Source organism: Sminthopsis crassicaudata, chromosome 2 (assembly GCF_048593235.1).
Source record: "Sminthopsis crassicaudata isolate SCR6 chromosome 2, ASM4859323v1, whole genome shotgun sequence".
Classification (NCBI taxonomy): Eukaryota; Metazoa; Chordata; class Mammalia; order Dasyuromorphia; family Dasyuridae; genus Sminthopsis; species Sminthopsis crassicaudata.
In genome coordinates, this window is record NC_133618.1 from 43,360,509 (window position 1) to 43,432,597 (window position 72,089).

At 36.8% G+C, this 72,089-nt stretch overlaps 2 protein-coding genes and 1 long non-coding RNA gene across 4 annotated transcripts; 2 read left to right on the forward strand and 1 right to left on the reverse strand.

Moving 5' to 3' along the window:
- Positions 1–5,581: 5,581 nt before the first annotated feature.
- Positions 5,582–21,718, forward strand: LOC141554286 (carbohydrate sulfotransferase 4-like). 2 transcript variants are annotated; one of them, XM_074286040.1, is made up of 4 exons: positions 5,582–6,184; positions 6,837–6,946; positions 12,452–13,628; positions 18,021–21,718. In XM_074286040.1, the coding sequence occupies exons 2-4, from the start codon at positions 6,907–6,909 to the stop codon at positions 18,037–18,039; spliced, it is 1,236 nt and encodes a 411-aa protein (XP_074142141.1). In that variant the 5' UTR covers positions 5,582–6,184; positions 6,837–6,906; the 3' UTR covers positions 18,040–21,718. The 2 variants fall into 2 exon arrangements, with proteins under 2 accessions (XP_074142141.1, XP_074142142.1); XM_074286041.1 differs by lacking the exon at positions 6,837–6,946 and having other exon boundaries at positions 5,583–6,184; positions 18,021–18,990.
- A 3,298-nt stretch (positions 21,719–25,016) lies between these two features.
- TAT (tyrosine aminotransferase) lies at positions 25,017–36,388 on the reverse strand. The gene is made up of 12 exons (XM_074286042.1): positions 36,309–36,388; positions 35,366–35,612; positions 35,038–35,142; positions 33,341–33,408; positions 30,902–31,060; positions 29,664–29,802; positions 29,072–29,124; positions 28,458–28,610; positions 27,574–27,702; positions 27,092–27,175; positions 25,889–25,987; positions 25,017–25,449 (listed from the first exon to the last, which is right to left on the reverse strand). Exons 2-12 carry the CDS (start codon positions 35,598–35,600, stop codon positions 25,309–25,311), a joined length of 1,365 nt encoding a protein of 454 aa, XP_074142143.1. The 5' UTR covers positions 35,601–35,612; positions 36,309–36,388; the 3' UTR covers positions 25,017–25,308.
- LOC141554289 (uncharacterized) lies at positions 29,717–39,857 on the forward strand. The gene is made up of 3 exons (XR_012485817.1): positions 29,717–29,849; positions 35,710–35,811; positions 39,751–39,857. It is a non-coding gene; the product is annotated as an uncharacterized LOC141554289 (long non-coding RNA).
- The last annotated feature ends 32,232 nt before the right edge of the window (positions 39,858–72,089 follow it).

Sequence of the window (72,089 nt, forward strand, 5' to 3'; positions counted from 1 at the left end):
GAGTATTTTTTATATACCCACAACAGAGTTACAGTTCTCAAGGGTTCTGTGTACCTTTTTCTGTTTCTCTTCAGTCTTGTGGATGTAGATCAAATTTTTTGTTTAAGTCTGGTTTTTTTCTTAGAAACATATAGAATTCCTCTGTTTCATTGAATGACCATCTTCTTCCATGGAAAAAGATGCTAAACTTAGCTGGGTAGTTCATTCTTGGTTGCAGTCCTTGATCTTTTGCCTTTCGGAATATCAGGTTCCAGGCCCTTCTATCTTTTAATGTGGAGGCAGCCAGATCTTGGGTGACCCTTATTGTGGCACCTTGGTATTTAAATTGTTTTTTTCTAGCTGCTTGCAGGATTTTCTCCTTTGTGTGGTAATTCTGCAGCTTAGCCACAATATTCCGTGGTGTTCTTTTTTTAGGGTCTATTTCAGAAGGAGTTCGATGAATTCTTTCCACATCTACTTTCCCTTCTGTTTCTATTATCTCTGGACAGTTCTCTTTGATAATTTCCTGTAAAATAGAATCTAGGCTCTTTTTTTGGTCATAGTTTTCTGGAAGTCCAATAATCCGCAGATTATCTCTCCTAGATCTATTTTCCAGGTCTATAGATTTTCCCAGTAAGTATTTGATGTTGTTCACCAGCTTCTCATTTTTTTTGTTTTGTTTGACTGATTCTTGGGTTCTCTGTGAATCATTCATTTCTATTTGTTCCATCCTGACTTTTAAGGAGTTATTTTCTTCTTTCACAGTTTTTAGTTCTTTTTGTAAATGCCCAATTTCGTTTTTAAATGAATTATTTTGCTCTATTGAGTTTTTTTCCATTTCCCTAATTTTTTTTTTTTGAGAATTATTTTCTTTTTCCAATTCAGAAATTCTATTTTCTTGAGACTTTTTTATCTTTTCCAATTCAGAAATCCTACTTTCCTGTGTTTTTTTAACCTTTTCTAATTCACTAATTTTGTTTCCCTGCATCTCCTGTGAATTCTTTATTTTTTCCAACTCCAATTTCAGGACGTTGTTATTCTCTATCATAACTTCTCTTTCTTTTCCCCATTTTTCTTCGATCTCCCTCAATTTTTTAAGAGCTTCTTCTAGGAGAGAGTTATGTGATGGGGGGCAGGAATCGTTCCCCTTTAGGTTGTTGTCTGTTGATTCTCTGCTGTCAACTTCCTCGGGGTTGGATACCCGCTCTTTCTCTGTATAGAAGGAATCTATGGTTTTTCTAGCTTTTTTGCTCATACTTAAAAAAATCTTTTGGGGTCTGTCTCTGGGGTAGGAAATTATTTACTTTTTTACCAGCTTCCTCCCAGACCGGATGGATGCGGCGGCTCCTGAGCCCGAGCTAAGAGAGAGCTCTGGGAGAGAGTTCCCCACCCCCTCCCTGGAAGCGCCTCAGAGGTGATTAGCACTGCTGTGCTTCGAGGGCGTAGAATAGTGAAGACAGCAAGAAGCTCAGCCTATGTGTCCGGGTGGGGAGTGGATGTCTGCAGCAGGTGACGTGAGAAGCCCCTGCGCTCAAACTGGAAGTGTCTGCCAGAAACCGCGGTCCCTAGTTCAAAGGTTCTGCTTCTCTGGGACTTCCTGGAGCTGAGTTCCACTCCCTCCAGCTAAGCTAAGCAGTGTGTGTTGCCTTGGGCCGTATCCACCCACTTGTCAATCTCTTAACTATTCTCAGGTGGTAGCTGAGGCCACACCCCCTGGTGCTGAGTCTACTGAGTCACCCCCAGGGTCCAGGGAAAATCTAATCTGAGTTTTAAAATATTTTGGCTTTCTCTTCTGAACTGCTAAATAATTAGCAGAGAAGAGCTAACAGCCTGTGCCAGATTCCTTTACCTCAGTGGCTTCTCTGATCCCAGAGCCCTTCCCAGCGCAATGGGCGCAGTGTGCCCCTACCCCACCGTCTGTGCTGGTCTTTCTTATTCCTCCCCTGAGAACTGACCTTTCCTGTTGAAACTCCAGATTCTCTTCAGCTGGTAAGTCGTGCTTCCAGTCCTTGTGGTATCTATCAGTCCTGAGCTAATTTTGAGACTTAATTTATCTAATTGGTTGTGAGGGAGTGAGGACGTTCACAGAGACGTGTGTTTCTTCTCCGCCATCTTGGCTCCGCCCTCCAACATTTATTTTTAAAAGATTTTGAGTTTCAGGGGGCAGCTAGGTGGTGCAGTGGATAGAGCACCAGCCTTGAATTCAGGAGGACCTGAGTTCAAATTTGGTCTCAGACACTTAACACTTCCTAGCTGTGTGACCCTGGGCAAGTCACTTAACCCCAGCCTCAAAAAAAAAAAAAAAAAGATTTTGAGTTTCAAATTTTTTCCCTTCCCCCAAATAGCAAACAATCTCATATAGGATATAGATGTACAATAATTTTAAACATATTTCTGTATTAATCATATTGTGAAAAAAGTCAGAACAAAAGGGAAAAACCATGAGAAAGAAAAAGCAAACAACAAAAAGGTGAAAATATATGCTTTAATCTATATTCACTCTCCATAGTTCTCTCTCTGGAAACAGATAGTACTTTCTATCCCAAGTCTATTGGAATTATCTTGGATTGCTGAATTGCTAAGAAGAATTAAGTCTATCATAGTTAATTATCATATAATCTTGCTGTTACTATATATAATGTTCTCCTGGTTCTGCTCACTTCACTCAGTATGTCTTTCTATGTTTTTGTGAGACCCACTCATCATTTTTTTATAGAACAATAATATTCCACTACATTCATATACCATAATTTATTCAGCCATTCCCCAATTGATGGCCATCCACCCAATTTCCAATTTCTGCCACCTTATACAAATATTTTTGTACATGTGGGTCCTTTCTCTTCTTCCCCTTTTTTATGATCTCTTTGGAATACAGACCCAGTACAGACAGTGCTGGATCAAAGGGTATGCCCAGTTTTATAACTCTTTGGGCATAATTCCAAATTACTCTCTGGAAGGGCTGGATCAGTTCACAGCTCCATTAACAATACATCAGTGTCCATAAGAAATTTATTTTCTATCATTAAGTTCTTATCTTAGCTACTGTCCCAGAACCAATAATCCTGTCACTTTCTCATGAACTTCATTAGAACAAAAGGGTATTTTACTTTTTACATGCACAGGGACTTTTCTGAGGTTACACAAATATATGCAAAAGCTTCTCTGAGGTCACCCAATTTCCCCGCTTTGATTTCTTTCCTTTCTTTATGTATATTAAACACTTGCTTCACTTTGCTGGGTTGCCTGTCTCCCTTAAGGAAGAGGCCCACAGAATGCATCACCCCTTATCCCAAGCAAAGTCACAAATAAATAAATGCTCATGCTTGATTTGTAGATAGTTTGAGCCTGAATTCTTTCAGAGACAATACTGTAACCTGCACCTGGGTATCCCAACATCTTCAGCATACCCCCCAAAAAGCCTTGCTTTGTCATCTCTTTACTTTCACAATCCCTTTTACCTGAAAAGCCTTTTTTTCCTAGACACTAAAACCTGCCCTTTTTATCCTTCAAAATTCTCTTTAAAATCTTCATAAGAATTTCTGAAACTAATCCTCCCTAGTCTTAAGCCTTTGGAATCATTCTAACATTCCAACTACTGTTAGTTACAGAAACAAATTTCATCCAATAGGAAAACAGAAAATATTTTAAGGGAAAGACTGATTAAGGAGGGAAGCTTAAGGAAGGGATTAGTTTGAGACAATACAAACTTTTAAAGAGAGAATGGGAAACAATAAGAAGAAAAAGTATATGTGAATAAAATGGAAAAAAATGCACAGTTAATAATATGAAAATGAATAGCATTAACTCACCCATAAAACAGAGAGAAGATAGCAGAACTGATTAGAAACTAGACCCCAAGAAAACAAGAAACATACTTGAAACAAAAAGTTATACATAGAGTTAAAAAAGGAAACATTATGTTTTGGCTGACAGCAAATGGCAAGAGTAACAACCATGATCTTAGACAAAGCAACAGCAAAAATAGACCTAATTAAAAGAGATATAATAGAAAAATAACATCTTGCTGAAAACTATTAAAGACAATGAATTAATATTATTTTTAAACATATATGCACTAAATAGCATAGCATCTTAAAGGAAATGAAAAATTACAGGAACAGATAGGCAATAAAGCTATAATACTGGGGATCTCAATTTACCCCCCTCAGACCTAGGTAAATCTAATTACAAAATAAGCCAAAAAAAAAAAAAAAAAAAGAGGCATCAAAATGCTTATGCCAGACCTCTGGAGTATACTGAATATGTCTCTTTTCAGCTGGGCATGGTATCTTTACAAAAATTGGCCATGCATTAGAGCATAAAAACCTCATAAACAAATGCAAAAAAGCAGAACTATTAAATGCACGTTTAATAGACACAATTGTTATAAAATTATATTCAATTATTTGGAAAAGTAGGAAAAGAAGAGGTCCTACCAAATTCCTTCTCTAACACAAGTATGGTCTTCATACCTAAGTCAGGGAGAGTCAAAACAGACAAAAAAATTACAGACTAATATCACTAATGAATGTTGGCACTCAATTTTTAAATGAAATATTAGCAGGGAGACCATAGCAACTTATCACAAAGATTATACAATATGACTGTATTGGATTTATACCAGGAATGTAGGGCTGTTTCAATATTAGGAAAACTACAAGCATCATTCACCATTTTAATAACAAAATGATATTTTAAAACATAAAATTATATCAATAGATGTTGGAAAGACTTTTTGCAAAATACAGCACCCATCCTAGTTTAAACACTGGAAAACATAGGATTAAGAAAGATTAGTACCTTTTAAAAAATGTCAAAATTTTAAAAATTATTTTCCTATTGTTAAACCATTCTTGAGTCCTGATATGAAGCTGATGTGGTTACTAAAACAAGGACTACAGGAAGCTGACAAATTTCTGGTATTGCAGAACATTAAAGTTACTCTTTATAAACCATTTTGAAGTAAGTTGTTTGGAAAAGGGTGAGTCAGAAATGATCTTATCTTCCTCAGACCTTGAATGCCTTTTTGACTAGTTTTATGTTCTTCATGTTCTCTTTTGCATTATGTAGTTATTTGACTTGCAGGCAATCATCCCTTTGAATTGTTAACTTGAACAGGACCAAGACTCTTTAAAAAATGATTTCTCTTTAGGTAAAATCAGAAATAGGGACAAGATGTTTAACAAATGTTTATTAGCTTGAAGGGGACAAAGAGTATTCCCAACCCTCTCCCATCTTTAAGGAGATAAAACCAGCAAGAATTACTGAGAGAAAAACAAATTAAAACAACTAGGAATATAGCCACAGCTTCTGGTGATTTGTAGTAGTGATGAGGTTTAAGCACCTGTGCTGGTTGATAAGCAAACTAAAATATTCATTGATACAGATCCAAGAAAAAGGTGAGCCCAAAACTAGCTTCTCCAGGTCCCAGGAGTTGTTTACGAGACCCATAAAGGGATGGAAATATAATAAAAATTTTTAGGTCTGATGACATTAGCCAACAGCTGCAGATAAGAGAGAAAAGATCATGTTTCTTCCACAGTTTCCCCAAACACACCCCTTTATGCTTCCTCTCCAAGGAGGTTAGTGTCCTCTTGTAACCTATTTTTCCTCTCCTCCTTGGATACCAGTGACTCACAAGAGAGAAGCCCAGCTTTCACCTTTTCTGCTCTTCTGGGAAGATCTAGGAGATGCAAGCTTTCTATTATCAGAGTAGGGTGGAGGCTGGAGCATCCTGATAGTTCATGGAGGGTCTGTGGCTTTGGGGCCCTTTTTCCTTTGCTTGTTACCCATTCCTGAGGCAGTCAACAAGCTCCTGACCCAGGAGGAGTCCACATTCCAGAGTCGCCCTGCTTCCTCCTCCCTCCTCTGCTCCTCCCTGCCCAGTAGGAGGGAAACTTCCCCAGGACTCTAGCTCTTGTGGTCACCTTCTCCTGTAGCATGTGGCTCTCAGAGCTGTCCCTAGCACTGCTCCCTGACAGGCTCTGCCATCGATTTGTCCATCCCGTACCAGTCTTGGAAGGTGGGGTCATTTCCTGGCTGCAAGAAGACACTAAAACTGCTCCCAGAAAAGAAGCTGGCTTAGAAACAGTTATGCAAAATATAGTGGGAGGCTGCCAGTTGGAGGAGAGGAGATCCTGAGGCAACAGAAGGAAGCTGCCAGGATTGCCAAGCAGGGGAAGGAACCAGGCAGGGAAAGAGGGTAAGAACACAGCTCTTCTGTGTGCATCTCCTGCCCTTGGGCTGCTAGAGCTTCCCTTGTGCCCAGGGGCAGAGCATGAGGCTCCGGGTGAAGTGGGGAGTGTTGACTGCGTTCAGGAAGCTCTTTCCTAACTCAGCAAGAAGAGTTCTTGGGATCATAGAATAAGAGCATTTCAGAGTCTTTGCAGATGAGAAAACTGAGACCCAGGAAGAGGCCCGGTCAAAGTCACAGTGGGAAAAATTGTCAGGGTCTATTAGGGAGCCACCCTGAGCCTCAGTTTCCTTGTGCTGTAAAATGTGAATTCTAAAATGCTTTCTAGTTTCTAAAGTTCTGTGAATCTAAGCTCTAAATCCTTGGGCTTCTTTATATAGCAATCACCAATTAATCACCAAGTAAATTTTATATGCATATATTTTTATTTATAAAATAATTTTAAAAAAAATTTATTTTATTATAGCCTTTTATTTACAGAACATATATGTGGATAATTTTTCATTTTCAACATTTTCAACAAAACCTTCTGCTCCAAATTTTCCCCTCCTTTCCCCCTTCCCCTCCTTTAGATGGCAGGTAGTCCAATGCATATTAAACATGTTAAAATATATGTTAAATCCAATATATGTATACATTAAATTTAATATTTACAAAACAGAATGGTATTTACCCTGTCTACCTCAGAGAGATGCTGTGAAAATGAAATGAAAAATATCTAACAGGACCATATGAACATCAGAGATTGCTGTATGGCATTCCATACCAGAGGTACTTATCTCTCTAACAGATTCCTAGTCACTGTCATAGTGTTACCATGTCTGTCCCTTCTCCCAATCATTGCAATAGTTTGAATATAAAGTTCTATTATTGGTCATCTTCCTTATTAAGGTTGCTTCCCACCATGTCCCTCTTGTTGAATTTCTTAGTTTGATGGCAATCCTGTTGGAAAATCCAGAAGTTCTGGCAATAGTGAACTGAGGCAATGCTTTGGGGCCTGGGACCTAAAATTCTTAAATTGGTTTTAAGCTTCTTACAGAATTTCCCATTCATTTCTTAATTCAGTTTAATTTTAAATTCCATAGTCATCACTAGTCTCCGCTTCCAATATGGTCTAGTAAAATAAATAATAGTGAAATAAATCAACATATAAAGAGCTATACACATTGGAAAATAAAAGGACATTTTATTATTGTTGTTGTTGAACTGTTTCATTCACATATGACTCTGGGTGACCTCATTTGGAGTTTTCTTGGCAAAGATACTGGAGCAGTTTCACATTTCCTTCTCCAACTCATTTGACATATGTGAAAACTGAGGCAGACAGGGTGAAGTGACTTACTCAGAGTCGCCCAGCTAGGATAAGTCTGAGGCCAGATTTGAACTTGAGAAGATGTGTCTTATTATTATTACCTACATATTAGGACAATTCTACATTGAAGCATTATGATATATAGATATTTTGCCTCAAATACTTATTGATTAGCTGTGTGATGCCAGACAAGTCACTTAACACTTCTTAAGCTTAGTTTCTCCATCTATAAAATGTGTAATAATAGCAGCTACCTCACAGGATTGGATGAAATATAATATAAATTATTTTTCTCAAGTCAATGTGTTATATAAATATCAGTGAATATCATTATTTTTTCCCCAGAGGGAAAAAAATCATTTCTGATCTAGAAAATCAGGAAAGGCTTTCTGGAAGAAGTAGGTCCTAACAGTAGTTAGATATTCCTTTTGGAAAGTGGGGGAGGAGAGACATGTTGGGGGAAGGGAGATCATCCCAGATATATGGGATGATAAAAACAAGGGAAAAGAAGTAACAAAAAAATTCCAACAATGGCAAATATTCCCATTCGTCAAGAGAAGTCATAAAAGAAAAAGTTGGAACTTGGGATCAAATTATGGAGTACCTTGAATTCCAAATAAAAGTGGACAGTCAGCAAAAGGAGATATGTTAACTTTATTTACCAAGTTGAATAGCTTAAATTAGGGGTGTAGTCTGTGATTCAACAGAAGAATTTCCCTTGTTACGAAGCTACCTGATTCATATAGGAATTACTTCTGACCTTGTTGTTTGCTTAAAGCATCAATCAGAAGCAATCCTTCTAGCCAATAGTAGAGATTTTAGAAAAGGACAAGTTACACTTTCGAGAAGTCCTGAGTGATCTTAATATATGGGTGGGAAATACCTCATAACTTTTAATACCCCATGTGGCAGTGTTTTGTGTTTTCCCAAGTTGAATGCTTTTTTTTTTTTTTTAGGGGGGGAAAGGAAGCAATAATTGATAAATGAAAAGCATGATGGGATCTTACATTTTCTACATCTTTTGGTCAATTGTGAGATAATAAAGATGAGGCCTATTATTGAGCAGTGTTTGCAAAAGCCTGCTGGAATCCCCTACTAAAATACTAAAATATTATTGTAGTCAATTTGTGTGTGGATAATCTTCATAAATCTTTTGTTTAATTGGGAAAGAAGGCATTTAAATTGGTAGTTACTGATGTTCTCTCCAGTACCTTTTCTGAGTATTAAGATGGTTGGAGATTTTCCCCCCAATATCTTTTGTGTCTTCACTTCCTTCAGAATACTGATACCTTATGCCTTCGCAATTAAATTTCCTCCAGCCAGGTATCTCCTCTTTGCATGTACTTGATCCACTATGGCCATTTCCCCATACTTGTTCTCTTCCATCTTTCTCTCTTTTTTTTTTTATCTTCGTCTCATCACTCATTTCTTCTATAAGCACCTCAGCCTTCCTATTGCTAAAGTTAGGATCTAAATGTGGTAATTCCACTATTCTGGATGGAGAAACAGTGTTGAAATGTTAGGCATTTTTTTGGGGGGGGGAATCTTTTCATTTCTCATCTGGTCATAATTGTTAATTTTCATTCTTTGGGACAATTTCTTAGATGCCCACCATGGTAGCACCCACCAATTCTTTTGTGGAAGACTGCTTGTGATATAGATCAGGACTTCTTAACTTTTTTCCACTCACAAACCCTTTTACCCCAATAAATTTTTATATGACCCTGGTATGTAAGTATATAAAATAGGTAAGCAAATCAAACATTTCCTGATAATAAACCATGAAGAAATTTATTTCAAAACAATTTTTAGTATACATATAATTTCATACTAATGATTTGGATGTGCTTATTTTTTTACATAAAGAATTGAATTTTGGAATATTTGATATCTTTTACTGCTGCTAAGTTTTTCAGGACTACCTCATTCAGTTATGTGACCCCACGTGGGGTTGTGACCTACTGTTTAAGAAGCTTTAATAGAGATTATACAGCAGCCTCATACCTCATAAAACTTTTGACCTTTCATTTTTCTCCTTAACTATTCACTTTTATTTAGTTTCTCCATCCTCTCTTTTCCCCCAAATTTGAATTAATGTTCCCATGGTTCAGAGTATATGATACTTGATTTGGGGGAAGATGGGACATCCAGTTCTTCATGGAATTTTTCTTCCACTTCATTCAAGCAAACAATGATGATACAGAAACTACAGTATATATATATTTTTTCTTTTTGCAAACACTTATCATTAGTACTTCAATAGGGGATGACCCAATGTATCTGTATTGAGGAACAAGGTGGTACACTGGTAGATAGAAAGAAAAAGAGAGAAGGAAGGGGAAGAGAGAGACAGAGAGAGAGAGAGAGAGAGACAGAGAGACTGATATGAATAGATAGATTTATAAATATGATATATGTATATAGCATAATATATGTATATTTCATAATATGTCCATTGAGAGAGAGATGGGCCTGTAGTCATGAAGAAAAAACAAAATAGAAAAAAAAATTATCATGTGCCCAGCAGAACACCAGGGAGGATTAAAAATATGCGATAATAAATTTCCATTTCAAGAATGCATATATAATATCAAAGACATGTTTTCATAACTGTCCTTTTCTTTCCTTCCTTATGGGTTTTCTTTTGTTCTCTTTTACTTTATTATTTTTTCTTTTCTCTCTCTACCTCCCCCATGATATAAAATTTCTTAGTTTTATGTTGACAAAGCAAACTAGAAATTTGTAGGCAGGGGGCAGGTTCTTTCTCCTAATAATTATTGCAATGTATTCCTTTTTTATTTCTCCTTACTCAAAGGAAAAATGTTACAGAGTAGTGTTTTAAGTAGCTTTTATTTAATAGCCATATCGAGAATGTACTTTGCATAAAAATACAAGCAGAAAAACATTTTGATATGTAACCTCTCAAAGTAATAACATGAAAGACACCAAATCTACAATAGTGAACTTCAGTGTTCAGGTATATTTCTTTTTTCCTTAATTGAAAAAAAGGAAGCTTTTCTTTTTCTTGCCTCAATAGGGTCTGGTAAAAGCTATGAACTTTGCAGAATACAGCAGCATAAAGCTATTTCCAATAATATGAATGAAAATGGGTTTGAGATAGAAAGAAGATGGTTTTAGTTTTTCTCTTATATAAAACAATTTTTTTTTCTTAAAATATCTTTGCTGTGGCACCTACACACAAGTCGACCAAGTATTAGGGCATAAAAACCCTGCAATTAATTACATAAGAGTAGAAGTTGTAAATGCATCCTTTTCAGATCATGATGCAAATATAACTACATGTAATAAAGGACCATGGAAAAAATAGACCAAAATTTAATTGAATAAATGTTTATTTCCTTCCTTCCTTGCCAGAAAAGTTATCTTTCTGGTTCACACATTACATAGCAGAAACAAGAGCAATTTTCTATTTTTCTGTATCCATTTGGCTTTCTAAAATCCAAGGAAAACATATGCAATAAGCATAGGAACAAGATAGAGGAGGCTGCAGGTAGGAGTTTGAGCATAATATTTTGGAAATCCAGAGATGATTTTCGCCTCCTCCTCTTCCTTTGTTTCCTCTTCCCCTCCACTAAAAATCCCTATGACTGCCCAGGTTAACATTCCCTTATAAATCCCCTATAAATATTATTATTCCTGATTCATTTTTAGATTATCCCTAATGCCTAGTATTTTCTCTGGCATACACCAGGGGATTAATAAATGCATTTTCATTAGTTTAATTTGATGGAGGATTGTGAATAGAAAAGGAAAAATATTTCTGGCTTCTGTGAAAGGCTGTTTTGCTAACTTGGTGATTATTTAGACACTGGCAGTCTTTCTAAGGCCAGTTAGTTGGCACAATGGATAGAGTGCTGGGTCTGGAATCAGGAAAACTTTTCTTCCTGAGTTCAAATGTAGCCTCAGGTGCTTATTAGCATGTAACTGTGAGCAAGTCACTTAATCCTTTTTGTCTCAGTTTCCTCATCTGTAAAATGAGCTGGAGAAGGAAATAGTAAATCACTACAATATCTTTGCCAAAAAAAAAAAAACAAAAAAAACAAAAAACCAAATGGGCTCGCAAAGAGTCAGACAGGACTGAAATAATTGAACAATTGCAAAGTCTCTCTAATCTCTCCCTTCCGCAAACACCTAGCTGGAATTAAGTCAATTGCCTACCTTCCTTGCTCTTCATCTCCAGTAACCCTGCTCCTAAATATATCCTTACATGCCCTAAACAGCTGATTTAACTTTTTATAACTTTTAATAACACATACATGCACACACATACACACACACTTTTAAAAAACGATAGATTGATTGGCTTCCCTCCATTTGATTAAGCAGATGGGTGAGAAATGATAGAATTAATGGGATGTGGACTTACTTCATCATTATAATATTTCTTTTGTTGTGGATGAGGTGGCAATTTTACCATTTCTTCAGGATGGGAGTGAACAAGGGGCTTTCCAAAGGAAGTCTGTGAAGAAATTGAACATAAATCAGCCTGCAACTTCCCATGTCATAACCAAAGTCAAATTCTTGAGGCTGCCTTATTTGGTATCCCTGAATTTCCCAGGGTATCCCAGTTATTAGAATTTTCTTTTTCTATGGCTTTTTATTTGCTCTTTTAAAATATATTCTTTCTTTCATATTGCTGTATTTCTGTTCCCTGACTTTTGAGGGATGGTTAGTCAGCTTCATTAAAAAAAATTGACAGCATAAAAGAAATAAAAGCACATAAATTTTAAAAAGAAAAAATATAGAGAAAGTGAAGAACAATGGAAAGACTCGTGTGAAGTGCTTACAAAGTGAGATCAGCAGAATGAGTCCAGCTTACACATTTAATACAACAATATTTTAACCAAGAGTTGGTAGGTTAAAACTGGTTAACTAAAATGAGGATGTGCAAGCAGATGGATAACCAAAAGTCTCATACAATCCATTTTTCTTGTCCCTAACAGGTTGCCTTTTTGTTTCCTGCACAATGTTCTGGATTAAAAAAATCAGGCTGTTATTACTTCTGGTGTTCCAGTCTTTAGTTTTCCTCTTCTTCTTCCAGCAGTTCAATAGTCCTAGGCCTTGTCCTGTTCCAACAGAGAAGTCAAGCCGTAAGCATGTATTGATCTTGTCTTCCTGGCGCTCGGGCTCCTCCTTTGTGGGCCAGCTCTTTAGCCAGCACCCGGACGTCTTTTATCTGATGGAGCCGGCCTGGCACGTATGGTTAACCCTCTCCTCTGGGAGCTCTGGGCAGCTGCAGATGGCTGTGAGGGACCTGGTTCACTCAGTCTTCCTCTGTGACATGAGTGTCTTTGATGCCTATATGGCCGGAGGTCCAAGGAAACAGTCCAGCCTCTTCCAATGGGAGACTAGCAGGGCTCTGTGTTCCCCACCTGCATGCCATCTCTTTAATAGGGAAGCCATTATCCCCCAGGCTGACTGCAAGACCCTATGTGGTAAGCAGCCCTTCAACACCATAGAAGAAGTCTGTAGATCCTACAGTCATGTGGTCGTCAAGGAGGTGCGCTTCTTCAGCCTGAAGCCCCTTTACCCACTGCTGACTGACCCCTCCCTCAACCTGCACATCATTCACCTTATAAGAGACCCCAGGGCTGTGTTTCGTTCTAGACAAAACACTGAACAGGAGCTGATGCTGGACAGCCGTGTTGTCATGGGGACGCAATGGAAAACAATAAAGAAAGAGGACCATCCCTATTACATGATGAAAACCATCTGCCAAAGCCACAAGGAGATCTATGAGGCAGCTCAGTTGTTACCAGACTCCCTCAGGGAACGCTACCTGCTGATTCGCTATGAGGACTTGGTTCAGGACCCACTGATCCAAACCGCCAAATTATATGAATTTGCAGGGTTGCCCTTCCTGCCTCATCTCCAAAAGTGGGTGCAGAACATCACACAAGGCAAGGGCATGGGAAAACATCCCTTCTACACAGACTCCAGGAATGCCCGTAACATTTCTCAGGCCTGGCGTTGGTCTTTACCACATGACAGGGTAGTCCAAATTCAGAAAATTTGTAAAGATACCATGGACCTCATGGGCTACCTTCCTGTATTATCTGAGGAAGACCAGAGAAAATTATTGATGGATCTTTTATCTACTCCTGAGATCCCTAAAGCTAGGTAACCAAATGAGTTGAATGAAGATTTGGTTTTGTACAACCACATTGGCCAGCTGAATGCTTTTGGATCTAATTACGTTTCTGAATGGAATCCATGTGAGCATGCTATTGTATGTGACTACATATGCTTAAATTTGTTACACACATACACATACACACACACACACACACACATATATATATATATATATTTATGTCCAAATATCAGCAAAATTAGATTCAGGCACTAAGTGAAAGCCAGATAGAACCAAAAAAAAAAATGGAGGAAACTTTCTTTTGTGTTTAATCCTTCTACCTCTACCTCCTTTCTCAGCTTTCATTTATGGACAGTGGATTAATCCCACAAACCTGTCTGGGCATACCTTGTCCAATGGATAAGAGCAGAGATGTGTCTTAACAAGGACTACCAACATCAAGACATGCTATGGATGTGAATTCTAACATTTATACCCCTACTGCTCAGTCTCCCAGGACACCTAGTGTTTTTTCTAGGATTAAAGTACAAAAGTACTATTCTAAGAGGGGGCTAAATAGCTATGACTTAGAGCAAGAAATGTCTTTGAAATAAGAGTAGATTCTGATTTCCATGGGACCTAGTTCTTTCTTTTTTCTACCAGATCAGAAAGTATATAAGTGAACAGATGGGCTTTGTATTTTATTGAGTTCCCTGGTCTGAATATCCCTTGTTATCTGATTATGACTAGAGATATAATTTTAGGGTTTCCTACTCTTCCTCTCTCAATGACTTATCCTTTATACAGACTGATATTGCTCATGCTGTTTCCATATTGTTATTTTACCTAAATACATCTATACAGACAGGCCATTTTTAAGGAAGAAACTGGGCACTCTAGGGCTTATTAAATCTGAAACACTGGCCCCTTTCCCTATCAATTGGAGAGCCAGCCAATGATATTGCACTTTATGGGAAAGAGAATTCAACTTTCCTTGAAAGGATTCTGTTTTGATCTGACTCCTATGTCAGAGTGTTTCAAGGATAAGAGTATTTTACTTGTCTCACTCTCATCATGAAGATAAACTCTGTTGCTGTCAGTGCATCTTGATGACATCTTAGCAACAGCCACTTCTCTGCCCAGCAATAGAAAGCCCTTTCCGAATAATATGAACACTTTCAAAGAAAATTATAATCATGATTTATATCAGAAACTTGCCCAAAATCCATTACTTAAAATTGGGCAATGTCTTGCCCAACATTAGACTCAGTGGTTACTGGGACTGTGGTAATAGGAATAGTTGCAAAGCAGAGTATGCTTTGGCTGGGCCTTCTGTGGACATAAAGGACCTTCTAGAGAAAGAATTCCAAACATCATCCAAGAGTGATGCTATTTCTTCCTTCCTGCCCCTTCCACTTCTGACAAGGGCTCATCATCTCATCTAACTCTGTCTATAGAGGACATGGATGACTCTAATCATGATGATTCTGGGATGGAATAAAGAAAAAACAACACAACACAGTCATTAAGACCTGTTTTCACATGTTTTTGCTTGGAGTTCACATGTATCCTGTAGTTTTAAAAGAGCAAAGTTACTTAGATGGCAAACCCTGAGTCTTCATGGAAATCCCTCAGAAAGCACAAACTTTCTCCAGTCAAATCTTCCTTTCTACAGGAAGCGTTACAGCCCTTCTCAAACAGAAGGAGAAGTGAGAATTCACAGTCACCTGGGTGTTGGATGGTAAGACCAGGACACTGATGTTAGTGTGCAGAAAAAAGGCTGAGCTCCAGGTGGCAGTGCCAGCAAGATGGAGGATGGTGATAAGTTGGAGCCCAAGGGGAAAACCAACCTCTCTTCCCCCTGGAAATTCCTGCAGCTGCGTAAATTGTTCCAAAGGCAGCAATTTCTTTAGGAAATGACAGATCTCTATGATCCTGGAGAAATACAAGGCTGGTTGTTTTCCTCTCTGCCTAATTTCCAAGTCAATACTCTATCCAAAACCGAGACAAAAAATATTATACTTGGGGAAAAGTTTCAAAATCTAAGCAGAGCCCTTCCTGATAAGTATCCCAATTTCTGCATGCAAAACTGGTTGCTTCTTATTTGTCAGAGTCCTGTTGAGACATCTAAACATCCATAGACATCCCATGGCTTAAAGGATAGTCTTTCTTCATTTTTCCATGAGATTTCATATCTTTTTATTACAGATAAAATAAAAACTTATAAAAAAAAAGAAAGAAAAGCTCTTAAATAAAAATAATAAATTCATTTGGAAGGACAAAAAGTCAAGAATATCAAGGGAATTAATGAAAAAATATAAAAGATGGTGGCCTAACAGTACTAAACCTAAAACTATATTATAAAGCAGCAGTCATCAAAACCATATGTACTGGCTAAGAAATAGAATGATGGATCAGTGGAATAGGTTAGATACACAGGACATAGTAACCAAAAACTATAAAGTAATTTTGTATTTGATAAATGCCCAAACTCCAGTTTCTGAGATAAGAACTCACTATTTCACAAAAATTGCTGGGAAAACTAGAAAATAATATGTTATAGAGAAAATTTATCCTGGGGGAGGGGAGTTTTGACATAAATTGGTTTTCTAACTAGATGCAGCGAGGTGTGGCAACCCATGACCTCCACAGAAGGTGGAACTATAAGGTTAAACTGATCTCCATCAATGTTCTTTGTTTGCCTTAGGGAGTAATTTTTTCAGTACTTCTGGCTCTCTTTGCCAAGCCACCTAGAGACTCAGACTCAGAATCTCATCAACATGCTGTTATTACCTCTAAAATATAAGTGCCTTCAGGGCAGGAAATATGTTACTTTTGTCTTTTTATTTCGAGCCTCTATGTAATATCTGGCAAATAGCAGATTGTTAGCAAATGCTCATTGACTGATTTAAACCACACGTTGGGCGCCAAATGCTGGAACTCTATCTTCCCAGAAATCAGCAGGAGTCAGGATCACTAAATGTCTTTATTCTAGATCTTTGGTGTCAATTTGTTGAGGTTCATAAGGGACCTCAAAAGGTTGGGGATCACATTCTAGGACTGTGAGGTGTCTCAAAAGAATTTGCAGGCTTGACTCATATTCAAATCAAGAGGCAAAGTTTATTGTAATTGTATCGCCAATTGAAATGGCCTAAATTCCAAAAGAATTTAGCAAAAAACCAGGAGCAAGAAGACATATTTATCCAGCTCTTCATGTTATTGATAAGCTAATTTTATAGTCTAGAGGTAGAATTGAGGAGTTGTTATTTGGTTATCATTGACCAGAAGACTTAGGACTATCCTAAGGCCAGAAAACTTTAGATTCATGGAAAAACAGATTGTCAAAACAATAGCCCTCTAAAGTTAGAGAGTCTCAGGATCACTAATATATCTTCCCCAAAATCTAAGGGAAGAAATATTATTATATTCCTTGGCCAGAAGACTTTTACAATCATTGATGAACAGATTGTTAGAAGAATAGCACTCTAAGGTCAGGGGAACTCCAGGATTACTGATTCTAAAGCCAGAAGACTTTAGAATCTTTGACAGATTGTTAGAACAGAAGCATTCTAAAGTCAGGGGGCTCTCCCTACTGCTGTCTCCCCTAGAAGCTATATTCCATCAAATTAATCTTACACACTTTAAAAAAAAGGAATTCAACTTACTCCCTGTGAGAATTGGATGGGTATTTAGTTTCCATAATTATGGAAAATTGAATTACTACAGAGAATTAGAAAATTGAAACCAAAGAAATGGAGACTGGGATCCACAACAAGGAATATAATCAGGAATGGAGGTTTTAGATTTGAAAAAACTCTCTACACTTTGTCCTCTTCCCCTACTTTGGTTCTTTAGTGTATTATCTACCCCTTAAGAGAATAAGCTCCTTGAGGGCAGGGATTGACTATCTTCTTACTTATATTTGTATTTCTAGAGTTTTTTTGGCACATAATAAAAGGATATAATCAAAGGTGGAGAATTAGAATAGGAAATATTAATGAATTGTAATGAGGAATGGAGATTCACACTCTTGTAACTTCTGTAATGGGGAACCAACTTCAGTTAATGGGGAATTTGGAGAGGGACTTGCACTTAGGATAGGAAATAAAAGACTGCTTCAATGGGTTGCTAAAATGCCTTCTAACTTAGATGTCAGTTCTTGAAAGAATGTAAAATAAAAAAAGATCAGTGAGTCAATGAAATTCTTGCTAGGCTATTTTGTTTCCTACACTCCCCTTGCTGCTTTCTGATCTGAAGTCATTACAAGTATCCAAGGCAAGAATATTTGGTACATGGAGAGAGAGTTTATAAAAACAAAGAACTTCCAGCAAAAGTTAATGATTAATGTATATTGCATCAATATGTTTAAATAGTTAAATATAAATCTCATTAAATTAAAATGAACAAATGTTTCTCTTATCTTTTGTGGGTGTGAGTAGGCATAGATCCAGAACATAATTGACATGGGGATGCTGTAACTTTGACGCAGAGAGCTGATGTCTGAGAGAGTCTATTGACCCATTGCTGCTTGGTATCATCTGCTAAGCTGAAATGCGACCATGAATTTACTTCTCCCCCACCACTGTATCTTTTCTTGGACACTGAGGATTCTAGGATCCACTCTGCTCTTGGGTCTTATGCCCGAAGCCTCAAGAAGTTGATGATATGTGTTCAAAGTTTAAATAATCAACTCAATCACCTATTCTGCAATGGTGGTGAGGAATAAACAATCTAAAGATAATTTCATTGTCCAGAATCATGGATGGTTAGTCTTGAAATGCATTTATTTGAAAAGTGAACATATAAGAATATTATTTATGTATCTCATATTCCCTGATGATGTTGCTATTTGGCAAGGCTAGTCTGAGCACTGGTGTTCTTCCTCTTCTATGCAGAGTACCACTGGAATACCATCTATGACACCTTTTGCTATACTCTCTTAGGTGCATTTTATGTCCCCCTCATCACTAGACAGTAAGTAAAGTACAATGCCCTGTTCTTATTTGCTTGATCATTCATTCATTCATTTATTAAGCATGTGTTCTGGATCAGGTACTTTGCTAGGCACAGGCTACAAGGCCCAAAATGAAAATCTTGGACTTCAAAAAGCTTACCTTTTTGTTTTTTGAGGTAAGAATATGAATTCACCCCTTTCCCTCACAATTTCTGTATTCCCTTCTCCTTAGCTTACTCCTTCCCTCCCACTTTTCAATGAAGTGGAAGAAGTTTTACCATAAATCGAATATGTCTATTGATACACACTTTGTTCATCCCCCTCCTTTCTTTCTCTCAGATATAATAGGTTATCTTTGCCTCTTCATGAGATTTAGTACCACCACTTTACCCTTTTTTATGACATAATTTCCTTTCCACCTCTAGTTTCTAGGACAAATTATAGATGTGTTCTTTACATATCTTTATGGCAGAAATATAGTTCTCAAGATTTCTTTTTACCTTTTTAGAAATCTCTTGAGTTCTGTATTTGAAGATCAAACATTTTGTGTAGATCTAGTTTTTTCATCAAGAATAGATGGAATTCATTTATTTCGTTAAATGTCCATCTTCTTCCCTGGAAAACAATGCTCATTTTTGCTGGGCAAGTTATTCTTGGCTGCATACCAATTGCCTTAGCCTTTCTGGATATCATATTCCAGGCCCTTCGTTCCTTTAATGTGGATGCTGCTAGATCCCGGGTTATCCTTACAGTATAACCTAGATATAATATATGTGTGTAAATCCTATTTTCTTGTTACACGTTAAGTATTGGATTCCGAAGGTATAAGTAACCTGGGTAGATAGACAGTAGTGCTAACAATTTACATTCACTTCCCAGTGTTCCTTCTCTGGGTGTAGTTGTTTCTGTCCATCATTGATCAACTGGAAGTGAATTGGATCTTCTTTATGTTGAAGATTTCCACTTCCATCAGAATATATCTTCATACAGTATTGTTGTTGAAGTGTACAGCGATCTTCTGGTTCTGCTCATTTCACTCAGCATCATGTAAGTCTCTCCAAACCTTTCTGAATTCATCCTGCTGGTCTTTTCTTACAGAGCAATAATATTCCATAATCTTCATATACCATAATTTACCCAACCATTCTCCAATTGATGGACATCCGTTCATTTTCCAGTTTCTAGCCACTATGAAAAGGGCTGCCACAAACATTTTGGCACACACAGGTCCCTTTCCCCTCTTTAGTATTTCTTTGGGATATAAGCCCAATAGCAGCAATGCTGGATCAAAGGGTATGCACAGTTTGATAACTTTTTGGGCATAGTAGGAAGAGATTTTTGAAGGGAATTATACTCACAAAAGATCTGAGTTAAAGAAAGAACATATACATTTAGAAAGGAATAAAATTGGATTACTTGCCATCTAGGAGAGGGGGTGGGAAAAAGGGGGTAAATTGGAATACAAGGTTTTTACAAGGTTCAATGATGAAAAATTATCCTTTCACATATTTTTAAAATAAAAAGCTTCAATAAAAAAATAAGGGAATAAAATTTTCCTACCTTAAAAAAAATAAGAGGGTGAGGGAATAGGGTAAGGGGGAAGGTATAGAAGGGTGTGCAGGTTAATAGGAATAGGATAAAGAGTTATAGAGTAGGGGGAGAGGATAAGAGAGGGATTCCTTGGAAGAGGGTGGTAAATTAAGTAATAGGAGTGCAAGGTAGCAGGTAAAATTTAAGAAGATTCAGGAAGGCTAGGAAATAAGAGATACATACAAAAATAAAATAAAGGTCAGGAGTAGAATTTATTATAAAAATAGCAGGGGTACTAATCATGATCTTGGACAAAGATAAAGGTAAAATAGATTTAACCAAGAGAAAAATGGAAAAACTATATTATGTCAGCTATATTAATTAATATTGTTTAAAACTATTTAAATAGACAATATGATTGAAATATTTCTGTGGTATAAGAAATGATGAGTTGGTGAAGTTAGAAAAATATGAAAAGATTTGGACTATTGATTAGAGAAAGGCAAATCAAGACCACTCCCTTTACCACTTCACCTCTATCTGGTTGACTAAGATTATAGGGAAAAATAATGATAAATGTTGGAGGGGATGTGAGAAAACTGGGACACTAATGCCTTATTGGTAGAGTTGTGACATGATCCAACCATTCTGGAGAGCAATTTGGAACTATACCTAAAGGGCTATAAATCTGTGCAATATCCTTTCATTCAGCAATGTCACTGGTGGGTCATAAAAGAGGAAAAAAGAACCCACATATGCAAAAATGCTTGTAGCAGCCCTTTTTGTAGTGACAAAGTCTTTGAATTGGAGTAGATGCCTATTAACTGGGGAATGGCTAAATAAGTTATGGCAAATGAATGTAATGGAAAATTATTGTTTTATAAAAGAGGATGAGCAGGCTCATTTAAGAAAGGCCTGGAAATATTTGCATGAACTGATATTGAATGAAATGAGCAGAACCAAAAGAACATTGAAAACAGTAATAGCAAGATTATGTGATGATCAACAATAGACTTAGCTCTTCTCAGCAATGCAGTGATCTAAAACAATTCCAATAGACTTGGTTGGAAAATGCTATCCACTTCCAGAGAGAGAACTATGGAGACTGAATGTGGATCAAAGCATAATATTTTCACCTTGTTTTTGTTTGCTTGCTTGCTTGCTTTTTTTTTTTTTTCCTCATAGTCTTTTCCCTTTTGGTCTGATTTTTTTTTTTTTACAACTTGATAAATATGGAAATATGTTTAAAAGAATTGCTTATATTTAACCTATATCACATTACTTAATTTATTTATTTGAATTAAAATTTTGTCCTGAAACTAAAATATGTAGTCTCATTTATAGTGATCTATTTGGATAATTGTGTTAAATCAGCACTTAATGCAAAATACATTTGTTATTGGGCATTAAGACAATATACTAGAAAATGCACGAATAAGGAAAACCTGAATTAAAATCCAGTCTCAGAAATTTATTAGTTGTGTGACCTTTAGCAAATTTCTTAACTTCTGTTTACCTCAGTTTACTTATGGGTAAAAAAGTGATGGCACTTACCTGGAAAAGTTGGTGTGAAAGTTAAATGACATAATAATTGTGAAGTGTTTAATATAATGTCTGACACACATTCACTATGTGAATGTTAATTATTATCATTATTGCTAAAGTTATTACCGTTATCATTTAATGTTATTATTCCATGCTGGATTACTTTATATTGAGTTTTAAATGTTATGAGTATAGAATGTCAAAAGTGAAAAGGTGAATTATTTTCTATGTAAAATTAATGTCACTTGACTCATAATAAGTTTTGTTTCATTTTTTAAATACATGATATTGTATATGTAATTATTGTGTTCCAAATTTTTTTCTTTATTGTGAAATTTTGGGAACCATTGTATCTGAAAAGGTCTGAAATTAGAAAAGTAATTGCTCTTTTAATATGGACGCTATAGATTGTGCATTTAAAATTTGAAAATTGGTAAATATTTAATGGGATACATTTGCTTTTAAAATGGATAATAATAAACATAATAATGTAAATGTTAGGTGAAAAGTATCTGGACCCCTTAAGTTATCTGTGAGGTAACTTAGAACTTTCTACTTGGGTAAGATCATAAGATTTTATCAGCCTTGCTGACCATATTTGGTAAATTCAAAAGCACTGAAGTTTGAGATACTAGAACCTCTGCCAGCCAAAGTGAGAAAATTTATAAATCTTTTTAGTGTGAGGAGTGGGCTTCATCTGAGATTATTTTGTTATCACCTATGAAAATTATTAAGTTGTATCTTAATAATTAATATATATCAAAATTACATTTTTGAACCAATTCAGTAACAATATATTTTAGAGTCAAAGATTTTATTTTGCCTTAGCAGTTAAAGTCGATACAATTTTGCTGGGGATTTTGAGTTAACTCATTAACCACTCACTATATGTGTGAAACTCAAGAAAGGGATTATTTTTAATTTATAAATGAAGAATAAGTGAACTATCTTTGTATTTGCTCATTATTTACTATTAGGGAAACATGAGAAAACTAATATTTTAACCCAAAGCCATGAATAATGAAATTTTTTATTTGAGGTAACATCTTATAGGACCATAATTTAATATTATTCTAAATTTTGATCTTAGTTATGACTGTTTGGATTGTCATTAAGCCAGTAATCCTCCATTCAGGGGAAATGTCATGTGCTACCCAAAGGGAATGTAGTTTGAGAACTACTATGGGTAAATGTCTATATCTAGGAAAGTTAAAGGGATGACACTGTGAGGGGGAAGAATTCTTTTCAGTTTCCCTATTACACTATTTCCTTTCTGAAAGAAAATTTTCCCAATTGGTTAATTCTGAGTTTTCTTTTAATACCTTCTGAACAATGTAGAACTGTGCTGTATGATTATCTGTTAACTATGATTTTCACCTGGAATCATACAGAACCAAAGGAGTTTATTATGTCTGTTATGGCATGTGTGGGCTCAATCTGTGCCCTTGAGGGAACAATCTTGATATTATCATAGCCATGTCCATCCTTTTTTCCTTTCATTGCAAAATTTCTATAATCAAGTCAGGTGAACTGTGGAAGTTTGTCATTTTAATACTAAATTTATTAAGAAATTAATTCTAAAATATCTGAGTTACTGTAATAAGACACAAGTATGAAAGACACTTACTATTATTAATCTCTATTTGTAGTCAATTCCATATTCTATGTAACTAGGTAAATGAGTTCTTAGGGTTGCTACTCCCTGGCTTTCATCCCATCTCCCGTACCTGTATTCTCATTCCCATATGTCATATGATATAGTAATGAGGGAGACATATACCTTGTTGGAAATCTACTTCTACTTCAGTTGTAAACTGTAATAGTAAATTATCTCTGAGATCCCACCAGCCCATCCTCTTCTGGAGATGTACACCTTATCAGAATTGCATTGCTCTTATTAAAAAAAAATTGAAAAAAATTATCCTTAAAAATTGTTCCTAGTTTAAATCTCATGTCAGTCGCTCATGGCCATCCCTCCCATGTGTTTCATGCTTTTTTTTTTTTTTTTTTTTTTTAAATAAACTCCTTTTAAATTTCTCTACCTGAGTTTTGTATCTTTAATCAGGGGAAAGGCCTGAACAAAGCTTTTCTTCTAACAGAGGAATAAGTGAAGCGTTGTGCCATGGTCAACACTATCATGAGTTACTTGTCCTCATCAAAGAAAGGTGAATGTGATTAAAATGTCTTAACCCCCCAATTATCGAGAAGCTCCTCGGTAGATAGTTTAGATGGAATTTGAACCTAAATCCTTTGAATCCAAATCTAGTGCCCAGTACTCTGTAGTGCACCTCATTGCCTAATTAATTCTTTCCCCAAAGCCTCTGAGATTAGGAGTGTCTTGCTTGATAAACTCATTTAGCATCATGAGGGCTGTTAAAGTTATCTGAGAGCTATACAAAATCTAGGAGTAATGAAAAATAATACTATAAGAACTGTATAATTCATATTTTGGCAGTACTTCATATAAGATCTAATTTGTCTTGAGACTATAAAAGTATCAATTGTATTACAAAACTGAAGGTTCCTTAAGGTTTTCTGACTGTATGTAAAAGTAAGTAGTATCCTCACTAGCCCCCTGGAGAACAGAGAATATCTTTGTCTCCTCTGCAGGGGAGAATAATCACACCACAGGGCTGCAGACTTTGTACAATTTATTTTAAAAAAAACAACAATAATTTATGCCCTTTGCAAAACAAAGGGTTTGGTCAGTATAAATGCTCTTTAGATAATATATTAAAAGATAATATAATATATAATATAATAAATCAATATTAGAGTTACACCAACAGTGATTCCATAGCAGATCAGGGTATTCCTGGTCCTTTCACCATAAATGACACAATAATTCCTCAAAAAATACTTTCTGGCATAACCCCACTTTAAGAAAATCTCATATACAAAAATATAGCCATAAAATAGATAAATTATAGTTATTATTTGCATTACAAAAGGACTCTTCATGCTATAAAAATGATTCCTGTCAGGGTTCCTTTAAAAAGACAACTCCCCAAATACTTTGAAAATACAATTGCCAAAAATTTGATCCAAGCTCAAATTTTTTTTTTCAGTAACATCTATTACATAATGTGAAATATACATAGGGTTAGAAAGGTGGTAACTGAATTTGGCTCCAGAACTAATTTGGGTTTGTAGGATCCACTGAATGAGAAAACAGCAAGGACACAAATTCTTTGAATCCTCTGTTTCCATCCTTTTTTCCCATTAGATTGAAAGCTCCTTGGGGGTATGAATTTTCTTTGCTTTTTTTGTATCCCCAAAGCTTAACATAGTACCTAGTACATAGTGCTTAATGAATATATATTTACTGGTTCTTGACTGACTGATTTCTTTGCTCTTCTTTAACTCACTTTTTATGTGGTACTTTCTTATTAAATCAGAGATCATATTAACAACTAGGTTAGATTTTTACTAATGTGTTACACAGACAAAAAGAGAAGGAAATTTTAATGGTGGGGAGAGACTAAAAACTAGGGGAGTGAATCATGTTACTACAACTTTAGGAGAATTTATGGAGACAGAGTGTGTTCAGTTGGGTCTAGGAAATAAGAGTTGGGGTGGAAGTGAGTTGTTTTTGTGCCCCCTGTCCCACTAGTAGGCATCCAATTCAATGGGCAACCAAAGCGCACTGCCTAGCCTGGTCCCAGAAGAGATACACTCTATGGGGAAAGGAAGATGGCTTATTTGTCGCACTCTTCCTGAGCTCCTTCAGCACTTTGGTAGTGCTTCTCACAGAACTCCTGGATCCGGCTGCAAGCCTCCAACATCATCACCTCAGGGACCGTGATAACTACTCGGAAAAAATTGGGGTATTCAAAGCACTGTAAAAAAAAAGAAAAAAAGAAAAGATGATGTTAACTTTAGAAAATATGAACCTAAGATAGCTCATCTCCTAAATTACAAAAGACATTGGCTTAATTTTTGATGGTTTTTGAAAAAGGATAATTCATTGAAAAGGCAGGTTGAAAGTTTGGATGTTAACCTAAAGAAAGAAACATGACTTCCTTTCACTCCTACAGCAAAGAATCTTTAATCAATCAACAAGCACTGATTAAGCTGGATCATGTTATTAAATTCAGACCCAGTCTTCAAGTCCATATAGATTGAAAAGGGGTAAGGAAAGATCCTTTGAGATCTTGAGAGATGTACTTTTTGAATACACCCAAATGACAAAGAGTTTGGGAAGTTACATTAGGGAGACCCTGGGCCCATCAAGACCTTTCAGTAACATGAGACTATTCTGACAGACAAGTCACTCACCTTTCCTGGAAGACAGACAACAGACTGCTCTGCAATTAGCCTCTCACTGAATTCAACATCGTTTTCAAATTCTGGGAAATGTTCCATCTCAATTCCAACCTGTGTCCATAGCAGGGAGGAAGAGATATAAATGAAAGACTTTTCCAGTTACAAGGAACAGTAAGGAGTACTAGCTCACCCCCCCCCCCCAGAAAATGTCCAATAATAGCTAATATTTATGTAGTACTTTAAGGTTCAACAAAGGGGTCTAGGAAAGTAACCCAAAGCCCATAGGCAAGGGACTTTCTCCTTTTTGGATACTTTGTGTGAGGGGTGGGGCAAGAGTTGGTGAAAATTTTAATTCTCAGCCAGTCTCAGCTTTGGGGACTTTTCAAATAGCAATTCCCCTTGATGACTCTTCAAATGGAAGTACCCCTTTATCTTCCCCTTTCCCAGGTAATGGCATTCATCTCCACCAGTAAGGAGAGAGTTAAACAATTATATGATCATTTTATCTTCATAACAATGCTTGTGCTATTATTATCATTCCTATTTTAGGAGTGAAGAAATTGAGGTAGGCAGAGGTTAAGTGATATGTAAAAGGGATGGGCATTGGGGAGGACTCTTAACAGAAATTCTGAAGCTGCATTGAGGGAACTAATTAAGACTGATGTTTTTTTTTTTTTTTTTTTTTTTTTTGCTGAGGCAATAGGGGACAAGTGACTTGCCCAGAGTCACACAGGTAGGAAGTATTAAGTGTTTGAGGCCAAATTTGAACTCAGTCCTCCTGACTTCAGGGCTAGTACTCTTTCCACTGTGCCATCTAGTTGCCCCTGATGCATTCTTTTAGTGATGGAAGGTAGTTCTAAGAAGAGCTGTCACAAGGATTTATTATAATGGTGGAAAGATCAAAAGTACTCTTTGCACTTAATGAAGAGTTTAGTTTTACCCACTAACTCGTGACTGCCAGAAATGAAACAACTTCAGTCACTGACATAATAGACCTTTGTTTTCAAGTCTTGAATAAATCAAATTGCACTTTGGGATGCACAAAAAATAAAAGGAGTCTGCTCTCTGGGAACAGCTCTAGTCACAGATTTGTCCTCTCCCTACTAAGAATTGAAGCCATTCATTCAGAGAGGGAATATTTCTAATCTATCTGGCTGCCTCTTTGACCCAGAATACACCATAGATTGATCCAGTGTTTGGTGGAGACATGCTTACCATGAGGTACATGGCCCCAGAAGGCTGGACAGGCCGGAGTCCAGGAATAGCAGCCAAGGCCCCATAACAAAGGTCAGCATTTGACTAGAAGAGGCAAGACAGAGGCCAAAGATCACCATTTGGGGGGAAAGTAAAATCATACCATTCTAGTGAGCATCATTTTGAGACTCTAACCTCCACATTTACTTGCTTATGAACAGATTCAACAGGGCAAAGATTATATCCATTCCATCTTTAACTGGAACGAATGGCATTGCCAAGGGCCCAGAAAATTATTCACACTGCTGTGTCCATCTTGACCAAGATGGATTAAGGAAAGGTAGGAGAGCATATCCCAGACTGCATGCTTGACCCTTCCAGAGTTAATTATATTGACTACTGGCAGAACCACAAGATGATGTTATTTCCAGGGTTCCAAATCAACTTTTCCTTATGGATATCTCCCTTTGCCCAAAGATAGGAGACTTCTGGACAACCCTTACCTTAAGGAAGCTTAGGGTATTATGATAGAATTCTTGAGGTGTTCTTCTCATAATGCTTTTCAGCGCTCCTTGGACAATGGTACAGGGTCCCAGGATCCTCTGAGTCAGCTTTACCAGCCCGTCTCGAATCTTAAATATTCCAAGAAGTCCAGTCAGTACCTCCAAAATCACCCCTATCTAAGTAGTTTATATCTTGTCAAGTCTTTCCTGCTTCCATTTTAAAATGGTTCTCAGTCATATCTTCATTCCTCTCTAGGGTCAATTTCTGATTCTCTAGAATTTACCACCACACCCCTGCTCAGGTACCTTTTCCTTCTTCTCCCTACCCCCTTTTTTGTGTTGTCTTCTCCCACTAGAATATAAGCTCCTTGAGGGTAGGGAGCACAGGGACTGGAATATTACTCTACAGTAAGCATTTAATAGATACTTCTTGACTTGATCCTGAAGTGGGAGAGGACTAAGACCTTTTCATTATTCCAAGCAAGGGGAAATTGAATTTGGGATAGGAAATAGGGATGACAATTACTTTTCTTTATTCAGTATCTTCTTCAGATATCCTGAACCTCAGTATCACAGAGTAATAAGATCATAGATTAAGAATTAATAGGTCATTTCCATAAAAGAAATTGAGACCTAGAGAGGTTAAGTAAAGTCATGTAGATCATAAGTAGTTAGGTGGAGAACCCAACCATGACCCTGACTCCAAATCTGGTACATTTTCCACTTTATTTATTCTTGCTATCAGTACCAAAAACATTCATTCAAAAAAACATAATTCTATTTCTCCATAATTGTATGTGCAAGACAAGGGATATAATGTGTATATTTGCATGTTGGAAGAAGGCATATAATTTTCACAATACTAGACATTCTACTATTCTTACCTCATTACCAAATATGTTTCTTCTGTCATGGATTAGAATCCAGCCCAGTCTCCAGCCTGGTACCAACCAACGCTTAGCTAGCCCCCCACAGGATAAGATGGGAACATTGGTGCTTAGAGAGGCCAAAGGTTCATATTTACAGTCCGAAAACACCTGAAGAGGAAGAAGGTTCATGATATTTCTTGTTTGCTCCCTTTGGAATCTCTTTCCCCTTCTACAGCCAGATTTGTTATCCTCTTGACCTTTCTACCTATATTCAAAAGCTAAGGAATGATTGGAATCTCAAGAAGATTGGGAACTATATTGATTCTAGGTGGGATTAGACTCTGCTAGGGATAGTTCAAAGATGGCTGGCCTGGGTATATGGAAGGAGACTTGTAAAGAAAACCCAAAAATACAGAACAGATTTCATATTGAATCTGTCTGAGAGGAATGAATACTAGAAAGGCACACTCTTGTGGTAGAAAATTTGTTAAATGGAATCCCAAAATATTAGAGAGTATAACATGCAAAAAAAATTATTCAGAGTTGACTTTTCTTTGCTTTCATAAAGGAGTGATCTAAAGGAGGTGATTTATTACAGTAAAACCCTAGATTTTTTGCCCAGTGCTCACCATGTCTCCATAGATTTCATCAGCCAAAATGGGAACACATTGTCTTGCAGCCACTAAAGAAAGAGAAATATGCTTGATCACTCTTCTGCACCAGGGTCCCTCAGAATTCAAATATTCAACTAGTCCTGCATTATATTATGTTTTCACTACATCACCTTGTCATTTTTCTCAAGCCATTACATATATGTAAGTGTCATTTTCCCTAAAGAGATTATTTTTGAATATATTATCTAGTTCTTTTTTTAAAAAATTTCATCTAGTGCAGGAATTCATTCTAATAAGTTTTTTTAATCAATTAACTAAAGTTATTTATTTCAGAAAATAAGAAAGGAGGAATCAGTTCCCTCATCTTGTTTCTTCCTTCTGTGTGTATATATGCATGTGTGTTATATAGATACATATGTGTGTATCCCTCTAGGTTCCTCTCATTTTCCTCTATCAACTTCCCATTTGCCTCCATCCAGTAACAGATGATAATTTTGTCCGTTGCTTTCCAGCCCGGGCAGAAAGTACTCTACTTTATTCCACATACAGGAGAAGCTTTTGACAGATATCTAGTTGACCTGAGCCCAGATCAAAAAATTCATCTTACCAGCCAGGATCTTCTGGAGATGACGTTTGCTGAATACTGAACCACAGGGGTTTGATGGGTTGTTGACAATAAGACAAGCTGTCTTCTCATCAATCAATGATTCCAAATGCTTCAAGTCAATTTCCCAAGACTTTTCCGGCTGGAAAGGAAAGAAAGATTGTAATAAGAGCTGAGAATCCCTTGCAGGTTTGTCTGTTTTTAATTTTGTCTTTGTATTCCTAGAATAATATCTTGCATATGGCAGGTTCTTAACAAATACTTTTTGTGATAAATTTAATTGGAACTTTTGCATAATAATTATTTAATCAATATTGAACTTAAATGATAAAATATATTTATAGCTTTGGCTATCCACATCAGGACCTTTCACTTTTGAAACATGTGAGCAGTCACACTCATATCTGAACTGATATGTCTGGAGACTGTGAATATAGGCATACTTTGTGAAAGGCCAGAAATGGTGGAGTGGAGTTAGAAGAATCAAGTTTGAATTCCCAATTTATTAGTTGTGTGGTCTACATGAAAGAACTGGACAATATAATTTCCAATGTCTCTTTCCTCCATAAAATCCTATGAAATCCTAGAGGTTTAAGTGAAAACAATCACTCATCAATAATTTATTGTGTCAGACCCTATAATGGAATGAGGATACTAATAATTTTTTTTAAAAAGTTAAAAAACAAGTCCCTGTTCCCCAGTGATTCACATTCTAATGGAGAAGAAAATGGTGGAAACAATTATGAACATACAAAATGTATACAGTGTGAATGGAAGGTAACCCTAGAGGGAGGCCACTGAAGGAAACGAATTGGAATGACGAAAAGGGTAAAAAAAGGAAGAGGATATTTAGAGACAAAAATAAGAGAGAAGGAAGAAAAGCCTCAAGCAGTCTAAGGTGTTAGAATAAAATTCTAAAGGTCTTGAAAGAAACTAAGCTAAACAAGAGTAGAGAAAAGTTGATATTAGCTACTAGAAAATAACATCTCCACATCTCCTAGAACAAAGGGGTTCCATTTAGGAATCAATCAACACATACTTAGTAAGCGTATGGAGCTCTGAGTGCTTTATATATAAAGCAATAATATATGTCATAGACAATGATACATAATAGACAATCACATATAAGAAGTCAGAATGGACTGGCTCTGTGACAGGGTACCTATCACCAATTCTATTCCTAAGATAAAGGAAACTTCCTAAAGCACTTCCTTTCCAAGGGTTACCCCCAAATCACTCACCAACAAGTTGTAAAGTTTGACCTCAATCCCCATGGATTCAGCCAGAGTCTTATAGAGAGAGAAGCCAGGTCTGGGGATCAGGATGTTCTGTCCTGGGTTGGCCAACACAGTCAAGGCAAGTTCAATGGCCTGGCTACAGCCACTTGTGAGAATGACATCCTGCATAGAACACAAAGAGTTAATTAAGATGATGCTTGCTGGATAACAGAAAACTGAGAAAAAACTGAGGAATTCAAGAGTTGATTTACCAAAAAGGAGAGAATTGGGAATAAGGAGATTTATTTTTGAATTCTAGGCAATGGTAGGCCAACTCAAATTTGTGTGGCATTTTAACATTTGAAAAGTATATTCTTCACAGCAACCTTTGTGACTTGTAGTTGAGGAAACTGAGCCTTAGAAAGATTAAATTGTTTAGCTCAATCCCTCACAAGTTGAGATTCAAATACAGGTCTTTGGCTCCAAGTCTTTCCTTTATACCACAGTGCCTCTCATTAATACAGTACTGAGCTAATATCAGAAGATTAATAGGTTTTATGAATGTATGTATTTATACATGGTACATATATACATTATTTAACCATATATACATGCACATATGTACATGTGTGTTTATATGTATTGTGTGTGTATTTAACTTTATTTGAAAGGTGGCCATGCGTAAGCTAGCCACCATGTAAAAATGCAACCCTGTTGTTGGGATTGGGAAAAATTCTCAGCTGATAGCGTCCTTGGACTTTCTCCCTGGCTTATTTGTTCCTGGTTAGAGATATGATACAGAAGGCAGAAAGAGGCCTTCTCTCTTATGAAATATCAACCAAAAACATCAAATGGTTGGTGGGGGAAGCAGTTAGTCCCAATTTTAGCATAGTCACCAATTTAATATCTAACTGCAATCAAGAGATCTTAACTATTTAACTGCATTAAAATTCATTTTTCGCTACCTTTGTCAACTGCTGAGACTAGACGATTATAAACACTAATAATAATTATAAATCAAGCTGTCAAGAACTTGTAATTTATCAGTTTAAGAACTTCCTTCACCAAAATAGATCATAAACTCTCTATAACTTATAATCTTTGATCTACTCATCTAGTTTACATTCTATATAAGTCTTAGACTTGAGGCTCTGATGATTTCCTTGCAGCCAACCAACCCAAGTCACTAAATTTAGATTGAAGAAGTTGGAGTCCCAACTCCATCTCTTAGCAGCTCCAAGATCCTGGGCAAATTACTTCACCTCCCATAGCCTGACTGAAATGGAGATAAAGACTCTTTACTCTACTTTCTTTCTTACAGAATTGTGAAGAATTTGCTTTGAGACTCTTAAAGTCCTATAGCAGTGCAAATCACTTGCTGTGACCAGCACAACACAAATGGGCTAGTGACCATTGAAAATAAGGAGATGGATTATCATATGAAGCATTGTTCTGTGACCAACCCTGGTTCCCATTTTCTATAATCTGAAGCATGTTGCTATTTTCTGGAGATTCAATCTTGTGTAAAGTTCACAATGCCCCAGTAAAAGTGCCAGAACCTTATGTTTTCTCATGATTTCAAGCTTAAATTCACTCCTGATTTATTTTAGGGGGAAGGGAACATACCAGTCACTGAAGTCTCTAGCTTCTTGGAAGTTCTCTACAATCACTAATCTGATTAAAAAAATCCAGGGCAACTTTGAGCTAACTGAAGGCCCACATTAATTTACTAATAGCATCCAACTCTTTGTGACCCCATTTACGATTTACTTGGCAAAGACACTGGAGTGATTTGCTATTTCTTTCTCCAGCTCATTTGCCAGATGAGGAAATTGAGGAAACAATAGGTTAAGTGTCACACAGTTATTAAGTATCTGAGGCTTATCAGGAAGACTAGTATTCCTGACTCTAGGCCAGTCTTTTATCCACTATAGCTGGCAAATTCCTACTATCCCCATACTACATATAGATATACATATACATATATATGTATATGTATATCTATATGTATATATACATATATACACATATGCATATATATAGATAATATTGTTTTATAGTAGATATCCTGCAAGTGCCAAAAGAAAAAAAAATTTATCTCAACCTTATCAACATGATCACCATTGTCATAACTTGGAGCCAGGAAGTCTTGAATTCAAATCTAGCCCCGGATACTGACTACTTGTAGAATCCTGAACAAATTACTTCACCTTTGTCAGCCTCTATGTCCTCATGTATAAAACTGGGATAAACATAGTATCAACCTCTCAGGGTTGTTGTGAGGATCAAATAAGATAATATAACTAGTTAGCTTTAAAGTGCTGGCTATTAAAATCCCTACAGATACGTAAGGATAAGGACAATCACTCTTCTCTTTATACATGAAACCATTTATTAGACTTTTGTGATCTAGAGGTAGGGATGGCAAGATTTGCCCTAACTTTGCAAAACAGCCTTTGTTACCTTGGCTTCCAGAGGGGCCTCTGGACAGTTGTAATAGGAAGCAATTTCTTCCCGACTAGACAGATAACCTGGAAATAAAAAGAGAAATCAGTGAGGAGGAGGAGGATTTCCTTCTTGAACCTGCCAATAACCTTAGGTATTCAAAAACATGAGATTCATACAATACAATTGAGATTCATTTTGAAGAAGGAGGAGGAGGAGAAGGAGGAGGAAGAGGAGGAGGAGGAGGAGGAGGAGGAGGAGGAGGAGGAGGAGGAGGAGGAGGAGGAGGAGGAGGAGGAGGAGGAGGAGGAAGAGGGATTTGGTCTTAGTACCAGTTTCTACTAGGTGCTCTGGAAACTTTCATTTTTGATTTTACAGTTAAGCTTTCTTCATTATAAATTTCTTCTTCAGCATACTGAAACCTGCTTTTTCCCCCTCTGAATATAACAACATCTTTCAAGGCTAGATGCTCTTTCATATCCCTTGGTGCAGACCCAAGGAGAGGAGTTGACTTACTGCTGGTTCCTCAATTTTACTTTCAGACCTTCCCTAAGCCACCATCACTCAGCAACTCCCTCTCTTTATTTCAAGTTGAGCCCATCTTCCCTGCATCCTTACTGGTATCATGGGTGGTCTTCCAGATTACTCTCCCTCCTATACAATAAAATCATCCCTCACCTCCACCTGAACTCCTAATCCCTTCTAACTCTTTGATTTTCCTTGTTATTCAGCTTCTCCAAATCTCAGGCCTCCCATTTCTAGCTAACCCTAACCATTCAGAGAAGTGATTAAGGAATCTAAAAACTTTCTTTCCCTCCTTCAATGCATTTGCCCCAAAATTCTAAGACCACAATTAAGTAAGAACCTTAAGACAAGAAGAAGTATAGGGAGAATACAATTATTTTCAAGGAGTCAGCAAGTTCTGTTCCCCAAGTTTTGGGTGAGTGTGGGAGAGAAAGGAAGAGAGGGAGAAAATTAGCAAGGAAGTACTCCCAACTAAAAAAACCTCAGAATTAGTAACAATGTGACAAGAAACTTATGTGAAAATGTAACACAGCATTCCATGATATGCTATATGGAGGCTGAAAGAAATATCAAATATTTCTGAAAGATGGGTCTAGAATATCAATTTATATTTATGATTTATACATTACTACATATTTACATATTATGAATTCCCCTAAGCAGTTCTTAACCTGGGAAGTTCACAAACTTGGTTTTTAAAAATATTTTAGGCAGAGTTTCCAAACATGGCAGCCTTACGCCTGGCATGCCAAGGATCTATACCCACTGGAACACTGTTTTCAGTGCCCGCTTATCTCTACCTTCAACTTTACCAACTAGACTTTAACTTTACTTCCAAACCCCATAATAAACCTCTTTTATAAATATATATATACATATATAAAACTATGTTTCATAAAATTGGTCTCTTTTGTAATGTTATATACTTTACTTTACTTATTTATATATTATATGCATTTAGGAATATTATCCTGAGGAGGGGTCCATAGATTTTACCAGCCTGCCAAAGGGGATCATGATACAAAGTTAAGAACTCCTTCTCAAAAAAATTTCTTCCCTGATTTTACTTTAGCCTCTGAATACCAAGACAGAAACAGATATCAGAATGAAATCTTGAAAATTTACAAAGATGCAAAAAAGCCTTGGGAAGCACTGTCCTTAATGATATTAATAAAGTGGAAGAAACTTACCAATTGATGGAGCATAACCATTATATTTTCCTGAATCTAAGGCATCCTTCATGGCCTGAGTAACTTCAGAATCAGTAGGGAGGTTTCCAAATACAGTTGGATCTCCTTTTTAGAGGAAGAAGAAAAGAAATCACAATAAGATTAGTGATGTTCCATAATCAGTGAACAAAACAGAAACAAAAACTTCCCCCTCTATGTCACTCCACCCACCAAGAGAACTGAACCTTCACCTCCATTTTTATTCATCCTTCCCCATAATCAAAGAAATAAACTTAATCAACAGGAAATTGAGTTCTTCTTCCATTGTAAGTGATGTTCTCATACTCACCTATTGACAAAGAGATCATTGTTTTATTAGGATTCGGCTCCACTTTCATGCTATCTACAATGGCTCTGATGGGATTGAAAGTTTTCTTGGACATATCAGAGGCTCTCACTGCCCATCTAGCCTTCCTGCCTTTCATTTTTCCTAAGACTGTATTTCTTTCATTCATGTTTACATGGACATCCAGGACAGAGGAAAGATCATGCTTGCCATTCATCTGGATCACGTAAGAGTCCATTGCTAAAGATGCCTTTGGAAAGAGAAAAAAAAATTCCATGAATATTAATATACAGGAAAGTCCCTTCACTTTGCAATTGTACACTAACATAAAGTCACTTTCCTAATAGATCCCAGCCAAACTTCTGAACTCATTACTTTGTCCTCAACCTGCTTCTGGTTCTCACTGAAGATAGTTTCCAGATGATTGAGAAAGCTGCAAAACAGCTCAGGTGAGGAGATCCATGGTGTTCTTTTTAAAAAGTATTTCCAAAGGCAGAAAATATTCAGAAATGAATGCCTACTGTCAACAAATCAGCCTCAGCTGGGACAAGAAACTCATTTCACAGTGTTAGAGATAAGGCACTCCTTTGATCATTCATTTAAGTAGAAGGGAAATTTCCCCCCTACCTCCCCACAACTTCTGCTTCTGGTTGACCTCTTGGTGAATTGGAACCAAGACAAATAATTATAGGACTTCAGGCTCCCAGTATATGCTCCATCCCCTAAATATGCTTCCAAACCAAGGGATAGTCTCCCTAAAGATGATAGATTGGCTCTTCTCACTGTATAGCCAAGTCAAGGGTGTGCTATAAGAATATGCTGTTAGGTATTATGAATTATTAAGAATTAGACATTTTCTGCTGTGGAAAAGGAAACAATATAAAAGAGACTGAAGTAGCATTCCCTAAATTGTAAACATTGCCAAAAAAAGCCCCAAGGATTTTACCTTTTAAGAAAGGAACCTGAAGCCCTAAATTGATGAAAAGGATGTGAAAATTTCTTTCTCTCTTGCAAGTTGCGGTGATGAATTCAGAAGCAAATCCTGATCGCTAAAATAGTCCTTAGAAATGGGTGTTGGCCTTGAAAACCTTTCATCATTGGTTGAGGGTGAGGTTGTTATAATACTCCTCCTCCAGTTCTCAGTCAGGGATTTGTTGTCATTTCCAACAAATGAAATCCTCTAAATTAACTCTTTATAGGGAGATAGAAGGGGTGGGGAGAGGAACAGGGGATTGTTGTTAAGGTTCCTAGATCTGAATATTTATTGAGCAACTGAGACATGGGGAGGGGGAAACCTAAAGTAAGCCCTTTCTACTCCACTGCCCATACATCCTTGAGAGATAAGTATCTTTTTTATTTTTTTTTTAAGTTTTTTCTTCTCAATCCAATACTCAAATTATTCTTCTTCAGTAATTGTAGTTATTTGTTGAATTGAGATGTCTGGTATGACCCAGAGAAATCTCCATAAGGGTCATTCGCCAGAGAACTGAAGTTTCTTCCCCCTTTCTTCCCTGAAAATGACCAGTTGCCTAAGGGTTTGTTTCCTCTTAGAGATTCCATCTTTCTGTTTATTTTTTGAGAGATACAGCAATGTGTTTGCCTGTTGACTGACGTTTATAAGAATTACTATTATTTGATTTACAAAATGCTGAAGAGTTTGGGAGACTCTTGTTGATTTTTTCCCATCCTTACCTGTTAGAGCCATATACTGTATAGATTGGATTCTATTCTTTTTTGGTGCCTTCTTTTCCCCACATGCAAAATGAATTTGAAAATACTCAAAGGAGGAAGAGAATGAAATTCTGTAAGGGACTTACATCAAGGTGGTTCTTCACCCAGGATCCATGAACTTAGTTTTAAAATGTTCTTGTAACTACATAAATATAATTAGTTTTATTCATTTAAAAACATGATTCTGAGAAGAGAATTGTCACAGGATTCACCAGATTGCTCAAAGGGGCTAGGATGCACCCCAAAAAAGTTAAGAAAACCTGACTTGGAGAGAGAATACTTAGATAAGTAAAAGCCCCTTAATAGGGCTCTATGACACCTTACTTTATAATAGAGTTACTTAAGTGAGATATGATAATTTTATTGAAACATTTGAAAGATCATTACATGGAAGAAAGATTAAACTTGTTTGGCCCGGAGAGTAGCTCTTCAAATCTCTGGACAAAAGTTGCAAAGAGGCAAATTTTAGACTTCATGAAAAGAAAAGCTTCCTAAAAATTCTACTCCCCTAACAATCTACTCCCCAGAGTGGAATGGGTTGCCTCAAGAAGTAGTGGGTTCCTTCCTTGTGATTATGGTTCATTCAACTATCATTCAAAAAGAAACATTAATCAATTGGGCCACCTTCAAATTGGCAAATTCATATCTGTGAGACCAAAGCAATTTACAGAAAAAGGAAAAAAGAAACTGAATTGGTTCTTAGAAAAACAACAGTCAAAATATTCTGGTAAATCTAAAGTTGTTGGTTTCTTGGTAATACTGAAGTCAATTAATCAACCAGCAATTATTAAATGCCTATTATGTGCCAGGCACTGAGCAAGTCCCAACCAATATATGGACACAGGCCTATTGGCAGGTTATGGCCTACTCTTTGTAAAGGATCCATGACAGCTGAGACACTGTAATTATTACAGAGGATGTTGGCCTTGACTGGGAAGACTAGAATGGAACCACTCTGAATAAAACAATTGCAAAGTAATAGAATAATTGCTGCCAGGTCATTGTCCCTCAGTTTTCTCCACAAAAACCTAAGGGCCCCACTTGGGTTTACAGAGAGCAAAGAGCAAATAGTCTCAGCACAGGATTTTGGCAATATGTCCTGCAAATAGTGAGGTTGACGCAGGACTGGCAGTAGGATGGATGAGGGCAGCGGTCACTGTACCAGACAGATCATCATACCTGACGCTCCCTAGTTTCTGTTCCAACTAAGAATAAGAAAGAAAAACAGACAAAACAAACAGATCTGTGCTAGCACCACCTTTCTCCTCATTGCCCCTACATACAAGGAGCTCACAGAGAAAGAGATGATATTGGGATGCTTACCTTACAATTCTTAACTGCAGACACCAATTAGCCCTTAAAGTTAATCATCCCGGAGCCGTCACCAAAATGAATGGCTCAACTGTCATAAATGGCCCTTTAATCAGTCTGTCCAACCTGTTTCTAGTGCAAACACATATCTCAAAATTTCTGCAACTATCTTCCATTTATACTGTCTATATTTTATGCTTAGTTATTTACATGGTGGCTCTCTCCTTTAAGGTAAAAAAAGTGTTTTTTTCCCTTTATATTCCCATTGCTGATACAAAGTTTGGAACATATTGATTCATAAATCCTTGGTGACTGACAGGCTGATTAAAAATTCATTTTTGTTTTTCCTGTGAAATGTGTCAGAAATTTCAAAACCTCAGAATGAATACATCAAATCAATAACAATAAAAATGAATGTGTCATTAAAAAAATTGATAATATAAAGAATCTGATTCCTTATAAAAATGTAGCCTGTATGGTATAAGTCTCAGGTACTCACTACCCCTGTGTACTTGGACATATCAGTTTCCTCAACTATAAGATGAAGATAATACCCTGCTTGGTGGTCCTCTCTCCTTCTTGAAAAGGACCAAAATGATATCACTATGTTAGAATCAAGTTACAGTGTATCCGACTGTCAAGTGTCTGATCAATGTAGCTGATCAGACCAACATGAGCTTGAAATGTACTGCCATCGCCTTGGCTCAAATAATCCATAATGAACATCTGGAGTGGATTCTCTAACTTTGTGTGTCTTGTATTTCTTCTAAGCTAATTTGATTCTGTTTTGTTCATAATGCACAGCACCTTTTCTCCATAAAATAGTATTTTCGGCAAGTATTCACTTGGCATTCGAATAATGTGGCCAACCCAGCAGAGTTGTGTTCTCTGTTTGAATGCTTGGCAGTTTAGTTCAAAAAAGGATCTCAATATCTGGTATTTTATCCTGCTAGGTGATCTCACCCATACATCTTAGGATTGTTGTGAAAATCAAATGAGAATATTTGTAAAGCACTTGCCTTGATGTTTCGAACATATTGGTATACATAAATGCTAGCAATTGTTATTATTATTAATATCTGTAGCTTTATTGCAATAACAGTTATAGTAGTCCTATTATGCTATAAAGTTTGCAAAACACTTTTGTGCAAATATGCAAAACACATCTGATCTTCACAACATCCTTGGGAAATAGATGCTATTATTCTCCCAATTTTATAGATGAGAAAACCGAGCATATATTACATACCTATACTGTGTATGAGTCAGTTAAATAGTGCAGTGGATAGAGTGCCAGACCTAGTCAGGAGAATGGGTAATGTTGCTCATCTACTTTCTTCCTCTAGATACCTATTCTGCCATACAGGAAAAGCAGTGTGGCGTAATAGTTAAAGTGCCAGAGGCAAGGAGACTTTGACTCAAATCCTATCTTAAGACTCTTACTAACTGAGCCACTCTGGGTAAGTCACCAACTCTCTCTGTCTTAGAGTCATCATCCATAGAATGGGAGATCTGGAGTTGATGGCTTCTAAGCTCTAAATGACAGTCCTAAATATCAGTGTTCTGAACTTAGGAAAGAAGGTCTAGCCCAGCTAAGAGAGACTATACATACATACATATCATATACATATATATGTGTGTGTGATACATAATACTATACTTACTATATAGAGAGACCTTATACTGTTATATAGTATGTATACTATATAAAACATCTTACATTATACATACCATATAAAAAACCTTATACTTATATGCTATATATGAGAGATGTTACATTATACATACTAGAGAGAGAAAGAGAGAATGTACTTATATATATATCTTATACTACATGTACTAGAGAGTGTACTTATATACTATATATGTATATATATATACGAAAGACTTTACACTATACATATTAGAGAGAGAAAGAGAATGTGATTATACTTATCTACTATATGTATATGAGAGACATTATATTATACATTAGAGAGAGTGTTTATGTTTATATACTATATATGTATATGAGAGAATTTATGCTATAACCTACAAATGAAGAATATCTCTCCCTTGAATGGAGCTAGCTACAGTTTAAGGTAGAAGTCATTGATATTCAGAAGTCAAATTGGCATTTCTCCAAAAGGGATCTAGAAAACCTTATAATTTACATTTAAGTTCCTCAGTACCTCCTCCCTGAGCCATTAGCTAGACTTCACTTTAGCTTTTGAACACTTGGCTCTGCAGCTCAAACCAAAAATAGTGAGGTAAAAGTTCGAACGAAGCCAGATCATTGCAGTTTGGCAGATTTTCTCTATTTTGTAGGGACCCATCTTAAGAAGGGAAAGAATGGGAGGTTCCTTGGGACTTAATGGAAAGTCATTGGATTTGGAGTCAGAGACTTCGGTTTCAAGTGTGCCTCTGTGTGACCAAACTTCTTTTAGTGCTTAGTGTCCTCATTCTCCAAGCAAAATGGGCAGATGGACACAATTTGTTCCAATGGTCATGAAAACTGATGGCTATGTGCAATTCTGCTTCCCTTAAATCCAATTCACCAAGAGTCAAGACATTACTCAATGATGTCATTGTCTGCTTAAATGTACAAAAAGCATAGCATAATGATATTCACACTATCAATCTTACTCAAGACTGTTGTAAGAAATGAAATATGTTCACTATAAAACGTTACACAGCTACCTTATTATTATTTTTCATGCTACTTTAATTGTTTATTATTATTTTCATTCAGTGTATAACACTGGAGTCCAGTGTATTCCAAGAGTGTGAATGACTATCTAAGGCCAGGTGGAAGATATTCTTTTTTGTTTTGTTTTGTTTTCATTTTTTTGAAGATATTCTTTTTGTGGTACGGAAATGGTGAGGGAACACCATTTAATAAAAAAAGCTGGAGAGATCTCTAGAGAAAAGCAAAGTTTATTGTACATTCTAGGGAGAAGAGCGTCTCACCCTTCAAGCAGACAATGGAAGAGAGGAAGCACCTCCTGTGGGCAGGACAGCCCCTTTAATCCCTAATGCAAAACACCCCCTCCCACCACTGACCCTCATCCTCATTGGCTGAAAGTCTTACATTCTAAACTGGAGATCTACCCACAAAATTGAACTTGACCAATAAGTACATAGTTGCCCATATTTGACTGAAATAGGGAAGAGATTGTGTCATGGGAGGAGAGCCGGAAGGGGACTCAATTAAGCCCTTGACTCCATCTTCAGAGTCCTTCAGGCCTACTCAAACTCTGAAGTACATGAAGCCTTACTCGATTTTCACAACTGTCTTGAAAGATCTCACCTCATCTTATTCATTTTCAATCTCCATTTATTAATCTGAGCATCAGAGTTTATATACTCTTTAAACTAGTGTTACTGGGTTAATGCATAGCCCATACTTTGATATTTCAATTCCACTTTAACTAGCAATAAAAAGATATCTATGGTAACAAGGTCATCAATAACAGAAATTATCAATAGCAAGGTATTTGTCTAAACAGACTTGTAAATAGCATAGCTGTACTGCCTTGTTCCTATCACATGCATTCTCCATCAAGATTACCCTAAGTTTATCTAGAGTATGTCTTTCATTCATTGTTAAGGAAATGGGGAGCCAATGCAAGAGCAGAGCCTTCATAGAGAGTAGGTCTCAATCCTGAACTGGATTCTTCCCGTTCATGGACCTACTCAATACTGGCTCTCTACACATTATTCCAAATGTTAGGCAATGTGAGTCAAAAGAAACTCATAGTTTGAGGCAGATTGCCAAATGAATAAATATGGCATTAAGTATACTTAATGTATATGGCAGAACCAAGTACTTCCCAGGGCTTGGTTCCTTTTCTACTATTCTTTCCCTCTTCTCTTCAGCCAACATTTATTAGATGCCCATATGTATCACTTGAGTCTTCCCTTTTCAATTTATCCTCCACATGGTCTCCAAATGATTTTCCTAAATCACAGCCTGACCATGTTACTTACCTACTCAATAAACTCCATTGTCTCCCAATGACTTTTAGAACTAAGAATGAATTCTTCTATTTAGAATGCAAAACCCTTTACAAGCTGACTCTTAACTTATTCAGTTTTGTTATATGTTCTTCTTCTTCATATATTCTTAGCTATCTTCCAGGTGACTCTCTACTTCTTAGAAGCTCTTGTCTCCATCAAGGCTCAGCTCAGGCTTCCCTCTCCTCCATAAAACCTTCCTTCCTTCCTTATCTCTCCTAGTGCTATTGAGTCACCCCCATTAACTTGCATTGATTTTGTTTATATTTGTATATGTTTGCATATGTACATGTCTCCCCAGATAAACTCAATTCCTTTAATAAAGGTTTTTTTTTCTTTTATCTCTAGCACCTAGTACCATACCTAGACACCATAGATGCTTCATAAGTGCTTGTGGATTGATTGATGTAAGTTTTATCTCTCCAGAACTTGAGTATTATTTTTCTATATATCTCCATAGTATCAAGCATATTATTGCATACATACATAAATGCATAGATAAATGTGCTAATTGATCTTGACATTACTTGTACACCAAGGAATAACTCTTTTCACCCCATTTCAATTGTTGAATCAAAGAAAACCATTAATGTTGCCTGTATTGAAAGGGGGGATAATTAGGAATTTGGGAGGGGAATATTGAGATATCTGCTCTAGGGCTGTGGCTAACCAAATAACCCCAGGCTGAGGTCTCTAGGAGGATGGAGATTTTTGTGAATCCCTGTCCTAGAATTCCTCTTTTCTGTGGGGTTGTCCAGCACTTAGCCCAGTGACTAGAGCACAGTTGGTGTTTCATGCTTGCTAATATGATTTCTCAATCTCATTTCCACTTACCAATCTTCTCACAGAAAAACTAGATTCTGCAGGACTCCAGTTCAACCCAGACCTTAGATTCCAAGAATACCTTCATTCTATTTTTGGTCCTAGTCTACAAGGCTTCCCCTAGTAATGGAGAAAAGTAGAAAGAGCTACCTGGCACAGAACAAGGTTTATTCCTGTTGAGGAAAAAAATAATGCTGTGCAACAAAGAATCATAAAATGATTAGTTTAGGCTCTAATAATTCATGATTGTTAGTTCAATCAGTTGAAAGTGTGATATTCAATTATCTCTGAAACACAGTTTCCTTGACAGCATGGCTCCTTGTTCCAGTGGTTTGTCTCTGTCCATTTGTCTCCTCCCTGCTCTCTCTCCTTCATTTCATTCTCTCTCTCTCTTTCTCCCTTTCATTCTCATTCTCCCTCTCTCTGTCCCTCTCTCTGTCTCTCTCTGTCTCTGTTTCTCTTTGTGTCTCTCTCAACAATAGGCAATTCTTTCCCTTTCTATCTGTCTATTTCTACTGCTGTGACCCCAGCTACTCTGCTTCCGTTCAAGTGCCCTATAAAGAGAAAATTTCGGGGCAGCTAGGTGATTCAGTGGATAGAGCAGCAGCCCTGAAGTCAGGAGGACCGGAGTTCAAATTTGACCTCAGACACTTAACATTTCTTAGCTGTGTGACCCTGGGCAAGTCACTTAACCCCAATTGCCTCAGAGAGAGAGAGGGAGAGAATCTCAAAAGGCTCTATGACAAAGGAAAGAAGACATAAGTGGAAAGTAACTTCATTCTAGGTATATTCTGGTACACACCCTACTTAATCCTTAGAAAAACTCAGAATTATTTTCACACTTCAAGGTTGGCAGAAGAAGAAGCAAGGAACTATTCTTTGGAATTCTGGATCAGCATAGTATTAAAAGATTTTTCTACTATACAGCATGAACCTGTATTGTGAACTCTGGATAAACAGGAAGAACACAAGAATTATCATGATCAATGGGAAGCAGACAGAAGACATCCACGTATATATACTCTGAAATGGAAGAAGGGTAAAAGGAGAAGGATCCTTCCATCACTGACACCTCAAAAGAGACCTATCCCAAATTTCCATGTACTTTATTGGAATGTCTACCATGCATGCTCTAAGGAGGTAGATGGAGGGGAAAGGGAGAAAGGGAAGATCACACTATCAACTCAGTATAACTTTTCTTTGATTTATTGCTCAGTCATCAGTTACACCTGACTCTTCCTGACTCCATTTAGGGTTTTCTTGGCAAAGATTCTGGGGTAGTTTGCCATTCCCTTCTCCAGTTCATTTGACAGATGAAGAAATTGGGACAAATAGGGATGAACAGGCTGGTTTTTAGAAAAGCCTACAAAAACACGAGCTGAAGCAAAGTGAAGTAAGCAGATCCAGTAGAACATTGTGTACATCAATATCGTATGAAGAACTGTGAATGACTTAGCTATTCTTGGCAATGCACCAGGCAGTTCTGAACTGCTCTCCAGCGTTGTTAAATCAGTTTGGGTGGCTGGCTGTTGTCCTTCATTCTCAAAGGGAACCAAAATGACATTACTATGACAGAGTTGAGTTATCCAACTGTGATCAATCAGCCTGCAGTGAGCTTGGCAATGCTCTGCCGTAGGTTGGACACAAACAGTCCTTATGACGCAGATTTTCTAACTTGTCTCACATCTCTTCTGAGCTAATGCAACTATGTTTTGGCCTATTCTTTTTTTTTTTTTTTTTTTTTTATCTGAGGCAGTTGGGGTTAAGTGACTTGTCCAGGATTGTACAGCTAGGAAGTGTTGTTGTTTTTTTTTTTTTTTAATTAATTTTTATAATTATAACATTTTCTTTGACAGTACATATGCATAGGTAAATTTTTTTTTTACAACATTATCCCTTGTACTCCCTTCTGTTCCGAGTTTTTCCCCTCCTTCCCACCACCCCCTCCCCTAGATGGCAGGCATTCCCATACATATTAATATCTTATAGTATATCCTAGGTACAATATATATGTGCAGAACCCAATTTTGTTTGTTGTTGCAAAGGAAGGATTGTATTCAGAAGGTAAAAATAATCTGGGAAGAAAAACAAAACAAAACAAAACAAAAAAAACCAATGCTCACAGTTTACACTCATTTCCCAGTGTTCCTTTTCTGGGTGTAGCTGATTCTGTCCATCATTGATCAGCTGGAATTGGATTAGCTCTTCTCTATGTTGAAGATATCCACTTCCATCAGAATCCATCCTCATACAGTATTGTTGTTGAAGTGTATAGTGATCTTCTGGTTCTGCTCATTTCACTCAGCATCAGTTCATGTAAGTCTTTCTAGGCCTCTCTGTATTCCTCCTGCTGGTCATTTCTTACAGAACAATAATATTCCATAACCTTCGTATACCATAATTTACCCAACCATTCTCCAATTGATGGACATCCATTCATTTTCCAGTTTCTAGCCATTATGAAAAGGGCTGCCACAAACATTTTGGCACATACAGGTAGGCAGTGTGTTAAGTCTGAGACCAGATTTGAACTGAATTCCTCCTGACTTCAAGGCTGGTGTGACCTAATTTTTTTAAGGTTTTTTTTTTTTCCCCATCAGTATCTTTTACCATTCAGTCTAGTATGTGTTTTAAGCTGGGTTTTTTGTTGTTGTTGTTGTTGTTTTTTTAATCAGTATTCTTTTTGTCCTTCCTTTACCAAAATGTTGATCCCTTTTTTCTATGATTTTCTTGTCACTTTCATTCCTTTTTTTGTTTGTTTGTTTTTTGTTTTTTTTTGCTGAGGCATTTAGGGCTAAGTGATTTGCTCAGGGTCAGATTTTACTTCAGGACTGGTACTCTACCCACTGTGCCACCTAGCTGCCCCAACTCTTATTCCTTTTCATAATTTTTCTACTAATTCAATTATTTTGAAAATCTTTTTGAGCACTTCCAGAAATTTTGGAGGGAGTTTGAGAATTTTTATTTGAGGCTTTAGATATAACAATTTTGACTTTGTTGTCTTCTTCTGAGTTTGTATTTTGGTCTTCCCTGTCATCATAATAATTTTCTACGGTCAGATCCTTTTTTCTTGTTGCTTTCTCATTTTCCCAGCTTATTTCTTGACTTTTAACTTTATGTTAAAATTGAACTCAGCTCCTAGGTTGAAGTAATACTACCCCAAGCATCAGGGTTTTTTTGTACAGCTATGCTCTAAGTGTCTATAAGTTTTCAGTTCTTCCAGAGTAATATAACTTACAGAAATGTGTTTATTCTTCATTTGTGGAAGAGAACCAATGACATCAGGGAATGATGACTTAAGTTGCATTGAATTGAATTTAAGGGAAGGCAACTTTACATAAAGTAGTCAGGTTCACTCTGTCTTCCAGAGTCATTAAAGTCCAAAAGCACGACAAAAATCAAGATGGCTGGCCACGATCCAAGATGCAATAGATGTCCTTGCCATTTTTGATGTCTGACCAAGTTTTAAGCATTCCACAATAATTGCGTTAGCTGTCATCATGGCTGTTGGAACAAATTATTCTCATCCACCAATTACATTGGAGGAAATCTACACATGCTTGGAGTAGAAATTCCCTATTTTGAGACTTTAACCTATCTTCAGAAATGGTTTTACTGGAGTGTGACCACTATAAATGTGTGACCATGGCTTTTTGGAGCCATAGGTAAGAGTTCAGTAACAGGTGGGCACTAAAGGTAGGTGAGTAGCCCTGAAAAGGGCTCAGCAAGTCCTCACACAAGAGGTGCTAGTCCTTCCTGAACACCCATATACCCCAATCAACTGCACTAGAAACCTGAATGAGAGTAATAATTATCCCTTCCACATCAGAGGGTTTAAGGGTGTATTGCCCCCACAATCTGGAAAATCTGCATAAAATTTCTTGGCCCTCCCTTCATACCACAGAAGTAGTCTGAATTTTTTCTTTTTCCTTTTATGGGGTGTTTATAGTACCTTATTGTAAAATTTGGGTTAAGTATTTGGTTATAGGCTATGTGTCCTATGCTGACCTTCACAAGTCATCTGTAGCTTCTGTAAAACTCCCCTTCCCCATGGGAAGATAGAGGAGTAGATTGGTAAATTTCAAGCTCTCCAGATTTCCCTCACAAATAGAACAAATTTGCACCTAAGGGCTGACATAGAGTGGTGAAAAATCTAGAAGATTTAGGACAGAACAGAGGATCTTCAAAGACAAGCAGAAATCTGAATACAGACAGGTCAGATTAACCCACGTGAAGTGCCAAAACCTCAAGGCTAACTCCACAGAAATACCAAGTGGGAAGCCTTAGGGCTAGCTAGATGTGGTTAGAGCCTCGGCAGAAACCATAAAAACTTTTACTTCCTGGAGTTTTTTGGTGTCCGAGTCCAGATCCAACTGTACTTCAAAGATGAGGCCCTAGGCGAGAAAGAACCAGCACTTCTGAGTAGGGCAGGGATGCTGCTGGCTGCAGGAACAAGCTGGAGGGGGGAAGCTCTTGGTTTGGGATTCTAGGTCAGAGGAGAAAGCTAAAGGGAAGCTAGAGGCACCATCCCCCCATCCTAGGATTAGAGTGCTTACACTAATATCTCTTATATATAAAAAATGAACCATTAAAAAACCCCACCATAGAAATTTACTATGTGAACAGGGAACACCAGGATTCATCTTCAGAGGAAGACACTGAAGTAAAAAAAAAACTTCTCCCTCAAATAGTACCATGATATGGCTCCCTGCCTAGAGAGAATTTTTTTATGAAAGAACTCAAAAATTTTTTTTTAAATCAGATGAAAGACATTGAGGAAAAAACTAAAAATAAATAAAGAAATACAGTCCATTCAAGAAAAACAATATGATTATGAAAAAAAAAGTTAATCAACTAGAAAAGGAGATATTGAGCTTTAAAGAGGAAAATAACTTTTTGAAAATTAGAATTGGGCAAGGGGAGGACAATGAAGCTATTAGAGACCAAGAGACCAAAAAATAACAAAACAAATTATTAAGAATGAAAAAATAAAACAGAATGTGAAATATCTCATAAGAAATCTCTTAGATCAAGAAAAGAAAATATGAAAATAATTGGACTTCCTGAAAGTTGTGACCAAAAAAGAACCTTAACACAATAATGCAAGAAATAATCCAAGAAAATTGTCTTGGAGTGATAGAACATAAGAGGAAAGTAAAAATAGAAAAAATCCACCAATCACCACCTCAAAGAGATCTTTTGGAAAACAAGTAAGAATATTATTGCTAAATTCTGAAAACCCCAGATCAAAGAGAAAAATTTGCAAAAAACAAGAAAAAATAACTAAAAAACGCTAAAGCTACAATTAGAATTGTATAAGACTTGTCAGCAGCCATAATAAAAGACTGCAGGTTCTGGAATCATATCTACCAACAATCAAAAGAACTAGGTCTGTGGCCAAAAATATCATATCCAGCAAAAACCTCTATAATATTGAATGAGAAAAAAATGGACATTCAACAAACTTGCAGATTTTCAGGACTTGTCTCCTCCAAACCCAAACTTAATAGAAAATTTAACAATTTCAAAGAACTCAACATGGACGAATTGTTTATGGTTTTTTTTTTTTTTTTTTAGATGAGAAATATATACCATATGTTTTAGATTGACATCAACAATAGGAGCTCAAAAGAAAAATTGGAGCAGAGTTAAGATAAAAGTAGTAATAAAATAGTAATTATACAAATGAGGTAGAGAGAAAGAATAGATACAGTGGTATTAGAAGGGGAGAAGGACTCACCTACTCACATCAGGAATGGGTTAAATAGGCAACACTACAAGGGGGAAGGATAGGCAGAGGGGAAAGCAAAGGGTGAGGCAAGAAGACAAAGGAGGGATTCATGGGTGGGGGTAGGTTAAGTAATAGGCAAGTTAAGGAGCAGAATTAAAACAAAGAATCAGCAGGGTTAGGAAAGAGTGTGTGTGTGTGTGTGTGTGTGTGTGTGTGTGTGTGTGTGTGTAGGTGGGATGGAGCTGTAGAGTATGTGTATGTATGTGTATGTATATATGGAGGATGAAAAGGGGAAAAAAGAATAAATAAAAAGATATGCATTAAAGAACCAAAGAACAATTTACAAGGAAGAAAAGATGGATATTCATGAATATAATTTCTTCTACTAATAGATATATTTTCTTGAATTGGTATTTTTATGATCTATTTTGAATCCTCTCTGATGTTCTGCTAGGCACATGACAATGTTCTCTTTTTTTTGTTGTTGTTTTATTTTGTTTTGTATTCTTTTTTGTATTTTTCTTTTTTTACTTATTCAGATTTTTTAAAATAAAATAAATTTTAAAACAAAAACAAAAATATAACTCCTCCCCAAATTCCCATATAAGTTCTTATGCCAACCCACAATATATTGAAACCACAATGGGGAAAGTCTCAATGTGGAAGAGATATCTGTGGCTGTCTTCTGAGTAAACTACAACCTGTGAATAGTGGCCCTAGTTACTACAGCCTAAAAGCAAGGAAAAGAAGTTTATAGTTTCTTATACTAGCCTTTTATTTGTTCTCTGCATAAAGACATTTTTTTTGTTTATTGCATATTGCTGCTAACAATTAAAAAGTTATTATTAAAAAGTAAATTTTAAAGTATATGGACCTTACAATGTAACTGTATAAAAACGAAAAAGTTGTGGCTCAAGATTTCAATAAAAAGTTGAGACAATAGAAATGTTAGAAGACAGTTTTCATTTCATTGCCCCATAACATTGCCCCATAGGTGAATTCCTAAAGATAGTGGGAATTCAGAAAGGGGATAGTTTACTTCAATCTGTGTTGAATTGGAGAGATTTTGGGGGGAGTGTGAGTTTGAGCTCTTGGTAGAATGGATAGAGTGACTTGAGTGATTCAGTGTAAATAGGACCTAGTAATCCTTTTTGGGTATGTGATGAAAAAGAAAACAATTAGACAGTGACTGGGGATTAGCTTGTCTTATTAACCCTTTTATAGTTTTACATTACAATCATTCCTTGATATTCAGTGGCAGACTTGAATTAAAACCTTTGGGGGGGAAAACAGCTGTTAGAAATATACTCTTGACACTGAAAATCAGATCAAGGAAAATTTATTAAGGAAGAATCTTAAGAAATCATCTTAATGTTTCTGGCCAGAAGTGGGTTCCACTCCTCTTTGGGAAGAGGGATCACAGAAGTGGGAGAAGCTTTATACTTGTAAATTTGGCATAGCCCCTCCCTTCAGAAAATGGATTGGTCCATTGCCTTCTGGGTTATAATCTTTTGGATAATCCCACTATGTTTCCCCTAAATATGTATAAACATGTTTCCCCTTTCTCATCATACATCTCATTCAAAAATGGCAGAAAACTCCTCCTGCGGGATGTGTTGTTTAATATTCAATTAGCTTATTAAGCTGGCACAATAGGGATTTGGTCAAGTTAGATCATTGACCCTGTTTGGGACAAAAAGACCTACCCAAGTTGACTACTCAGCAGTCACTCATAGAAAGCAGAATTATTTATTAGAATCTCGAGAAGCGGACCCCATCCTGGTCTGTGAGCCAAATTTCACAGCAGGATATAGCCAGAGCCTTGAAAATGTTCACAGCTTTTATACATTTCAGACAAAGAACCTCCAAAATCCAATATGTTGTGATTGGTCATATAAGTCTGCATTCCCCTATTTGATCAGTGGAATGTAGTAGATAAGGTGATATACAGCCTCTTTGGCCACATATATGTTTTTAATCCCTTCTTTGGATAATGGAATGTAGTCTAGGCCTTATCTAAAATCATGTGACTGGGGCCTATAGGCTTGATCTACTTTAGCTAAAAGTCTCCAATCAATATGTGCTTAATTTGTGAATTCTTCACCTTTCCACACAACCCCAACTAGTTTGGGTTGGATAGGCTATTATCTTAAATTTATGGTTTTCTGAAACCATAACACCCTTTATGATTGGCTAAATCCACCTGTGCTTTCCTAGCTCCCCAATTCCTTATTTGCTCAAGACTCTATTGATCACTTAATTGTTGTATGGAATCTTAACTTTCCTTAACCTCTCACATTCTGAAAATTTCTTGGTCAATGATACCCACTATCCTACACTATCTCGAAGCTTGCGCTTCTGTCGCACACTGTTGCAACTTTTCTGCCTTTCTCACACAGCTCATGGGTGACCCATCTGATAATATATTCACAGTCTCTTGACTCTATAAAGAGAAAAGGTTTGTTTCATCATCTGTTCTATGGGACCATTACTGGTTTTTCAGTTTCTCAGAGTTTAATATTCTTCTAGCAATCTTTTCACTTACATAGATATGGTCATTTTGTAAATCTTTCTAGTTCTACTTAGTTTCACTCTGTATTAGTTCATACAAATCTTTCCATGTTTTTCTGAATTACTCAGTCATCCATTTCTTAATGCACCAAGATATAGGTTACAACCAATAGGTGTTTTGTTAGATATGAAAAGAAGTAAAGATCCCAGGCACCTTGCTCCAAGACAGCTAGGTTCCCCCCCCAAAAAAAAAAGAGGGGGGGAAGATGGGATAAGTGTTTTTATAGACTATAAACTAGCCCATACTCTTCTCTCTACTATTACCCAGTATCAGGGAGTTGAATGCCTTGTGAAATTGGTAGATAGTACTTTAGAAGACAAAATTCCAGATATTAAGGATAAGATTAGAATTATGGAGGGATTGCTAGCATCCAATAACAAACATTTTTGTAGCATTTTACAATTTTTTCAGCCAGCTTAGAACATGCCTCCAGTTAGATCACCCTTTGCAAAAGCAATCAAATAGCAAAGGGGGACTATGGAAGTAGAATGGAAGAAGAAGGTATTGAGAGATTGATTGAGTTGGATTTGGAGACTTGGAAGCAAGTTACTGCAGTGCTCCAAAGGTTAAAAAAGAAAAAAAAGAAAATTTTCATATGTTTGCTGATTAAGGTGCTTTTTGGCTACCTCTCCTGGAATTTAGCAATAATCTAACCCTGTTTATTTTGTGTTTTTGCATAACCACTGAAACCATCCCCCTACTGCTCAGCCATTCTTAGTCAGAACATGATGTTCAAGGGCTAATGAATGACCAGAACCTCAGTCCAATTCTTATCTCAGAAAAGACATGAAGGAAAAGTAGCATTTACAATTAGATAAAAGGCTTCAATTCAATTCAAGAAAACATTAAGCGTCTATTATGGAAAAGGCATTGTACTAAGAGGTAGGGACATCAATATAATATAATATACAGATTCTCTGTTCTCAAGGAACTTAAAATGTAATTGAGAAACCAAGTAAGGCTGGAAAGAGTGTAAAGATGCTCACCTCCTATGTATCTGTCTTTTCCCTCATTGTTCCAGTTTCCTGAGTGAGTGACCATGATAGAAAACCAAAACAAAATAATAGCATCTTATAGCTGCCTTTTAACTTTAGCCTCTCTGTTTTCCCAGGAGGAAGATGAGTGATGGATGTCAGCATGGTTATTTACTATTTAATAACTGTTAATGCTAATGCCATTCTTTTGTTGCTTTTGTCTAATTTATCTTGCCTATTTCTTCTTGTATTTAGGTTATAGATTTGTTGAGAGCAGGGAATGCCTTCATAGGCTTTGTCTTTCTTTGTATTCCCAGTACTTAGTATAATATTAGACACTTTGGAAGTGTCTTATTAGGTGCTTGTTGACTGACTGGCCTGATCTCCAGCTAAATATAAGCAGTTGGAAATGTGGGACTGAAGCACTTGGAAGAGGTTGAAAGAAACACATATTTTTAATTAATTTGCATAGACCAGGTTTGATTCTCAGATCCTGACCCACAAATGGATCGGTGTCTCTCTTTGGATCATTATTTGCACCCCTGAGTTTTACTTCAGGGACATTTCCAGAATAAAGCTTAGGTTTAGTCCCTTAGAAGACATGATTCTAGGCATTAAGGATAAGGATAGAATTATGGAAGGTATGCTAGGATCTGATAAACACCAGATTGAGTTTACAAGTTCCCTCCTCAAGAACATGCCTATACTTCAACCACTCTCTGCAAAAGCAGTCAAGAAACAAAGAGGGACTATGGCAGTAGAATGGGAGAGGGCGTTTGAAAGACCTGGTTGTGTCTGGGTTTTTCCAAACACAGATAAGAAGTCTCCAACTCCCCTTCAATGTATAATATGAATATCAAGTATCAGACAACTTTCTTCATCCCACCGTACCAGACCTGGTTGTGATCCCAGAATCCTGAGGAAGGAGAGGGTGAGGGGACCTTGGAGTAAGGATTACATATAAAATCCTTAGCTTCCTGGTCAAAACCTTTCACAGTGTGATACTACTCTACCTTTCCGGCATCATTGGAACTCTCTTTTCCAACCAAATTAAACCACCAAACATTGGTCTCCCAATCTTATCCTGCCCTCTTCAGCTTATATCTTTTTTGTACATATAGAAGGATGGGCTACCCTTAATAGAAATATGGAAGTTTAAAAAGAAGGATAGGCTTGGATAGAAAGAGGATGAGTTTTATTCCAGATATGTTGAATTTAAAATGACTGAGACATGCCAGTTGAGAGCCTCTAACAGGTGCTTGGGAGCAGAGTTTCTAATCTTTTTCTTGAAAATAAAACAAAACCCCCAAATTTGGTGGCTTTAAGCCTACTTCCTCTTTCCCTCCCAGCCATTTCCTCAGCTAACTTGTTTGTAAGGATGTTGAAAAGCCTGTGTCTCCTTACCTTCACACCCATCTCCAACTTTTGGAATCTCTTCCTTTCTTTAGTGACTAGTTCATGTAACATCTCCTCCATGAACTTCTCCCGATCTTCTTAGATGGAATCTGGCAATTCTCTCATAGTACTTTCTTGGGTCCTCTCTTTAGGGTTATTCTAATTTGTGTTACAATCAATCATGTTAATATCTTATTCTTTTGATTAGACTATAAGCTCCTTGAATAGAAGGAAAAAAAGAGGAGCAGTGTCTTTTTTCATTGTATCCTCTGTATGATTTGCACATAATCAGTAATGGAGAAATTTTTTTTTAATTGAGTAATCAACATCAATTCAAATATCTATTATGCTCTGGTCAAACTTTTGACATATGTGTACCCCTTCTATAATTTTCATAACACTGAGTACCCCTCATCAAAAAAAGGATGAATTTTAATAACAATCAAATATATTTATTTTCTTTTTTGGTACATACACAAAATAATAATAAACAAAAAATAAAATTATTCATAATAAAATATAAATTCATGCCAGAAGGTTTGTTGCATGTGGAAGAAGAGCAATTGTTGGAATTGGCATCAGACGGATTCTTGAAAAATAAACATAAGGAGTATACGTGAACATCATTCTGGTTACAAATGCAACATGTGTATCCTGTTTTACCAGAAAAAGTTCTGAAATACATCTTGCCTTTTCCAACTTCACGTTTATATGAAGTTGCTTTTTCAGCATTTGTAGACATTAAGTCGAAAAAAAGGAACAGACTCTTAGATGTCAGATTAAAATTAACCTGGGAACCAAATTATGATGATCTGTTATCTCAGTACAAACAATTTCATCCTTCTATACAAAAACAATCAAAATCAGTGGGACTTACTAAAGCATGTAACAAACCTTTCCTAAGAAAAATCGCACAAAAGCTAAAAATACACAGCACCTGGAGAAGCCACTATTAATGAAGTAAGTTGTCTCTGTAACGAAGTGTAGTATATTCACACTGTGTCACACCGGACCATCTCACGCCTCACAAAATTGTCTTGACTTGACTCATGAGAACTAGAAGTAGGTGCAGCTAAATAAGTACGGTGTGGTTGCATATCCCCACCAAACTCTGGTGCAACGTGTACCCCCACTAAACTCTTCCCATACCCCTGGGAATATGCATACCACACTTTGGGAAACACTGCTTTAGTCTATTATTACTGTCATCCTTCATTTTGGAAAATGACATTATTATGTTAGAATTGAACTACAGGGCATCCCACTGTGGCTGATCATACTAATATGAGCTCTGCCATGCAGTCCATACAAACATTTGGGGTAGCTTCTCTAGTTTTGTGCATTTCACATTTCCTTTGCTGAGTGAGCAGCATTCAATTCTGCTTTGCTCCTAGAGCCTTCTCTGATGGGGGCATGCCAGGTTTAATGGTCCTGTTACAGTGTCTCCCATGACATACAATTAATTCTAAAGTTCTTTTATTCCCTTGAGGTTAAGTGACTTGCCCAGGGTAACATAGCTAGGAAGTGTTAAGTGTCCAAGGCTAGATTTGAACTCAGATCCTCCTGATTTCAGGGTTGGTGCTCTATCTATTGCACCATCTAGCTGCCCCAATTCTTTTTTTTTTTTTTTTTAATTTTAATAGTTTTTATTTACCAGATATATGCATGGGTAATTTTCAACATTGACAATTGCCAAACCTTTTGTTCTAATTTTTCGCCCCACCCCCTCCCCCAGATGGCAGGTTGACCAATACATGTTACATATGTTAAAGTATAAGTTAAATGCAATATATGTGTACTTGTCCATATAGTTATTTTGCTGTACAAAAAGAATCGGACTCTGAAACAGTGTACAATTAGCCTGTGAAGGAAATCCAAAATGCAGGCGGACGAAAATAGAGGGATTGGGAATTCTATGTAGTGGTTCATAGTCATCTCCCTGAGTTCTTTTGCTGGGTGTAGCTGGTTCAGTTCATTACTGCTCTACTGGAACTGGTTTGGTTCATCTCATTGTTGAAAATGTAGTTGCCCCAATTCTAAAGTTCTTAAGAGAGACCTTGAAAGTGTTCTTGTATCACTTTTTCTGACCATCTTATGAATATTTGCCCTATGTGAGTTCTCCATAAAGTAAATTTTTTGGCAAGCATACATTTGACATTCAAACAATGTGGCCAGTCCAATGGAGTTGTGCTCTCTGCAGTAGAGTAGGAATTCTGGGCAGTTTAGTTTGAGAAAGGACCTCAATATCTGGTACCTTATCCTGTCAGGTGACCTTCAGAATCTTCCTAAGATAATTCAAATGAAAGTGACTCCGTTTCCTGGCATGGTGTTGATACTCTGTCCAGGTATCACAGGCCATGAGGTCAGCACAAGGGCTCTATAGACCTTCAGCTTGGTGGTTAGTCTAATATTTCTCCTCCCACACTTTCCCTCGGAGCCACCCAAACACTGAGCTAGCTCTGGCAATGTCTGTCAATCTCATTATCAATATGGATACCCCTGGAAAGTATACTGTCAAGGTAAGTGAACTTATCCACAGCAATCACTTCACCATTTACTGTACTTGGTGGTTCCACATATAAATGATATGATGCTGGCTGATGGAGTGTTTGTGTTTACTTGGTGTTAATTGTTAGGCCAAAATTAGCACAAGCAGCAGAGAATTGATCCATGCTTTGTTACATCTCTGCACAATCATCTGCGAGCAAAAAAATCATGCACCAACACTCTCTCCTTAGTTTTGGCTTGTAGCCTTTTCAAGTTGAAGAATATACCATCAATGCAGTAGCTGATTTTGTCATGTTTGTCCTCACTGAAGGCATTTGACAACAAGGCTAAAAACATCATGCTAAAAAAGCATGGGAGCAAGTACACAGCCTTGTTTCACTCTATTAGTGACTAGGAAAGCCCAAGAGCATTGTTGCCCATTGTCCAGAACTCGAGGCAAACATGGCATCGTGAAATTGATGTACTATACTGATAAGTTTCTCTAGGCAACTAAATTTTAAACATAATTGTTCCTTAAGCCCTCACAACTGACAGTATCAAAGGCCTTGGTCAGATCGACAAATGTTGTATATAGATCTCTGTTCTGCTCCCTAGAATTTTTCCTGAAGTTGTCAGGCAGTAAACATATCCATTGTTCCTTGGGCCCTTCTGATGCCACACTGGCTCTCAGGTAGATAGCCTCTCCTTTAAAAGAGAGAGAGAGAGAGAGAAAGAGAGAGAGAGAGAGAGAGAGAGCGCTTTGGCTGGTCACTTAATTTCTCAATGCCCCAGGGAGATCTCTAAGTCTATAAAGTTGCCATCAACATGAGTAGGAGTTTTTATATTTGGAGTTCCTCACACTTGGTGATAATAATATGCAGCAGTTACATGCTTCTTTTTTTATTATAGCTTTTTATTGACAAAACATATGCATGGGTAATTTTTCAACGTTGACCCTTGCAAAAATTTCTGTTGCAACTTTTCCCCTCCTTCCTTCCATCTCCTCCCCTAGATGGCAGGTAGTCCCATACATGTTAAATATGATAAAGTATATGTTAAATACAATATATGTATACATATTTATACAGTTATCTTGCTGCACAAGAAAAATCGGATTTAGAAAGAAGGTAAAAATAACCTGGGAAGAAAAACAAAAATGCGAGCAAATAGTAACAGAAAGAATGTAAATGCTATGTTGTGTCTACACTCATTTCCCAGTGTTCTTTCATTGGGTGTAGCTGGTTCTGTTCATCACTGATCAATTGGAACTGATTTGGATCCTCTCATTGTTGAAGAGAGCCACGTCCATCAGAATTGATCATCATATAGTATTGTTGTTTGAAGTATACAACAATCTCCTGGTTCTGCTTATTTCACTCAGCATCAGTTGATGTAAGTCTCTCCAAACCTCTCTGTATCCATCCTGTTGGTCATTTCTTACAAAACAATAATATTCCATAACATTCATATACCACAGTTTACTCAACTATTCTCCAATTGATGGGCATCCACTCAGTTTCCAGTTTCTGGCCCCTATAAAAAGGGTTGCCAAACATTCTTGCACATACAGGTCTGTTTCCCTTCTTTAAGATCTCTTTAGGATATAAGCCCAGGAGTAACACTGCTGGCTGAAAAGGTATGCACAGTTTGATAACTTTTTGGGCATAGTTCCAAATTGCTCTCCAGAATGATTGGAACCATTGACAACTCCACCAACAATGCTTCAGTGTCCCAGTTTTCCTACATCCCCTCCAACATTCATCATTATTTGTTCCTGTCATCTTAGCCAATCTGACAGGTGTGTAGTGGTATCTCAGAGTTGTCTTAATTTGCATTTCTCTGATCAGTAGTGAATTGGAACACTCTTTCATATGAGTGGATATAGTTTCAATTTCATCATTTGAAAATTGTCTGTTCATATCCTTTGATCATTTATCAAATAGAGAATGGCTTGATTTCTTGAATAAATTAGAGTAAATTCTCTATATATTTTGGAAATGAGGGCTTTATCAGAACCTTTAACTGTAAAAATGTTTTTGCTGTTTATTGCTTCCCTTCTAATCTTGTATGCATTAGTTTTGTTTGTACAGAAGCTTTTTAACTTGATATAAGCAAAATTTTCTATTTTGTGATCATTACTGATCTCTAGTTCATCTTTAGTCACAAATTCCTTCTTCCTCCACAGGTCTGAAAGGTAAACTATCCTATGTTCTTCTAATTTATTCACAATCTCATTCTTTATGTCTAGAACATGAACCCTTTTTGATCTTATCTTGGTGTATGGTGTTAGATGTGGGTCAATGCTAGTTTCTGCCTATGTGCTTATTTAAGGTCTGCAAAGCATGTATTTTCACATGGTATCCCATTTAATCCTTGCAACTTTATTTTACAGATGAGGAAGGGACAGTTAGGTGGCATGGGAAATAAAGCACCAGTCCTGAGGTCAAGAGGACCTGAGTTTAAATCCACTATGACTAAACAAATCACTTAACTCTGATTACTTCAGTTTCCTGAACTGGAAAATGAGCTGGAGTAAAGCACACTAGTATCTTTGCCAAGAAAAATGGTCACACAAGAGTTGAACACAACTGAAATGACTGAACAACAGATGAGGAAACAAGGCAGAGAGAAGTAAAATAAATGAATCAGGGTCACCCAGCTATTTTAGCATCTGAGGCAGGATTTGAACTCAGTTTTTCCTGATTCCAAGTCCAAAATTCTATCTTCTGGAGGGTTTGGCTACCTTTCGAAGAGGAAATCACAAGTCCAAATTAACTTGCTTCTGACACCTTAAAACTTCCAGTGAATTATTCTTTTTTACTCTGTTTCTCATTGGACAGAGAAAGTAAATCAATGCTTTATAACAAAACAAAGAATTTAGCTTAGGTATAGAGAAAATTTTATTGAAAATGAGTGTCATTCCATTAATGCATTGTTGGTGGAATTATAGAATGATCCAACCATTCAGGAGAACAATTTGGAACTCTATCCAAAGGCATACCTTTGTATATAAATATTTTATATTTATAGTTTATATAAAATAGTTTAATAAAATTAAATAATTTAAATAAAATTTCAAATGTATAAATTTATAATATTAATATGTTATGTATATATAATATATATGTGTGTATATATACAAAATATATATACAATAGTGTCTCTCCTGGGCCTGTATGCCAAAGAGATCATAAAAGAGGGAAAAGGACCCTCATGTGGAAAAATGTTTGTAGCAGTTCTTCTTGTGGTGGCAAAGAATTAGAAAACGAATGGATGTTCATTAATTGGGGAATGGTTGGATAAGTTGTGGTATATGAAAGTAATGGAATATTATCATTATATAAAAAATAATGAACAGGCTGATTTTAGAAAATCCTAGAAAGATTTACATAAACTAATGCTGAGTGAAGTAAGCAGAACCAGGAAAACATTGTATGTAGTAACAAGATTGTGTGATAATCAACTATGATAGACTTGGTTCTTCTCAGCAGTTCAGCAATCCAAGACAATTCCAATAGACTTGGGATGGAAAATGCCATCCATGTCCAGAGAGAAAATTATGGAGACAGATCATGGATCAACACAGACTATTTTAACCTTTCTTTTCCTTCTGTTTTTTTCTTTTTTCTTGTAGTCTTTCCCTTTTGTTCTAATTTTTCTCTCCCAACAGGACACACATGGAATTATGTAAAAAATGAATGTACATATTTAATGTAAATTTTTTTAGATTTTATTTAGAATATTTAGATATAGAATAATAGACTATTTAGAATAGAAATAGAATATTTATTTAGAATTGTCCAAAAAGAAAGAGAAAGAAAATGAGTGTCATTCAATACAGTAATAACTCAACAGAAGCCTCCCCAGAGGACAGTCACCTTCCCTATTTAGTATAGCATAGCATTGTATGCATAAGTATATTATATTCTATGATTTTATATCATTAGGACAGGGACTGTCCTTCGCCTCTTTTTGTATCCCTATTGCTTATCACAGTGTCTAGTACATAATAGGCATTTAATAACTATTTGCTGAATTAAATTGAATTCCCATGCTCTATCCACTTATCATCCCTTTAATTCTTTTCATTGTGTTCTCAGAATGTTCTTCAGTTTTTTCTTATATGATGCCCCAAACCCAAGTAAGGAACTTTGAAGGATGTTATATGTTAAGTAAAAAGAATAAGTTGTCACGTGTGTATCTTTGTGCCTCCCTAGATTCTGCTGAAACAGTTTTAGCGGCTGCACCATCCTCCTGATTCATACTCACCTTGTGGTCCACTTAGGTCCCTAAGATTCTTCTTGAATCTTTGCCTTACTGTTTCAAGGCAGTACAAAGCCATAAGCTACAGAAGCCTGTGATACAGGTTCCAGAAGTTCATTCTGGAGCTCTAGCTCTTAGGAATCTGTGCCCCAACTTTTCCACCAAAGCTAGATGCCAATTCCTGTCCCATTTCTTTGCTTTGAATTTTCTGGTGATGAGTCAAGGTGCCATATTGGAATGTTCACTATACCTACAGTTAGAAGACCTTTAGCCTCTGAATCCCACTGAGCTTCTGCTTTCTTATCTACAAAATGAGGATGTTGGGTTAAACAATCTTTTACAGGTACTTTTCAGCTCTAAGCACTCTGATCCCACCATTTCCCACATAAAGCCTTTCCTTCCTCCAAGAAAATCTCAATCCAAATAGTCCTAGAAGTGAACTTCTCTACCTTGCCAGAGGGTCACTGACCCAGCCTCATGTACAGAATGTCTGAATATGCCTGAACAGAACCAGTTCTCCCCTAATCAGGAACAAGTCAGTATCCTTGGGGTTAAAGGATGGCCTCTGAACCTCTGACGAGACCTCAAGGTCACTGCCTCATATTCTGGATAGAAACAAAGGCAAAAGGATGATGCAACTCAGCAAACTTTAACCAGATGCACCTGTGATCCAGATGAGCAGGAAAGGGCTGCAAAATACTCATGAAGAGAACCTGTGTGAATTACTTCAGCTTGGGTATCCTGGAAGAAACAAAGATAAGGTAGAAGGGGAATTTATGCTTAAGGGAGAGAATGCATGGTGAAGATCCTTCTTAAAAGGGAAAAGAGAAATGACAGAGAAAGAGAGACAGAGAGATGAGGAGAGGAGAGAGAAGGGAGAAGGAGCAGGAGAAAGAAGAGAGACAGTGAGATAGGGAGAGGAGAGAGAAGGGAGAAGGAGCAGGAGAAAAAAGAGAGACAGAGAAAGAGAATAAGGAGATAAGAGACAGAAACAGAGACAGACAGAGAGACAGAATAAGGAGACAGAGAGGCACAGAGAACCAGAGACAGACAGAGAAGAGAGGAAAATATAGGGAAAGGAGAGAGATACAGAGAAACACACACACACACACACACACACACACACACACAGAGAGAGAGAGAGAGAGAGAGAGAGAGAGAGAGAGAGAGAGAGGGTGACAGAGAAAGAAGAGAGAAGAAACAGATACAGACAGACAGAGACACAGACAGAGACAGAATCAGAGATAGAAAAAGACAAAGAGTGACAGTAACAGAGAAGAGAGAGAATGAGAAAGAAGAGAGAGGAGATAGACAGAGACAAAGAGACAGAAAGAGAAGTTTTGAAAGGAAGGATATAGTGAATTAATTAAATTCATAGAATTTAAAAGTAGAGTACCTTAATCTTAGTGAAATCTCCTGATTTTACAAATGAAGAAACTGAAGTTCACAGAAATAAGATGATTTGTTTAACTTGGTACAGATGAAAGATTTGAACTCAGGCCTCCTTATTTCAAATAGCAGGGGGGGGAGGTCATTTATGTTATTTATAGTTATATCATAGTTATTTTTAGATATCACATACAAAATCACATATACCTCTATTCCCCCTACAGAGGCATTGAACTCTTCCTTGGCATAAAAGAACAATTCAGCAAAAAAACATTTGCGGTAACCATTTCTGATGGTGTTTACAACATTCTACTCCTGCAGTCTACCACATCACTGCTGTGTCTACCATAGCAATTCTGTAACTAAAGTTTGCTTTAAAATAACATAAATGTAACCATACTCGAAAGTTTGATCCCTAATAGGGCCAGTGAACTTAACACAGAGAGAACATCTCTAATTCCATGTCCACGGATTGTACTCTAATCTTGCCCCATTATCACAGAGATAAGATGCCACTGTGATATGAAAAGGTGCTCTAAATCAATGTTGATCAGAAAATTATGAATTAAAACAACTCTGGTGAGTTACTGTACCTCACACCTAGCAGAGTGACTAATATGACAAAAATCCAAAAATGATAGATGTTGGAGGGGATGTGGGAAAACCGGGACACTAATTTACTGTTCATGGAATTGTGAATTGATTCAACCATTCAGGAGGGCAATTTGGAACTATGCCCAAAGGACTATAAAACTATAAAACCCTTTGATCCAGGAATACCACTTTTAAGCCTATAACCTCAAGACATTCAAAAAAAAAGGGAAAAAGGACCTATCCATACAAAAATATTTATAGCAACCCTTTTTGTGGTAGCTAGGAATTGGAAATTGAAGCAATGCCCATCAATTTGGGAATGACTAAACAAGTTGTGGTATATGATTGTAATGGAATATTATTTTACTAGAAGAAATGACAAGCAAGAAGCTTTAACAAATTCCTGGAAAGACTTAGAAGAATTCATGCAAAGCAAAGTGAGCAGAACCAGAAGAATGTTGCACCCAATCATAACAATGTTGCATAAACTGTGAATGACTTAGCTATTCTCAGCAATACAATGATCCAAGACAACCCCCACAAGCTAATTATGACGCATACTATGCAGATTAGGTGTTGCTTTTCTTGTGTTCTCAATTAGAAAAATGTGGGAGGGTATGATTTTAGCTGATTAATACAAAAATTTTTAATCTTTTATAAAAAGTGTGTGTACATATATACATATATTTGTTTGTTTGTTTGTTTTTTGTTTTTTCTGAGACTTGGTTGTTAAACATTTACCAGGACACTCATAACTACCATGATTCACCTAGGTTTTTACAGGATGTTCCCACCATTGACTACCTTCAAGGGGTTCACAAAGATTGCTAAATACTGGGGATACAAAGAAAAGCAAAAACAAAGTGTCTGGCACATAACTAGTACTTAATAGTCTTTACTGAATTACTCAACCAAGAGGCTAATAACAGGATCATTAGAATAAATAATGAAGCTCTATAGTTATAGGATCAAAATGTTCTAAAGATGAGGTACTCAAGATTTATAAGTATAACAGGTTTTAATATTCGGTAATCTTTTCATTTTCTTTTTCTAATTGTTTTTTCCTTTTGGTTGTTTTTGTTTGTTTTTGTTCCCCCCCTCCCCCAAAGATGAAAAATTTTGGTAAGGCTTACTTTTACTATTCGTTGTTCACCACTGGTCTTCAATAACTGTAAAAAATAAACATTCTGAATTGAAAGAAATATCAGTCATATATCCAATTCTTCCAAGTCAATATTTGTAGAAGTATAGTACATTGCCAGCTAAGGAATTATTTGTTCACATAGCAAGAGACCTTTGTTGAACGAGATGCTATTGACCTACCTTCAATAAGACATGAATTTTTAGCTAATTTTCTTATAGAGGGAATGAAACCGAGCAGCTCAAATCACATTCTTCCCTTAATGGTCCTTAATGCCTTAATGTTTTTCCAATTTTCTTAGAGCAATGGTATAAATGGGAAATATCCTTTCTTTTTTTTTTTCCCTGAGGCTGGGGTTAAGTGCCTTGCCCAGGGTCACACAGCTAGGAAGTGTTAAGTGTCTGAGACCAAATTTGAACGGAGGTCCTCCTGACTTCAGGACTGGTGCTCTATCCACTGCACCTTAAATGGGGAACATCCAACGGGGATCAGAAGTGAACCTTGTGACTATAAAATGAACCTAGTCCTTCTCCTTAGCATTTATGAGCTAATGATTCCTAAACAAATGTATTTCTTTTTATTCTTCTTGTAACTGGGGCTTGAACAGGACATCCACCAAGTTTCCTTTGCTGTTTCTGGCTGACCATGTGCTTTACTTTGAGATGATGAAACAGCTCTGTTGATGAAGAAGAAAGTAATGATTTCATGGACCTTGAAAAAAGAAAGTGATTCTGTTACAGTTCTTGTCTTTCAACTCTTCCCTGGGGCAGATGATGTTCCCTTTGCTAAATTTGTCATAAAGGAATAGGGGATGGAACAATAGGTATTATTCTCTTTAAACTGCCACCAAGAGGAGTCCACCCCAGATGGCGCACAAACAGTCCTTATGAACATAGGAAATGGAGTTATCTCTAAATTTGTGCATCTCTATATTTCTTTTCAACTTATTGTTCACATGATAGTCATTTCCCATGTATCTCTTCCCCAACTCCACTTGAGCCCTACCTTAGTCAAAGAAAAAGAGAGAAGGCAAATGGATGAACAAAAGAATATATTCAACATTTTGTACCTTAGTTGCTTATGGGGGTATGCTGGAGCCAGCTCACATCCATTCATAAAAGCCAATTGTGAAATGTTCAGGGTGAACATTGTGTCATTGTTGTTTAGTCATTTCTAAGTCATATCCAATTCTTTGTGGCTCCTTTTGGGGCTTTCTCCAGTTCACTTTACAGATGAAGGAATTGGGGCAAACAGTTAAATGACTTGCCCAGAGCTCACATCTAATAAGTGTCTCAGGTCACATTTGAACTCAGAAAAAGGAGTCTTCCTGATTTCAGGACTATTGCTCTATCCACTGTGCCACTTAGCTGCCAGATCTTGGCCCAGAGAGTACATAATTCTTTGTTCAAAAGCTATTGATAGCTGAAGCTGAAAATTTCCCACTACAGGGACTAAAGACTCTAACGTTCAAGACTTTGAGGAAAAAAACAGGTGAGACAAGTCCTAGGGAAAGATTCACTTATCTGGCCTGAACATTTATACTTCAGAAATTGACAAAAGTTATGAATCAGTTTGACTGCTTGTTTGTTGTTGATTTCTAGACTTAAGAAAGTCATAAAAAATATTTAAACCACTGGACCCAGATGGTTCTCAAGAAGAAAGCAAGATTGGTGACTGCACAGCCTTGCCTCATTTCAATCCAATTCCCTTGCATGTCATGGCATCACCTCCCCAATGTCATGATCTTATTTGAGAATAAAGGACAAAAAAAAAATAACAACAATGACTAACAACAGGTCCAAACTTTTTTTTCCCCTCCATACTTTTATGTCATCAATTAATAATCTTCCTGGGGGAGATCAAAACATATTCGTGCCTTTTTATTCTATGTGATTCTTAGAATTTCATCAATCCATTAGAGGCCTTCCTCTAAGTCTTTTCACATTTTGAAAAAACCAATGAGTGGCTTTGGAAAATGACTAGACTACCTAAGATGGCACGATCCTCTTAGAAGACATGACAGAACCCTATTATAGATGTAATCCATAAATGATAATGAGGTGAAGGAATAGGATTGTGTTGGAAATATTGGATGAATTTTCTGTGGGAAAAAGGTATGCAGGACACTTTTAAGTTTAATCTACATGTTTAAATATTTTCTTTATGACTTCCTGGAAAAAAATTTTTTTGGAGCAAGAAAATGAAGTGATTTAAAATGGCACTATAGTGCCAGGTATTTACATGTTTGTTGGTTAAATAATGGCTTGGTAGCAGGAAGAACCAATTGTTTTCTCATCACCATGAAGGGCTCTGGAGGGAAAATTCTAGGAAGATGGCAGGTCAGGTCAAAAAATTCCAAGCTCTTCAGATTTTCCCCACAAGCAAAATAAAATTGTATATCAGAGTGAATGTAGACCAGTGAAAAACAATTAAGAAAATCAGAAGAAAAACTCCAGGATGGAGGTTTAACTGCTGTTAGGTATAAATACCTCTGTTGAAAGAGCAACTGGGGATGGTTGGGGTTTGCTATATTTAGAGGGAACAACTTCTTCAATCACAGGAGCTTTCACCTCCCAGAGCTCCCCAGGAAAGTCGGGAGTCTGAGTCAGAAAAGATTGAAGGAACCTTCTCTGATAAAGAACACTAGGACCAGTTGTGCTGCTGAGACAACACCCTGGGTGAGAAGGAAACAGCACCTGCCTGGTGAGGGCAGAAGCACTGGGTCATAGAAGCTACTAATTGTGGGCACAGACTACATATGGGAGAGTAGAGGAGTTCTTGATTCAGGGTTTTAGGAGAGAGGGGAGAACTGAAGGAAGACCTGAAGCTAGAAGTACATCCCTCCCACACTCCAGGATAAGAGGTAATTACACTAAAAAATTCTTATTTTAAAAAATGAACAGGCAAAGGAGAAAGAACCCAACTACAAATAGTTATTATGGGAATAAGAAAAACTGGAATTCAAATGATCACCTGTCCAAAAGGAATTCAAAGAATAACTCAAAAGACCAAAAATCAGTAAGAGAGATTGAGGAAAAACATATATGTATGTATACATATATAAATATACACATATATGTATATATGAATAATCCAAGAAAACCAAGATTATTATGAATAGAAAGTTAATCAACTAGAAAAGGAAGAAAATGACTCTTTGAAAATTAGTATTGGGCAAGGGGAAACCAGTGAAGTTATAAGAGACCAAGAAATAATAAAAATAAAATATGAAGAATGAAAAATTAGAAGAGAACGTGAGACATCTCATAAGAAAAATAACAGATCTAGAGAAAAGATCAAGAAGAAAAAACATAATAATTGGACTGCATGAAAGTTATGACCAAAAAGAGAATTTTGATACAATGAAACAAAAAGTAATTAAAGAAAAATTGTCTTGAAGTGATAGAACAAAAAGGGAAAGTAGAAATAGAAAAAAATGCACTGATTATCAGTTGAAAGAGATCCTGCCAGAAAAATATATATATTTGGAGAGAATGAAAAATAATAAAAACATGTTGAAGTGTTTTTGACACCAGGTTTGTTATTGGTAGAAGATACTAGGAGACATCAGGCAGAGGAGATCAGTGGGGAGGGGAATTGTGACTTAAAATCAGATATCTTAAAAGCAACTGAAACTTAACTTCACAAAATGATGGTTAAAAAAACCAAAAGGAAGGTGCTCATGCTATGTTTAATATTCAAAAGTGACTTAGAGGCATTGAGGTGGAACAGTGGATAGAGCTCCTGGCAGGGAAGACCAGAGTTCAAAGCCAACTTATTAGCTATGTGATCCTGATCAAGTCACTTAACCCCATTTGCCTCAAAAAAAAAAAAAATTAAGTTGCCTGAGTTTATATAGATACTAAGTGACAGTGGTAGGATTTGAACATAAATTTCTTGATTTCAAATGCTGTATGTGACTCTCAAGTAAACCACACTGCTTGTTTTCAAGGGCCTCAACCTGCTATTTTTCTCAATTTAGCCTCAAAGTTCATCCCAACTGATATTCTTGCCCTGAAAACCTTCTGCCCTCTCGACCCAAGATAGGATATCATTGGGTTGTTTTTTTTTTCTTCTTTTCCTGTCTTTACAAAATGGTCCTACCTTTCAGATTCCTAGGAAAAGAGATCTGGTTTGGATGCCAGAGCAAATATTGGGAAATTTCAGGCCATTTCATTTGATCTGTCAGTGACTTCAAAATTTCATGCTGTTGCATGAGATACTGCTATGTTTATTTTCCCTTCAAACAGAAGGTTCTAGAGTCAACTCAGAAGTAATACTTAGCAAGCAGGGGGGAAAAATAAACAGGTAGAGCCAGTGGGCACTGAATGGAAAGGGGGAAATGAGGAATGGGAATAAAAAAGAGAGGGATATTTTGTCATGGGACCATTTGTGTGCTTCCTAAGAAGGAAGTTAGATTCCAGAAAATAAAAAATGGACTTCAGGGCACGTCAGATGATTCCATTAGGTTCATTCCCTATTGGGTCATTCAAATAGTATAGACTTAAGTGGGGGCCACACAAGCTATCCAGGTCAGAGATTTCACCCAGCAGAGAGGTATTCATGTCACAGAAGGAAAAGATCTTTCTTTTTTTTTTTTTTTTTTTTTTAAGTTTCTTGATGCTACTTATTTTTACGTTATGATCATTTCTGAGTATTGCACACACACATACACATGCAAACACACATGGACATACTAACATGTACACTTACATATAATATGCTAACATAATATACGCGTGTACACACACACACAATGGAATCTTCTCTTGTGACATAGAAAAACAGCACAATAAAAGCAACCAATCCGGTACCATCTGATAATATATGTACTATTCTACTGTTGTGTCTCTGCTAAGAGAGGAGGGGGTGTTTCATTATTTCTTCTCCGTGATTGGTCGTTACAATTATTCTGCATCTAATAATAATAGCTAACATTCATATAGCTCATTAAAATTTGCAAGCACCTTACAAATATCTCATTTTTACTCACAAAATCATTGAGGTTGGTACCAGTATTATCCCCATTTTACAGATGAGGAAGCTAAAGTAGATAGAGAGTGTCTGAGGCCAAATTTCAATTCAAATCTTATCAAATTCAAGTTCATTCATCTATTTAACTGCCTTTTAAACTTTCTTGTTTGTATTTCTTGTATGTCATTGAATATGTTGGTTCTGTGGTTCTTTTTACTTCACACTGCATCAGTTCACACAAGTCTTCCAACATTTCTCTGAATAACCCATGTTCACCCTAAAATTCCGTTGAACTCAAACACAAGGACATGCTCAAGGTCTCTTTGAAGAACTTTGGAATTGATTATAAAATATGGAAGACACTGGCACAGGACCACCCAGCATGGTGTGCATGTGTCAATGAAAGTGCTGTACTCTCTGAGTAAGGTCAAATTGGAATAGCTCAAAAGCAATATGAAATGAGTAAATTTAGAAATATCTCCATTCCAAATGTTCCTATGGATTATTTATGCCCAACCTGTGGGAGAGCCCTCTGAGCTCTTTTTGGTTTGATCAGCCACGGTCAGACATACTATGTCTTGACCCCAAAATAATGATATCATTTTGATCCTTTTCAAACATGAGCACAACCAACCATACCATGGGTTGTATAGCCATTGTCCCAGTCCTTAAGAACTCACCTTATTTTGGTCCTTAGCAATCACCAAAAAAGTGCCTCTGTAAATATTTTGGTTTATGTGGGAATCTTTCTCTACAGCTGGAGTGTTACTTATTTTGTGTAGATTGGGCTGGTTCCTTTTAAGGATCAGAGGAGGCTGTTCTTGAGATTATTGTTTGGCTTTTCATACTTTCCAAAGCATAAAAAGCCAAGCTAAGCTATAGAGAACTGATCTCCTGTACTCATCATTTGGAGAATGGCTGAATAAATTATGGCATATGTTATGGAATATTACTGTTCTATAAGAAATGATCAGCAGGATGATTTCAGAAAGGCCTGGAGAAATTTACATGAAATGATGTTGAGTGAAATGAGCACAACCAGGAGATTAATGTACACATCAACAGCCAGATTATATGATGATTAATTCTGACTGTCTTGGCTCTTTTCAACAATGAAATGATTCAGCCCATTTGCAATAATCTTGTAATAGGGAGAGTCATCTGCACCTAGAGAGAAGATTGTGGGGACTCAGTGTGAATCACAATATAGTATTTTCACCTTTTTTGTTGTTGTTGGCTTGTATTTTGTTTTCTTTCTCATTTTTTTCACTTTTTGATCTGATTTTTCTTGTGCAGCAAGATAAATGTGGAAATATGTATAGAAGAATTGCACAAGTTTAATAAATTGGATTACTTGCCACATAGTGCAGGGAGTAGGGAGAAGGAGGGAAAAATTGGAACACAAGGTTTGGCAAGGGTGAATGTTGAAAACTATCTATGAATATGTTTTAAAAATTAAAAAAGTTTAATTCAGAAAAAAATCAAAGAGAATTGGCATCCTGAGGTTTTAGCAGAATTCATCCTGCCCTGTGAGAATTAAGACATAAAGTAACATGATTCATGCCATGATGAATGTGGAGGTTGAAGGAAGTATCACTTTATCTTTATTGCCATCTTTTCTAACGTAGTAAACTATGTCCTTTTTATGTCCATTTGTTATTACAATGTCATTTTTATTGTATTTTATGGGCTATGGGTGTCTTGTAATCTAGCCTAAACCTGAATCACTGACCCAGTCTGAGTTAGTCCTGGCCCAGATTATTTTGTGAGATGATTTGCAATTTTGTTTAAAGTCATTGTTGAAGTGAGAGAAAGCTATTCTGGAAGTAAAATGATGTCTTAATTGACTGAATGGCCAAATATAGAATCTTATATTATGTGACTAAGGCATTTTGGGGGATATATGAGATATATCTCTCAATGAGATAAATAGAATCAGTTTAGAAACATCAGTACAGCAAACTCTAGGCTAGCTCTATTTGCATAGACTGGCTACAGGCATCTTCAAATGGGAAAAGGGGTGAGTGTTTCCATCAGACTTATACCTGCCCTCCCACACCACTAGTCAAGCCAATGACCCAGTCTTCCTGAGTGTGGCAACGTTATCGATCTAAAACACAGCCTTCTCTTCGTTCTTCCCCAGCCCTACCCCCTTAGGTCCTTCCCCACCTCCTGCTCATTTTATGGTGTTACTTAGGAAGAACTGATGACTTGGACAGTCTTCAGCTGCTTGTTGGCAAACAGAAGTATAACTAAGGCTTTTTTACAAGAGCCTGTTTTACAGCATCTTCCTGGGAGTTGGCAGTTTTCATATCACAACAGGGTGGTATAGGTAGCTCAGTATACCCATGTCCAGCACTTGTTCCCTTTTAGTCTATACTGGACTACTCAGCGACCTCATCAGCATCCATGGGCTCAATTATTATCAATATTTTGATGATTCCCAGCTCTCTATGTCCATCCCAAGTCTTTTTGCTGATGGCAAGCTGTGAATTTCCAACTGCCTTGTGGATCTCTTGAATTGGCTATCTTATAGACATCTCAAACACACTAAGTCCAAAATAGAACCAATTATCTTCCCACCCTCACTCCCAGACCTTCCCTCATACTGAACTTTCCTATTACCATCAAAGGCACCATCCTTCTACTTACTCAGGCTGGCTATCTTGTGACTTGACTATTTAACTCCTCACTTTCTCTCATCATTTCTATATCTAATCCCTTGACAAATCTTGATATTTCTACCTTCACAATTCCTCTTGTATACATTCCTTTCTCTCCACTCATCCAGCATCCACCTTAATTCAATAAGCACTTATTAAGCACCTATTACAGTGTACTAAACGTTGGGATACAAAGAAAGGCAAAATGTCATCTCTGCCCTTAAGGAGCTCACAGATCCTTCTGGACCTCATTCTTTCTTGATTGGACTACTTCAATAGCTTTCTAACTATTCTTCCTGATCCATGTCTGATTCTACTTCAATCTCTTAGCAGCCAAGATGATTTTTCTCAGATACAGATGTGACTATCTCACTCTTCAGCCCATGAAGTTCCATTGGTTTCCTATTACCTTCAGAATCTAATATAAACTTCTCTGAATGGCATTTAAATTTCTTCATAAGCTAGCCCCTTCTTACCTTTCTTACCCTCTTATACTTTATTACTATTCATGTCATCTATCATCCAACTATATGGACCTATTTCATCACCCATTTCCCATCTCCATACCTTTCTCTCAGGCCTGGAATGTTCTTCCCTGCTCACCTCTGCCTCTCAACTTGCCAGACTTCCTTCAAGACTTGGTCAAATCCCACCTATTGGAAGATCCCAACCTTCTGACCCCAG

Excerpts from the sequence above, each read along its gene's own strand:
- TAT (XM_074286042.1), bottom strand. The coding sequence starts at position 35,600 with ATGGACTCTTACGTGATCCAGATGAATGGCAAGCATGATCTTTCCTCT. Across the intron at positions 29,125-29,663 it reads TCTCCAGAAGATCCTGGCTG|TGGCTGCAAGACAATGTGTT; the intron begins GTAAGATGAATT and ends CTCTTTCTTTAG. Across the intron at positions 27,176-27,573 it reads ATACCCTAAGCTTCCTTAAG|TCAAATGCTGACCTTTGTTA; the intron begins GTAAGGGTTGTC and ends TGCCTCTTCTAG.
- LOC141554286 (XM_074286040.1), top strand. The coding sequence starts at position 6,907 with ATGAACATCAGAGATTGCTGTATGGCATTCCATACCAGAG. Across the intron at positions 6,947-12,451 it reads TATGGCATTCCATACCAGAG|GTTGCCTTTTTGTTTCCTGC; the intron begins GTACTTATCTCT and ends TGTCCCTAACAG.